The 72,089-nt window shown below is 37.1% G+C and overlaps 1 protein-coding gene and 2 long non-coding RNA genes across 5 annotated transcripts; 2 read left to right on the top strand and 1 right to left on the bottom strand.

Annotated features, from left to right (window-relative positions):
* Positions 1-2,826: 2,826 nt before the first annotated feature.
* LOC146436173 (uncharacterized) lies at positions 2,827-26,305 on the top strand. Its single transcript, XM_085061850.1, has 5 exons — positions 2,827-2,920; positions 8,398-8,580; positions 16,340-16,607; positions 17,271-17,318; positions 25,687-26,305. Exons 3-5 carry the CDS (start codon positions 16,376-16,378, stop codon positions 25,812-25,814), a joined length of 408 nt encoding a protein of 135 aa, XP_084917976.1. The 5' UTR covers positions 2,827-2,920; positions 8,398-8,580; positions 16,340-16,375; the 3' UTR covers positions 25,815-26,305.
* Positions 2,902-9,015, bottom strand: LOC146436174 (uncharacterized). Its single transcript, XR_014852556.1, has 3 exons — positions 8,948-9,015; positions 5,629-5,826; positions 2,902-4,286 (listed from the first exon to the last, which is right to left on the bottom strand). It is a non-coding gene; the product is annotated as an uncharacterized LOC146436174 (long non-coding RNA).
* Positions 26,306-37,277: 10,972 nt separating the features above from the next.
* Positions 37,278-68,543, top strand: LOC146436172 (uncharacterized). Of its 3 annotated transcripts, none has more exons than XR_014852554.1 (4): positions 37,278-39,264; positions 65,848-66,102; positions 67,533-67,624; positions 68,145-68,543. It is a non-coding gene; the product is annotated as an uncharacterized LOC146436172 (long non-coding RNA). The 3 variants fall into 3 exon arrangements; XR_014852555.1 differs by lacking the exon at positions 37,278-39,264 and adding an exon at positions 52,085-53,389; XR_014852553.1 differs by lacking the exon at positions 37,278-39,264 and adding an exon at positions 62,771-62,879.
* Positions 68,544-72,089: the final 3,546 nt, after the last annotated feature.

Raw genomic sequence — 72,089 nt, 5'->3', positions numbered from 1 at the left:
CTTTTGTGGTAGTGAAATTACTCCTGTTAAATGGGTTAGAGTTCTGTTGAAGAAAATTAATGAAAATTAAATTATATTACTTTATAAAAATTCTGCTAAATTGGAAAAAAAAGCATTTTGAAATTTTCCTTACAGTATTTGTCTGTTTAAAGGTCAGAAATATTTCCAGTACTTCAGTAGAAGTAAAATAGTTTGGAAATCTCATTTGCTGACTGTACTTGATTATAATGTTTCATATAATTAATCATAGAATATTCAGTTTTGAAAAAACCTCTACAACCATAGATTTCAACCATTAACTTAACACTGCCAAGTCCTCCTCTAAGCCATGTCCCTGAACACCACCTCTACACCTTGTTCAAATGCCCCCATGAATGGCCCTTCCCTAGGCAGCCTGTTCCAAAGCTGTGAGGACATTTTTTGTAATATCCTATCTAAATCTCCCCTGGAGCAACTTGATGCCTTTTCCTTTTGTCCTAATGCTCATTACTTGGGAGAATAGACTGACCTCCACCTCACAACTCCTTTCAGGTAGTTGTAGAGAGCGATAAGGTCTCTCAGCTCCCATGTCCCCAGAATAATCAACTCCCGCTCCCTCAGCCACTCCTCACAGGACTTGTGCTCCAGATGGTTCATGAGTTCTGTTGTCCTTCTCTGGACATGCTCCAGCCCCTCAGTGTCTTTCTTACAGTGAGAGACCCAGAACTGGACACAGGACACAAGGTGCAGCCTCACCGAGTACAGGGCAACAATCCCCGCCCTGGTGCTTTGGCCACACAATTGCTGAGACAGACCAGGATGCCATTGGCCTTCTTGGCCACCTGGGCACACACTGGATCATGTCCAGCCACTGTCAACCAACACCTCTAGGCCCTTTTCCACTGGGCAGCTTTCCAGCTGCTCTGTCCCCAGCCTGTAGTGCTGCCTGGGGTTGTTGTGACAAAAGGGCAAGACCTGTGACTGAAATCTTAGGCCTCATTGAACCTCATACAGTTGATCTTGGCCCATGGATCCAGCATGTCCAGATCTCTCTGTAGAACCTTCCTGCCGTCAAGCAGATTGCTCCTGACCAATTTGGTGCTGTCTGTGAACTTGCTGAAGGTGCACTCTATCCCCTCATCCAGATCATCAGTAAAGACATTTAACAGTACTGACACCAGTCGTGAGCCCAGGGGGACAGCACTGGGCACAGGCCACCAGGCAGATGTAACTCCAGTCAGCACCACTCTCTGGGCTTGGCCATCAAGCCAGTTTTTGTCCAGTGAACAATGCATCTGTCTAAACCACGAGTAGCCTGTTTTCCCAGGAGAAGGCTGTGGGAAACAAGTGTCAAAAGCTTGACTAAAGTCCAGGAACACAGCATCCACCTCCTTTACCTCACACCAAACAGGACATATTGTCACAGGAGATTAGATGAGACAAACAGGACCTGCCTTTCACAAACCCATGCTGGCTGAGCCTGATCCCCTGGTTGTACATGCCACGTGATGGCATTTAAGCTGATTTTCCCCATGATCTTTCTGGGCACTGAGGTTGACAGGCCTGTAGTTCCTTGGATCCTCCTTCAGTCCCTTCTGAGTGTCACTTTTGCTACCTTCCAATCAACTGTGATCTCCCTGGTTAGCCAGGACTACTGGCAAATGATTATAAGGGGCCCGGTGAGCACTTTGACAGTTCCCTCTGTACTTTTGGGTGGATCCCATTGGCCCCCATAGGCTTGTGTGTGTGGAAGTGATGGATCAGATCACTGATCTCTCCTTGGATTTTGGGGGCTTTGTTCTGATCCCAGTCCCTGTCTTTCAGCTCAGGAAGCTTGGCACCTGGAGAGCAGCTGATCTCACTGTTAAAAGACTGAGGCAAAGAGGGCATTAATAATGATGTTTGTAGGTAGTTTGAAGAGTATACCATGCAATATCAATTGATCTGTTGGTTGCTAAACTTTGTCAAATGTTGTATAAACAATACACTGTACGATGTAATGAAGTAATGATTATAATATTAAAGAATATAGTATTATTTATTACATCTAAATTATATAGTACTATTTGCCAACAGAACAGTTTCCCAGTCGTTTAACAGTAATGGGTACTGTGATGATATCCCTTGGACAGTATTAAATAATTTGGACAGCTTGGTGTTTCTGTAATGCATGGGTGCTATTGTTGCAACAATGCTCATCAGTGTGTGTTCAATGATCTTACAAGAGCAAGTAATTTGCAAAATTAGCCTCTGAAGGGATAACATACATTTATTTGGTTGTATTTAACACAAGTACTACATAATTCAAATCTAGTATTCAATTTGAAAGTGTATGCTTTCACTTTTACACACAGAAAAATTAGTGGAGATAAATTTTTAGAAAAAGAAAGAGAAATGGTTTTAAAAACTTATATGCACTAGCTAAATGCTCTAATGCATCCTTAGCAGAACGATTTTATACAAAATAATGGCAATGTACTATGTATTGATATTTCTACAGAAAACGATTCATTGACATGTTTTTGCAACCTGTGATTTTGAAATTATTTTGCTTTGCTTGGTGAGCTGCAGAGCCCCTGCAATTTCAAGATAAATTGGTTGATTGCCTAGCCGAACTTGCAAATTTAGTTATACGCAAAGCAGTCAGTTAAAAAAATGCAGATATTTGCTTTAGTTACTGCAATTTTGTATTACATTTGTAACTGAATTAGATAAATATTTTGATTAAAAAGTTGTATGCTAGCTCACTGGTGTTTCTACAAAGAAAATTTAATATAATATGAGATTATATACACTTTAAAAGTCCCTGTAATAATAAGTGTGTTGCGTCATGTTCTCTGATTTTAGTTCTAAAGGAATTCCCCTCTGCATAGTATAGCCTCCATTATTCATTGGCAAGAGAGTGTTGAAGTCCCCCTCCATGATGTGTTTCACAAAACAGGTGAGATCACAGAACTTTGAATTATGATTTTAAACTTAACAGCTGTTGTAATTTTAGTTTTGGCTGTATCAGTTAGCTATATTGGTGTCTAAGATGTCGAATGTTGTTGAGTTATCTTCTGTTTCTCTGGATATCACTTGTATGGCCTTTTTTTTTTTTAATTATTTGAGTATCTAGACGTTTCAAAAGCTGTAAATGGCAATGAATCCAATCAAATTACTTTTTTTCCCTTTAAATTTGACAAGAGATCATGATGGAGACTTTTACCTGACATTCAAAAGCAAAAATCATAGTCTTATATTTGGTTCATTTTATTGATACATTTTCTGGTAGACATATTATTTTAAAGCTTTTCTGTATTCTAGAGTTTTGTTAGCTTATTGTGTCCATGTAAAATTTTGATCAGCTTTCTCTGCTAAACATTAAATATCTGACTTTGTTCCTTTGTATTTTTTTCATGTATGTGCTGATTTAAATTGTGATGTTGTTTTCAAAAATAAATGGACAACATATGAAGCTATTTTAATTTTGAATAAGACTTCAGAAGGTAGTGACTCATTTCTTCTACAATTCTCAGTATCTTTTACTGGGTGATTTATGTTCTTGCTTGCAAAATATAAGCTTCCATAAATTTTTCCTGAAGTGATTCCTTCTAAGAACTTAAATATTGTCAAAGTTATCAATACACATTGTGCTCAGTTATGTTCTGGGATAAGTAAAGCTTGTGAAAAGACAAAGAATAGTAAAATTCTATAGCTTTATTATTCATTTAACCAGACATGTGACTGAAATCTAAATTAGGAAGGCATTTTTATTGCAATAATTGTGTTTGGGTTTCTATAGATTAAGGTAGCCAGCCTTACCAGACTTGCAGAAGTAATTACCATGGTGTGGCAGGAAGAGCTGGGCCCAAAAGTGGACCTACTTTTCATACTGAGATAGACCTTTTTTCAGAACAAAGCACTTTAAAACTAATTTTCCCCATGGTTTTACTCTGTTTCTTTTTAATGCTATAATTATATTTCTTTATTTTCCTGAACCTGTTTTGTTTTGTTACATATACAAGCTTTTAAGTGGAGTTCAGAAGAATCCTTTCTATTGATGGCACTGCCTGTCTGTTTTAAAGATGTTTAAGAGCTTGCAGGAAAGAGAACTCTGAAATGGTTGAGGTTGGACTAGACCTCTGGAGGTCATCACAACTTGGCAAAAGCAGCACAAGGGTATGGATTCTGAAGCTCAGTTTTGTGAAACAGATGCAGACACTTTGGCAGCAGTGATGACGTCAGTAGTTCCTTTTCCTTGTGGTTTGCTTTTGCTCCTGGATTACAGTGAGCTGTCATGGACAAAATTTCTATGTGGGGACACTCTACAAAGAGAATCAGAGATCTAGATAAATTTCTGTTTATACATTTTTTAAAATTATTATTTTTTTAACATGGATCCATTATTTATTTTGCAGTATGAAAAAATGTTTTTTGGTGAAACTAAGCACAACTAATAAATAGGAATGAGCAGCTGTGGGTGACAACAGTAGGAATTCCTTACATGTGTATTCCTACTGGAGTTCCTCTATTTAATAAATGCAAGAATGAACTTCTCTAAAAATATTGCCTTTAAACTATTTCTATGTTTGAATTTGCTTAAAAACACAACAGAATTGTAGATGTGTTCATGCTCTTCTAAGTTCATTCATTCTGCATACTAATATTATTATTTTGATATTCATTTGATCATTTGCTTTGTAATTTATTGAAATTCACCAATCTTATACACTGTTCAGAAAAAAACAATTTAGGCAAGGCACACTGTAAATTTTGTTTTATCACACTTTTTTGCTTATTCCTTGTACTGAATAGCTGTGGGCACTGCTGTGATGTGTGTAGTGACAGCAGTTCTTAACTGCTATAGTTTATTTGTATTTTTCTGATAGCCAGAGCTGTTTGTGTGCCATTGTTCCTTGTCTTAGTCCAGAGTGGTGTGAAACTATCCATGTAACTTAGCAGGTTGTAATACTGTGTTTACCTGCCGTTCATGAACGTTTGAGCTCCATCCTTGGATGTGCTACATGTAGAAAGAAAAGCAATATAAAAAATTAAACTGGATGAGGTTCAGAAAGAGCTACAAGAAGATCATGACCTGCAACATGACATCTTTGGCTCCTCAGGCTTCAAATCTCAAGTAATTTTTTAATCTTATTTCATTATTATAAGAAAATTACTGAGAATATATTATTTGTGCACAGCAATATTGCCGAGTTTTGAGAAGAAATAATGCCATTCTTCCAAATTTGGACCTGAACACTTAAAATTCCCAATCTAAATTATCAGATTTAGTTTGGAGTCTCTAGTCTAATTTTCTGTTTATCTCCTTGAAATAGTTCTGACATGGTTTTTAAAACCCATAGGAGTCATTCAGTGCTGTTATATGCAGATGAAACTTCTCTTGACTGCGGCAGAAACTGAAGTTGCTTATGTGGGGGTTGCATTTGTCCATACAATTCCAAGCATAATCTAATCAAAATAATTAAAAACAAACAATGGAAAATACCACAAATTTAATATAAGCAATGCCAGCTGTAAGTCATCATCTTTAAATAGAGAAGATGTATTAAAAATTCATTAACTTGAATTTGTATTACAGTCAGTGCTTGTCTGAAATTCAGGAGATTTTACATGGAGAGCTGTAATTTCAGGACAACTGCTTATTACCTTGCTCTTGTCATAGGATGTATCTGTCATTCTCTAGTAGGAGTGCAGATTACAAAAGCAGTACAGACTGTGTCCTAATTTAAGTGATCCTGTCCATCCCATGTCAAGTCAGACTCTTCAGTTTTATGGTCCCCACTGCTAATAAGATCTTTACAGATAGCTTTGTTTAGACGTACCATAGGTTACTTCTTCACTTCTCTATAAGAAAAGAGGAAAAGAAAAAGGACCTTTATTCATTAGATTTTGTTGTTCTTAGGGTCCTGAAAGGTCTATTGGGTACAGAAGAGAGGCTTTTTATGGCAGGCCTTAAGTTTGTAAATGGATAATACTTTCAATTAAGTAGCTGAGAATAGTCATGGGAAAAGAATGCTTAAGTTTATGAAACAGTCAAATTGGCATTTAAGTGACCCTTTGCATGCCATTGCTTATCTGCATTGCTTAAAGATCATTTGGTTAGCAAGATTATATATTAAAACAAATAGTGTCAACAGACAATGAGTGTTTTACCTTCAATAAATACTTACTGTCAGATTATCAATGGTGCAGAAACTGCACAATTTTCCAAAAAACCTGTATTTAGTGCATTAAGTGAAGGTAATGTAGGCCACACACATAGTATTGTTTTTTCATGTCCCCTTTTCCAAAGAATGATAAATAGTCTGTTTTAGGAGAGTGTGTGCTGTAAAAACATTCACCTTTACCTGCAGCATGCCCCAAATATTTCAGTTTACATTGATAAAGGATTCGTTTAGTTCATTCAATGAAACGATGACTTCTACACAAGAGCAGCAATGGTAATGCAATTAAAATAGCATTCAAATTGGTTTTGGTTTTATTTATTTAAAGTAAATGATAAAAATTAGAGGAAAAAAATCCTAGAAATTTTAAAACTATTTTGCCAGCCATTGTTTACAGAAATCTTTCCAAATGTTGTAAGCTCAAAGTTAAATTGTTTGGCATCTTTTTTTTCTTTTAATTTAAATTGTGTGGTAATTGTATTGTAGAGAAAGTGAACTGGATTAGAGTGTCCTAAATGACTGTAAACATTTCTGAAGATTATATACTTGCCATTATTGAGTGAAAAAAACAGTGAAAGAAATATTTCTTTCTAATTTTAAATTAATGTGATCTACTTATTAAAGAATTGATCTCTGATCTCACACTCCGGAACAGTTACTTATTTCTATTCATGCTGTTAAACTGTTCAATTATTTAAAAAAAAATCCTTTGCATCATATGGGGTTCCTGTAAGCATGCCTTAAATCCTAATAAGTCTTATGTATTATGTAATTGGATTGCTTTTCAAACTGGATATTTCTGGGTTTTTTTATTTTTATTTCATTAACTTTCATATTTTATTTAATAACCCTGACACAATTTTCATTCAGGCAAAAAAGCCATTGATTTCAGTAGAGACTTCAGATTGTAAAATCTGTGAAATTGTCTTGTTTCAGTGTAAGATAGCTCGGTCCTTTTCTATATAGTAAAGTTAAATGACTTAAAAATTATTTTGAACAGTTTTAATTAAAATGGAGAGATTTATTGACAGTCTTTCCTGTGGAGTTGTCTTGTGCCTGTATATACTTAATCTCTTAATTTTTTGGTGCTAAGTCAAAGTTCTGTTAAATTACACTAATTTTCATGTTTTTCCTTACATGTGTGAGTTCTACTTTTTTGCCATCTTTTTTTTAAATGTAAGGAAATAGGAAGTATTTTAATAGCGTGAATATGTATTGCATGATAAGTCAATCTTGTGTTTTCTTTACTTCATTTCATAATTATTGCTGATTTCCCCTTTATTGCATCTGGTTATAGCATAAGGAGTAGGTCTTTACAGCAGAAAATCAAGTTGTTGAAAGTGTCATTCTCTCAGGAGAACCTCAGAAAAATAGTAAAACCTGAAAATTGTTCAGTGCAATTTCAAAATGGAATTTCAACCATTTTAATTTGGGATTTGCTACTAAAATATGAAAGCATTTATGAACTTCAATTAAAGTAGCATATATTTGGGGAGCCATTTCTGATTTTTTTTTTACATCTCAGGCATTTTTCATATACTGCTCTTCACATTGTAATTGTCTGCACATTAGACATTTATTAACTTTGTAGAGTCCATACAGTAGCCAGAGACTGTTTTTAGAATTTGATCCATGGCCTGTGGAAGTCAATAAACTTTCATCACCTTTAGCACAACCTAGATTGAAGAGTTAAATGGTAGAATTTTTTAGTTATTAACTTTTCAAAGATAGTCAAAGACTCCGTATTTCCTCTAAAATCAACAGCTGAATTGAAAACATAGGAACAAGTTCAAGTGATAGCATATCATAAAACTAATTCAAAGTTTTAAGGGTATTTACAAGGTACTCTGTCCTGGGAGACAATTTAAAGATAAATGTGTGTGTAGTGTTTTCGCACAACATTTGTTCACATACCCAATTTAAGCTGTAAAATCTGCATTACTTGGTTTAAGTTTTCAGTGCAAGAAAGGAAAGACCTTCTTAAGTTGAGAGAGGAAAATTTTGACTACTGCACTTATTTTTTGCTTTGGATTCATTGCCAGTGATTTAGCTTTTATCTGTTTTTCTTTTCCAAATGATATGATTTCTACTTCTAGAAGAAATAACCAGTCACTTTATAGGAAGTTTTTATGTTTGCAGTTTATATGCTATGGTGTGATGTATGGTGTGATGTAATACTTGGTCAAGTAAGATACTTAGGCATCTAGATAATAGATATTAAGATTATTGATTTATTTATTTTCATTTTTAGAGATCAAAATTATCCAGGCATTCATCATCTATGTACCGCTTTTCCTACTTTCATATTGCCACCTTATTTACAGCAGTTCCATCATGTTTGAGACAGAAGAGGTCATAGTATGTTATTTACCGGAGAGGACATGGACAATAAGGAGGAAGAACCTTAACTGAAGGAGCAAGTTGAAAGAAAAAGGTATGAACTTAATTTATAGGTTACTATGATTTAATTGCTTTTGTAATATAAAGGATTACAAGCTGAAACATAACTTTCGTGGTGTTTCAAGGTTTTGTAATTTTAAAGTGGCAAAGAAAAAGATTTGAAAAATTTCCTTTATTTGGTAGATATTTTTAAAAATAATTAGAAGAGGGGTACTAAAAGGCTTGTATCTTGCTTAGAATGTAAAATGTAGTGTTTTTTTTAAAAAATAAATTGCATATTGCAGATATATATTTATAATTATATGTATACATAAATAATATATATTTATTTTATATATATATATAAAAATATATAATTAAGTTATATGCCACAATTTAGGTTATAAATGTATTCTACTCACATGAGAGGTCCCATTGAAATGAGAAAAAATACCAAATGAATACAGTAGGCTTTCCGTGAACATAAAATTCTGCGATAGTAAAAGGTTTAAAGTACACATGCACCAGCCCTTTATCACAGTCTTACCTCAGTCCTGACTCTACAAACACTTAGGAACAAGCATAACTTTAACTAATTGAGTGTAGTTCTGTTGAGCTCACACATGCACACAATGAAGCCCACATGTAACTGGGAACTGGATAAACTTGCAGTCAAAAGTATTAATTGCATATATAATAGGTTGTCATGTGATAACTGCAGGATGCTTAATGAATGAGGAGCCAAAGTAGAACAACATGCATAATAGTTAATTTTTCTGAGGCTGATGTAGAATGTAAGAAGGGATCTGTCAAAAAAATCATTTTACAAAAGGTAGTGATGAAACATAAATGAATTTTGGAATAAGCCTAAACATTTTACCATGTTATTATAGAATCAATTTTTATATTTTATGGTAGTGCATTCCTAAATATTTATTTTAAATTTTTTATGTGTTTTGCATTCAATAATGTGCATATGAATGAATATGAAGCATATTCTTTTTTCATTGGTTATTACTTTTTTCTCTTTTCTGTGTTTTTTTGTTTGTATAGTAATATCAAAAAATTCAGAAATAGAGCCTTAATATTCTCAAGTGTTTCCTGATGGTTTTTAAGATTGGCAGTTTGCTACTTTTAGTTTCTGCATATCAGAAATACCAAATTATTGCTTATAAAGTCTGTAGTTACTAAAGAATGGTAGAGTGGTAAATAAGGATAAGCCTTGGTCAGTTTTACAGGGCAATTTTTGTAGCTTGTTAACTTGGGTTCTCTTGAAAAACACATGTTTTAGTGCAGCCAAATGCAAGGTCATAAGGATAAGAATAGGGAATTAGGGTCATACTTTGTGGGAGGGGAGATTGTATCCTGAAAAGCAGTAATTCTGAAAGGAGCTTTTCAGTCTTGAAAGATAAGCAACAGAAGATGTCTCTGTAATACTCTCTGAACTTTAAGTTAAACATGTTTACCTTAAAATAAAGGAGGTGAGACATTTCCAGTAATACAGAAAAGAACTTTTGGGATTAGAAATATACGGAGCTTTTCTGCTCCAGGTAAGTGCTCTAATAACTGAGATAGTCATGTCAGCACTTGTTCTCTCTCTTGGCTGCATGACTTTGGCATTCTTTTGTGCTCAACAACGCAACTTCCTGTACCCAGAATGGTCAAATAATCTAATGGTAAGTGAGTGTTGAATTCTCAGATAAGCAATGAATTCTCTTATCCTGACTCTGTGCTTCAATAATATATTATCATAAAGAGGTGGAAATCACATCTCTGCCCTCTTTCCTCTTATAAAAGAAAAGAAAATCACCTTGCTCTTTCTTGAAAGAATGGACGCATCTACCCTTAGGAGAAGGCTCCATGTTCTGGATTTGAAATGGAGGGACATATCTGCCTGGAACCCATGAAAAATCTAAGTTCTAAAGAGGGGCAGCAGATTTCCTGTTGGCTAAATCTATGATTCTTCTTCCATATGTATGTTTTTAGAGATGTTATGCAGTTAATGCACTTAACATAGTTAAGTTAATTAACCTAATGTTCCAGGGGAGCAAGCAGAAGTGTAAATTCCTGTGTGTGTTTTCTTTTTCTTGACTACCAGTTCTGTATTAAGACTTAAAAGGTCATTATGTTGTTTTTACACATGACAGAGAGAGAGACAGAGTTGGGGTGAATATGTTACCTGTATAGTATACTTTCTGGTGGGAGATGATTTGCTGAATGAAAATATAACAGATCCAGTAGTTGGGGTTTCAATCCAGGCAAATTGAGAGTAGCTATAATATTTCAATGTAAAGCAATGAAAGTAGCAGGTTCTGAAATGATCCATTATTTACAGCTTTCATATCAAGACTAGATTTCTTTCTGAGGTATAATCTGAGCTTCACCCAGCCAATTTTGAGCTTGGGACATGAATACTGCTGAAATTTTATTATCTGTATTATTTAGAAGGTCAGGTTTGCTAATAATGTCACTTCTCTCTGCTTTTAAAATATGAATTCACAAATTGCTTTCTGAAAGTTTTTAGTAATTCAATTCTTCTGATGTAGTCAAGACCATCGTAAGCATCAAGGATGGCATTATTTCAAATTACGGGATTAGGATTAGGTCTTGATGCTTCCCTTTGGTTTTTGTGAGCTCCTGCTTTTGTCAGCAGTTTGGGTAGCATATAAATATAATTCATGGCCTTTGTTACAGTGTTTGCTTTTGATTCAGCAGCATTTTCTGTCTGTTGGACAGATACATACAGAGACTATAAGGACTCAAAGATAATAAGGACACTGATCATTGTAGTAAACAGGGGTCTCAGCATATCAGTAAACCAGTCAGAAACTATTTTGCAGAACATGGTGGGAGAGGAATTAAGGAAGTTCTTGTGAGAATAAATCAATGGCTCTTGTGCCCAATCTTGGGCATTTCTCAGGTGTGAGTGGCAGTATAAGGATGGGCAAAAAGGTGTTAGGAAGGAACCCCCAAAACCTAGGAATTCAGTGCTAGAGTTAAAAATCACAAACAGACAAGATATCATTTTACTGTTCTAGAGATGACAAAAAAAAACAAAGGCTGTGAAGGCTTTAAAAGCAGAGAAGCATCTTCTATTTGAATAGTTGTTGGGTTTTTTCTATTACTTCAAAGAATGGGATAATGTTCCAAGGAAGCAACTATGATCTTTGTGGTAGCACTTTGAATGACCGTGAACACAGCTAGGTGATATTTGTCTAGTCTAAAGAAACTTATGCTGCAGCAAGGAAGATATGAAATTAGACTATTAGCTTTGTAGAAAAAGTTAGAAAAAGTTTAATTTTAGAATGTTGTGAATGATACCTGTGTTCTGAGTCTGTGCTAGCCATAGTGAATGAAGAAAGAAAATAGTGGGGAGGTCATGAAGGCTGAAAAGGCAAAGGCTCATTAGATTCTTGTCTGTCAGCCTTGCTGAGCTAAAACTGGAAGCTTCACATCCCTAAGAGAAAAATCATCTGATATTTTTGTTGGTACAGAACAGTGGTTAACCATAACATGATTGATTACCATGTAGAAGGAACCTGTATGTGGTCTTTGACTGGATATTACTAGAGGCTGAATAGAGGAAGAGAAGAAAAGAGAAGAAAAGGGAGAGGAGAGGAGAGGAGAGGAGAGGAGAGGAGAGGAGAGGAGAGGAGAGGAGAGGAGAGGAGAGGAGAGGGAGAGGAGAGGAGAGGAGAGGAGAGGAGAGGAGAGGAGAGGAGAGGAGAGGAGAGGAGAGGAGAGGAGAGGAGAGGAAGGAGAAGAAGAGAAGAGAAGAGAAGAGAAGAGAAGAGAAGAGAAGAGAAGAGAAGAGAAGAGAAGAGAAGAGAAGAGAAGAGAAGAGAAGAGAAGAGAAGAGAAGAAGAGAAAGAGAAGAGGAGAGGAGCATACAGGACAGAATCTCTCAAAATAAGCTGGAAGTTGAAGGATTTAGATGGGAGTAGAACTAGAAGAAATGAATTGTAGAATCTCTGGGAAGATGGGATTTGAAGATGAGAATGACTTGATTTTTCAAGTAGTCAGGACATTGAGGAAATGGAGGGTGAGTCTGAGATTTATAAATTAGTAGAAATTTTGGGGACGGAGGTTTTAATAAGAGAGCTACATTCCCCAGAAGGGAAGAGAACTAAAGTTTGAAAAGAAGCCCGCACTAAAATTCTTTGCTGAATTCGCTTAATCCTTGAAATCTGGAGAACTAAACTCTTTGGAGCACTGCCATCTAGTGGCAGCTGCTACAATCACCGGTTCACTTTTTTAATGCTGGTTGTCTTGCGTGAGCCTTGAAGGGCAAAGGGATCATTTACCTGACACTAATTTAGGTCCATTAAAGCTGCTCACATTTCATAACTGATCAATTCCCTGCAATTAGCTAATTCCACAAATTCAAATGATCTATGTGGGGGTATGCATGGTTTCTGTGTAGTAGATAGTACAGTTAAAATTACTTTGTTAACAGTTTAAAGAGCAAAAGATCAATTTTTTTTCTCTCATTCTGAGTTCTTCTGTGAACGAATTTAGTTTGACTGTAGCAAAGTGCAAAGACACCTACGGTTGTAGGATTTTATGGTAAGTCAGATCAAGAAAGTAATAATTTTCTTGCTTTAAAGTCTTGTCTTCCCTATGAAAAATATCCACAGGCTTAAAAATACATATAACTTTTCATTCACACCTGCAAAAAAACACCTCGCAGAGCAGAATGTATCAATTTATCAAGATTTAAACTTCCCAAGGTCAGCTACAACTCTCTCCTGAGACTGACTGTACTAAGTTTAATTAATCAGATAACAAAGGTGCCTCTTTTTGTGTTCCTGTTTAATCTTGGCATGCTCTGCAGGTGTCATTTATCTTAGAGTTAAAAAGCTATTTTTTTAGCCATGAAAACCAGTATTAAGCTAAATATATTTTTAATAAGGATATTTACGGATTGTCAAACCTGTTCCCCCCAGATATCCTACAAAAATTTTAACAGGATTGGTAGCTTCATGTTATGTTTGTTGAGATTCATTCATAGAGGCATACCTGTGTCTCCCTGAGACATTCTGATTTTACACTTTTTTACCAGCAGATGGAAACAATATTATTAGATCAGTATTATTATTTCTTGGAGCTTTCCTCCATGTTGCTTCCTTCTTCCAGAAATGAAAAGTCTGATAGTTGTTTTACATTAACTCACAGTTGATTATTTAGTATAAACTCCTTGAACTGAAAACTATTTGTGACAAAAGTGCCCTTTTTTTGCCTTATCAGCTGGGGAAGGGAGAGAAAATACAATGAAAGGCTTGCAGGTTGAAGTAAAAATAGGAAGACATCACTCACCAATTACCATCTTGGGCAAACCAGAAACGAATTGGGGAAAATGGAGTTTAACTTATTATCAATCAAATCAGAGTAGAAAAATAAGAAATAAACCAAAATATTAAACATATCCTCTCCCCACCCTTCCCTCCTCCTGGATTTACTTTTACTCTGGAATTCTCCATTTCTTCTGCCCCAGTGACAGAGAGATGTGTAGCAGGGATTGAGGTCAGTTCATTACATGTTGTCTCTGTTGCTCCCTTCTCAGGGGGAAGACTCCTCACACCTTCCCCTGCTCTAGCATGGGGTTCCCACCATGGGAGACAGTTGTCCATGAACTTCTCCAGAGGGAGTCCATCCCACAGGCTACTTTGGGTACTGCTGCAGCATGGGTCCCACATTGGGTCACAAGTCCTGCCAGCAGACCTGCTCCAGCATGGGCTCCTCTCCACAGGTCCACAGTTCCTGCCAGGAGCCTGGTAGAGCACGAGCTTCCCACAGGGTCACAGCCTCCTCTGGGCCTCCACCTGCTCTGGTGTGGGGCTCTTGCTCCAGATAGGTCACTGCTGCTCCCTGGTCCTCCATGGGCTACAGAGGCACATCCTTCCTCACCATGATCTGCACCCCAGGCTGCAGGGGAATCTCTGCTCCAGCACCTGGAGCACTTTCTCCTTCTCCTTCGTTGACTTTGGCATGTGCAATTTCTGCAGCTGTTTGTACCACTTATTCTCACTCCTCTCTTCTCTGTCTTCAGTTGCTCCTGCTGGATTTTTCTCTCCATCTTCTTAAATATGTTATCCAAGAGGTTATCCTACCATTGGTGAGAGGGTTGGCCTCAGCCAGTTGTAGGTCCATCTTGGAGCAGACTGGGATTGGCTCTGTTGAACATGGAGAAAGCTTCTTGCTGCTTCTCCCAGAAGTCACAGTGTAGCTGCCCCACTACCAAAACCTTGCCACTAAAACCCAATAAAACACCAAATGCTTAGATGTAAAGAAAAACTAGGAAAGCCAAATGCTTGTCAAAAGTTAGGATTTCAGTTCTTGTTTCTCTTTTCCTTAAGAAATAGGTGAAAACATCAATTTGAAGAAAAGCACCTTCCAGAAAGAGGTTAACAAACTAGTCCAAGACCTGCATTTTTTTTTCTGTGTAAGGACTACAATTTATGGGTTAATACTACATTTTAAGAATTCCTTTTGAACGCCCAAATGTACTTCAGAAGGCATTTTGTTTGTTAAATCAACTGGCTGGTTCTCAATTATGTTGAAATACCCTCTCCCCTCTGCCAGTTACTCAATATTCTGATCATTTAAATAAGTCTTTAAATGGAAATACATTGCAATTAGCAGAAATGAGAATATATTTATTCTCTAAGATATACCTCTGGCAGTGAAATTTTGAATAACAGAATTTAGTTCCACGAATGTACAAAGAAACTTCACTATTAATTTGGTGTTTGTAGAAAAACTACCCCAAACCTAACACCAGTAGATGTCAGTGTTGGCATATTCCAAAGTGTTGAGAAAAGTCAAGTGTACCATTTGGCATGCATTTTGAATTGCATTTTAATTTGCATACACACATGAATGTCTGAATATATGAAACTGACTGGTTTTTCTTGTTCTGATAACTCATTGATATTTTAGTTTTTACTAAGTAGTGCTTACTCTAAATCAAGGACCTTTCAGTTTCCCATGCTCTGCCAGAGTCTAATTAAAAATTATTCAAAACCGTTCAATGCTTCATTTATTTTAATGATTAGTAAGAAGTGTTGCCCCCTGTAAATTTCAGGCAGTGGACATGAAATTGGATTTTCATTTCTTTAGAAACGATGTGTTATGCCTAGTATTAAAGTGCAAGGTTAGTGAAGTGGAAATCACAAAAAGACTGAGAAGCAATGCAATTGCTATTGCAAATAATACTTGCTTAATAATTAATAACAATTAAATCCCAGAGGATAACAGTTATTCTTTCAGTTTTGATTTCATCAGGCAATTCAGGGATGGGGGCACAAAGTACAAGGGTGAATAAATCCATTCAGATATTGACTGTGTTTTCATATAATACATGTGGACTTTTAAACATCATACAGAGTCCTCCTGTCTTTTCTTCTGGTTTCTGAATATCCCTCAATTCATTTTTTGGTAAATATCACCACCAGTGGCATATATTTTTTATTTTAAAATGTAACTTTCCTACAATGATTGAGGTTATTTAATTCAAATTTTTTTTGTGACAATTTTTAGGGAAGATTGATTTTAGCACTTCATGAGCTTCAACTAACATTAAATTAATTTTTCAGATCCCTTTGTTTTGACACATATCCTGAGATATGCGGATCTTTTTTTCCCATTAAATAATAAAATCCTTTTCAACAGCGTAGTCCCCATGTCACTCTCTTTTTTTTCCCTTTGCAACTTTATATAAAATAAAATCCAATCCATTAAAACTAAGGGGATGTGATATATAAATCTTATTTCAAGTGAACATCTAAATAAATTAAGTTTCCTTTTTTTAACAGACAAGTTTGATTAAAAGATCAGTCTCAGCTCTGGAGATGAATGCTTTCAAAGATGAAACTACGTTAAATGTGTCACCTAATTTCAAAACCAGCATGAAAGAATTGAAGGATATGAAGAAATGGATAGCTGAGCCAGAGGCTGAGACAGATCAGGAAAAGCTCCCCTACCAAGCACCTACTAAATCAAGCATCTACTGTGGTCATCCCCAGACAACGCAGGCAGATGGACCAGCAGAAAAAACACCTTCTTTGACTGGACAAGAGGATGGTGAGAATGACAGTGTTCTTGTGAAATTACCTCAAAAGGCTAGGATTAAATACAGTGTTTTCTGAAGAAGAAGGAAAACAAAGAAATCAAAGAAAATAATGAAACTTGGAAAATTAGAAACTGTAATTAAGAAATTAAGTCAAGCTTAGATTCTTAAAAGGTTTCTTTAGTTAATCAGTATTGCCTTTTTAAAGAATAGATTTTAATTTCTATCTCTATTACCTAATTACAAGTACTTCTGTATTTTTTAATAAAGTATTTATCTGAAATTTAGCAATAAAAGTTTAGTTCTCCAGGAACGATACCTTTTTTAATGCAGAGAAAAAATATATACTGCTCAGTTATCTTTAGGACATTTAGTATGTACTACAATTTAAATGGAAACAGCATTGCTTCACAAGATGACACAGAAAGTTTTATTTAAGTATAAATGCATTGTTAAAATGGTCAAACTTTTTTCCTCTGAAAGATGAGGGGGAAAGTAACGCTCTTGCTAATTTTTTGATATTGCTTAAATACTAATGTTCTAAGTGTGACTTGCAAAAAACCCCAAGTCTTGTCTGGTTTTGTATACAGTTGCAAGTGTATGTATTGTACGTGGATGCTCAGGCCTCATTCTTCAGGCCAGTTTTTCATTCAGCTTCTCATTTTTTCTGCTTTCAGGCACTTTTCGGCAGATGTATTCTTATGAAAATCAAAGATACTTAAATGGTAAGATATGGTGGTACGGTGAGTTGTGACTAAGCAAGGAGATGTTTTTCCAAGGTCTTGTTTTAGACAGGAGTACTGTATGTTTCTTGCAGTCTACAGCTTTCTTATAAGCTTTGCTAAGCCAAGGGGATTTCATGCTTGTATTATTTTGTATGTCATTCTTGCATGGCTCTTCTGTACTTTCAATTTAATTTCCCTCTTTTTCCCAGTAGGATCCTTGTGCATAAAACATTATAAATATTAGGTACATAGTATTCTAAATATATATATGTGTAAAATGTTTTCTCTCTATTCCCTTCTGGTATCACTTCTGTATTAGAAAGGTTAGTATTGTTTGTGATAAAGACTGTTTCTGTTAAAGATTTCTGTTTCTTTCACTTAGACATCTCAAAGCAGACGTTGATATTGAACATATCTGAAGGTTCTCATATTGGAATTTTTCCAGATTAACTTTTTGGAAATATCCTTGTAAATTCAAGAGATTTTTTTCCACCTCTAGGTGGTGCTGCTTCTGTTTATAGTCTCATGGCCTCTTCCTACTATCAAGGGGATTTTTCTTTGATATATTCATTTGTCTAGGATTTATCATCATTTAGCCAAGTTGATAATTGTCCACTCTGGCATATTATCCTGTCTTAGGTTTAGCGTTTTCCTTGTAAATCGAAGTTAGAAGCTTTTGGAGGGAATAAGCAGGCAACTGCTAGTAAGTTCTGAATGTTCTGGGGACATGAGTCAGTAAAAAAAAATTATTCTTGCAGCTTCAGTAATGTTTTTTGTTAAATGGCTGATAAGTTAAAGTATTATCATTAACAAGAGAACTAACAATAGATTTGTGAATGTTTTTTGACTGGCAGATTGCAATTTGATATTGTTAATATGTCTGAGAACCCTCAGATAATTATAATATATTTTTCATTAGGTCTCTGTCTCTAGGGAAGCTTTCTGTTAATGAAAAATTAAATGTCAAGGTGTTTTCAGCAACAAAAAATTATCAGAACCCCAACAACCCTTGTTTGTTAGTTTCTGAAAAGTTTGCAAAAGTGAGGGGACGTAATTCCAAACAGTGGAATATGGAGCTGCTGGGTTGGTGAAACTTTCCCCTGTAGTGGGGCTACTTCTAAGGAGAAAGATACTGAATTACTAAAAGGAACTGAGATCATGGACTTTGAAGAAGCAAATATAAAAGTAGAACTAGTTGATTCAATGCACCCTGTTCTTCAAAGTACATAAAATAGTAGTGAAAATTTAGAAAAAAGGACTAAGAAGACTGTCTGAGTTAACAGAAAAGGAAGAGCATCCCTCAGCTCTTCAGTATTGCAGGCATGGAGCAATACAAAGAAAGTTAGGCAAGTTAAGGTCAGCTATGGAAAACCTGGGAGAAATTTAATGCCAAGTTTTACTTTCATCAAACAGTATTTTATAAAAAATTAAATATCTAAGGTCTTCAGCAGGTGAAGAACTAGAAGTGGGAGAGCTGATAACAAGCTGGATGCTGCTACCTTTTACCTTTGTATGACAGCATGATCCAAGTTTGCTCCCACAAGAATGAAGATGCTCTTAATAAAAGGTCCTTATTCACCCTGGTGGTTTCCAAGCACCATCATATTTATCCGGAGACCCTTGCTCAGGGTACAATGCTTCTGAATGGAACTGGAGATAGGATGAACAGAAAGGACAGAAGAGGTTTTTGTTTCAAATTGTGCTGCTGGTAAAGCTGAAAAACATATTTTCTTTTTATGCAAAAGCATAGCAAGCAAGTAAATTGAAAAGTCAGGTATTTCCTGTTTATAATTACACTTATTTGATGCTGCAATTTTATATAATACTACCAGTGTTTTTCTAGTGTTTTTCTACATGTGTTTATTTTTAACAGTTTTAAATTCCCTTTCTGGTGCTAGGAATCTGCCATTACTTCTTCCCAAGGCCCTGCACACCTAGAAAGAAATTACCAAAACAGAATAAAAACATTACTGAAACAACAGAAATGAATATTCTTAAAGTCTATAATTTGAATGTGGAAGCTTTAAAAGTAATTCCGCAAGCAATGGTTTAGTTGTCAGTTCTTGTGAAACCTCGGAAGAGAAGTCTTGTGTTGTACTTCAATATGGTATTTTCATTAACACCTAAATTACACACAGCAAGAGAAAACCAGGTTGGGACCCCGAAGTACATTGCCTTGTATATAACATCTTACAGTCAAAGGTTAAACATCTCACCTCTTAAAACAGCATTTGGTGTTTGGAGGAGTCCTCAGCAGGTGCTTTGGGGTTCATGGCCCTCGTACTGGAGTGCTTGATAGTGCAAGATTGAACCGGATTTTTTATGTTGCTATCGCTCTTTGCACTTTTAAATAATGCAAATAGCATTTCTTATGTTAAAATGCAGCACTCAGTTCACTGGAATACTTGGAAATGTGCAGAGAGAGGAAACAGAGAAGTACAAAGTGAGCTTGGCTTCACATTGTGGTTTCTGGATTTCTTTCACCTGACCGTTTCAAGCCACAGCAAATTCTAAGGAGGTTCACAGTGTGTCCTGCAGTCAGATCCAGCCTTCAGATTTTACCCAGTTTTCTGCTTTCCATACAGCCAAGCTGGTGAGGGAGCTAGAGGTGCCTGGGAGGGTGGGAGGAGACACAGCCAGGACAGGTGATCCAAACTGACCAAAGGGATATTCCAGACCATGTGACATCATGCTCTGTGTATAAAATGGGGGGGAAAGTAATAAAGGGGGGCTGTTCAGAGTGATGGAGTTTGTCTTCCCCAGTAATTGTTCTGTGTGATGGGGCGTGCTCTCCTGGAGATGGCTGAATACCTGCCTGCCATGGGAAGTAGTGAATCAATTCCTTGCTTCATTTTGCTTGCTCGCGTGGCTTTTGTTTTTGCTATTAAACTGTTTTTATCTTAAACCATATGTTTTCCAAGTTTTACCCTTCCAGTTGTCTCTCCAATCCTGCTGGTGGGTGAGTGACTGAGGGGCTGTGTGGGGTGTGACTTCTGGCTTGGTTAAATGACGACATTACTATAAATCTATTTAGAATGACAGTTTTTCTTGAAATTGAAATAGAATATCTTACCATAGGTGATCCATTTCCTAGTAATTTGAAATACAGATTTCTAGTAATAGCTTTTAGAAGTATTAATTTTGCCACACTGCTCTAAATAAAGATCTGTTACGCTGTAAGACACAATAGGGAGAAATCCTTTGTGACCATGACAGAATTCAAGAATCAGAAGAGTTACATCATGTCTGATCAGACCATTGTAACTATGTGTTTCTGTGAAGAGTTTCACTGTTTGTAGATTTTCTTTTTTTGCCTTTAATATTGACTGTTACATTACTAAAGCTAAGTTTGTGAAGACCAGGGTGACTGAATATTTATTTACTGGGTTTTTTTGCCACATATGGTCCTTTTTTCTTATGTATTTACCTTACTTGTTTTTGTGGAATCATCTCAAGTGGATCAAGTGTAATGTACAAAGTATAAGTATATGTGTATTTGTATTTTCATGCATGGTGATCATGTTGATGAAATTGGGGAATGATTTATGTAGTTTTCTGTATGCGCACAAAGTTGAAGTTTGCTTCCAGATTGTGTTGGTGGTATTTTTGTTCCTTTTCTCCTGCTCCACATACCTCTTTCAGTGCTCTTTTTTATTATTGAAGAATTGTTTATTGATGAAGTTGCTAAATTATGCATGACTCTATGGCCTTTTTCTTTCTTTGACCTCCTTATGAATTACCTGCTGATGGGTTGTGAGATAGTGGTATCCTCATCATGTATAGTGCATCATCAAACTTAAATCAGAATGAAGAGTGGTCTAACCTTTCCCTTGGATCCTTTTCTTTTAATATTCACTGTAGATTTTCTTTCGTTTAATCTCTTTTGAGTGCTTTACAGAAATAGGTACTTAAAAGACTTTTATCTTCACATTTAAAAACTGAAGCCAGATGCAGTAAGTTATGACTCACTATAAATAAAGTGACAACTTAAATAAATGTACAATGCTAATCTCTCTTCTGCTTGTAATTTTTAAATGATGGATATCATTAAATTATATTATATTATATTTCAAGATATATTATTTTTTAATCCCTCAAACCTGAATATTTATTATTTCTATGGTTAGCTCTGTGGAGTTAAATTTTTAGATCTTTCATCTACCACATAATGCTTAGGAAATGGCTGGTGTCCTGTTGTCTTTCCAATCTCAGCATTTATCATTGCTCTCATTCACAATTCAGAGACCATGTTAGATTTTTTCAAAGAAGATGGGAAGTGGATGGAGGATTTATTTGCTCAATATACCATGAAAATTTCAAGTTGCCTGATCAAAACTAACTTTTTGAAAGTTATCCTTTGCATTTTGAAAGAATCCTTTGCATTCTTTGAAAAGGATTATCACTTCCTTCTCTTTTCCTTCAAAATTTTCTTCTAAATTTCTTTTCTGACCTTCCAGAAATTTTATATTTTATGAACGTTTGCAAAAGTAGTCTGAAACATTTTGTCATTAGTGGCTCTAAAAAATCCCACTAGTAAATTACAACTGCATTTTGCACTTGAACCTTTCTATTAGTAGGGACTACAGTAGGTTTGTGGCATTCTGAAATTTGTCCAGCTCATGATGTGTCAGGTGTTAAACTCTGAGGTTACTTCCATTGCTACCAATAGGTTCAATAAAATTTCATACTGGGGATTATCAAAGTTGTCTTACTTCTCAAATGCAGTTTAAGGGTAGCTCTTGTCCCTTGCTATGTGGTGGTATTAATTCTTTATGGATTTAAAATATGATAATCTGCAGTCTATTTTTTATGCATTTATTTCCTTTCATTGTCTTTTTCTTGAAAATCCTTTTGATAGACTCTAGTTAAATATATCCAGTTACTAAGGAATCTCAGAGGTATGCAGGTTTTTCCTCCCTCTTTAAAATACTGCATGCATAGCTGGAAAACAGACACACTGGCTGACTCATAGAGGATGCAGTAGATGATGTGCTACCAAAGAAAAAGGACCAAGGAAGATATTTTCATTTGAGAAATCTCCCTAGAAGGTAATAGGAAGTTATGAAGAATCTCTCACAGAATAGTAAGTCACATATATGCACCTATCAACCGACTGTTAAAGCATTTTCCTTCTATAATTTATAACTTTGACTTTTTGGATGTGATGCACCACCAAAAAGATGATGAAGCACATCTTTTAAGTCCATTGAAAAGCAAAGTAAAGTGGTACTTTTTGAAACAAAGTGGGAAACTATTTTATGTTTAGAAAAATTTTTATGGGTTTTGCAGCTGTTTTGCATCAGCCCTTCACCTATAGGTATTGATCAGGCCTTAAGTTTTATAAAATTTTTATATAAATCTAATTTACTTACCTCTCAAGTCAGAAAACATTTGCATAGCAGTAGTATATCTCTAGTTTAATGATGTAGCCGAAGACAAAATGTGACAAGTTGTGGCAGTGAGATGGATAGCCTGTGAGAGAAAAGTGAAGGACTCAGCACTATTTCAAAAGTTATAAATGACAGATGTAATAGATTTTCCCGTGCCTTCAAGATATCCTCCTTTGTAAAATAAGTAGATAAGAACTTTTTTTTAAAAAAATAGCTCTTAAAAAATATTTATCCTCACTTTGGAGTTAGCATGAGCAATATAGCTGGCTGTAGCTTACAGAGACAAATAATACAAAAAAATGACACTAAACTGACAAATTGAAAATTTCAATGACAGTAAATAGAACAAAATTAAATGAAAACGTTCTGTTCTCAGCTGAACTCTAGTGTCAGTCATTCTTCTAAGTTTCAGATAGTTTGAGTGTATGGATGAGGTGTTTTTAATTGAGAAGCAGGGCCTTGGGACAAGATACCTGGCAGAAAATAGAAGTCCTTTCAACTGGCCATAAATAGTAGACATGAAGTCAATTCCGAAATTAAATTTGAACCTCAACCTGAAGACTGTATGTGTGCCAGATCAGGTTTAAAAGATTGCTGTACAAGATGGCCATAGCAATGAAAGTGAAAAATGTGAGAAAGTGAACCAAACTCTGAACTGCCTATAGTAGAACACAAGCTTGGCAATAAAGATGTTACTCTTTAGGAGGAAATGGAGGAGTTTTAAAAGATAATGTGGGAAAACTCTATATAAAAATGTAATGAATTCAAGTGCTCTATCATTGCATCTAAGCCTGTAGTGTTCTCAGTTTACATTATGGCTGCTGCTATGGGATTTTCACTAGGCAGTAGTTTTACAGTAGACTAATCAGGTTTTAGTGTTCCCTTTCTAGGAGTGCCTATGAAAGTGAATTTTCTTAGCGAGCGGCTAAAGGAATGAGTCAAAATTAGTGTTCAGTATTAATAATATATTGTTTCCCTAAGAAATGCATTTCAGAAGTGTATTTTCTTTTGAAGACTGTGCCAAATGATAAGAGATTTGTCATTTTCAACAAATTAAACAGATGTAATACACCCTAGCAGAAGGGAATAAGAAGAGTGTGGGTAATATGCTTACTAATTTTGATGATAAATATTCAAATTTTTTCCCACTATTTATGCATATGCTACAACTCTACTCCACTTTTAACAGTACGGCATTTTATAAGGCTAAGACAAAATCAGGTTCTAGTTCAACCTCAAACCTGTCTGAACTTTGTATGCGCACACTGTGAGAGGTAGGATGCAGGCCTGGTATAATGCCCCACACAGTGCTGTACAGACCCAGCTGGGTGAAGGCTGCCTTTGGCTCCACGTATGTTTTGTGCCACAGGACTCTGGGGTGGTCTGTTTGTAGCACTGTCTGTGCACCATTGCCACAAGAGCAGATGGAGCACCAGGTGGGCAAGGCTGGTATGGTGAGTCCTTTGGTGAGCCATGGAATACCTGAGTCATCTAGTGTGCTTAGGTGAGAGCATCACAAACACTTATAACATAACTGTACATATACATGAACATGTGCAGAAGCACATCCCCATGTATATACACATGCAAGAATATTTGTATTAAGTGGCATAAGCCCTGAATAATGGCTCCTTTCCTGTCCAGTTTTTTTTCCTCTCTTGGTTTTGAGGTACTTTCCTACAAAATGAGGCATTCAGTAAAAGAAGGCAAACTGTGAAGAGCCTTTCAACTGTTCCCAGCAGCTATATTTTACAGCATGTTTCTTTTCATTCACTCCACTCTGTCAGTAAATTCTTGTGGTTGAAAAAGGAAAAATGTTTACCATTGCTATCTGTTGGAGTTCAAGCAGAAAATCTAAAAAGTGACCACACCTTGCTTCATGACCAGTTCTCTCTCTCTGGCCTTGTCTGACCCATTGCCAAAATGGATATGATGCTTTGTTTGCAAAGAGTGAAAAAGGTAAAGTGCTTTCACTCTGAGCTAAAAACCACAAGGCTCAAGCTGAGAGCAGCAAGCAGGGGCTGTGACCTTCTGGAGCAAGTCTTTGTCAGCACTAATAAAAGGGGAGGAGGCATCAGGCATTTTCAGAGCTACAAGTGTGGCTTTGCTGCTGGGAGACACTTAACTAAATTGCAGTCTCTATTCTATTTTTTTTTTCTTGTGGCTAGATACATATGTGGATAAAATAGTTATTAGCATCCTGATTCAGAATTCACTAAATTCAGTGAAAGGACTTCAACTAAGTTTTGAGTCAAAGCTAGACGAGACAGAAGAAGAACAAAATACTCACTCCCTTGCCATTGCTTTTTCCAATGCTTATGAAAACTAGAGTGGTGTGACAGAGCTGTTATTGAAAAAGACAGTGTTATTTGTCAGCTTTTTCTAACCTGTTTCATAGTGAGGCTGTATAGAAAAGAACCTTTTTACAGTTCCAAAACTCTAAATTTATAATATGAAAACAGCTTTGCAAGGGAATGCTTTTATCAAATAGTTAAGGCAACTTCATGTAGTTATCTTTTAAATGTACTGTTTGCTAAGGCTATTCTTATGGGGAGATAATATGAAACATAAAAATTCACAGAAGTTTATATGCTGTTCTAAAGACAGTGACTTCCCCAAATAGACATGTGTGGTGTAGATGAGCTCTCCTACAGAGGTTCTTCTCTGTTACAGCAGGTTGTTGCCTCTACTACTTCTTAAACAGATATGTCTGGTATAAAGGGAGGACAACCACATCTCAAGTGCATGGTAGAGAAGAGTTCTGCTCCTCTCAGTTGTCCCTGTTCCCCAGAAATGTCAGGTAGCTATGAATGTTGGAGAGATCCTTTAAGCTCTATGGAGAGGGAAGGAACCTTTCCCAGCAGAGACAGTCCTGCTTGCAGGGGTTCCACAAACTCTGTCCCAGCTCCAAGAGGAGTGCTTGCTGAGCATGGGCAAGGCTGGGAGGGGATCATGTCTTTTCCTTCTTTCTCTTGCAGGAAGCCAGCTTGGGAGGAGCTGGCCGCAATGCCGACTGTTACCTGTACCAGGGAGACAGGTAGCAGCAGGAAGAGGAGAGGTAAGTAAGTCTCCAAAGGAGCAATTCCCACAGCCTTGGTGGAGGTGAATGCCTGGGCAGCGTCCGCTCAGGTCACTAGTCCTGGTCTTCGTATTTCCTGCTCAGCATCAGGTCTGAGTTGAGGACTGCTGCAGCTCAGCACTCTCGACCCATGCATGGTCTCAACCATCAGCAGGGTTCAGCTTCTATGGATTTGTGCTGGTTCCATCTCACTGCTGTGATGGGTTCCTGGGCTTTTCTGTCTTCCTATATGTATCCAATGGCCTGTACCAGTAAAGTGCTACTGGGGAGGGAACCTGCCCATTTCTCCTTGCAGAAGCAGGCTTTGAGGAAGGTGATGGGTTTGATTTTAGTAGGTGGGACTTGTGGGAGGTGAGCCTGAGCCTTGGGAGGGAAATCCTACTGTTTTCATAGAAGCATCTACTGAGAATGTGTGGAGACGTTTTGATGGGTCTCTGGCCAGCTTGGTGTCCACACAGTTACCAACTATTAATTTTGTGATTTAATAAGAAATTCATAGACAAGTTTTAAATAGCCAGTTGTCTAGGAAAATTAATAATTATTTAACTTCAGGCTTTCCAAATAGTACTTTAATTCTACTTAGAGTTATTCAGAAGCTATGAAGTAAAGAAAGAAAACCTACATAATTAAAGACTAGCTTTTTGGTAACTATACTGTGTATCAACCAGGATAAATGCATTAAGGTAGTCTCAATAGGGACATAATCAGTACAAGAACAATTAGCCTTGTTTTCTAGTAATAGAATTATCTAATATTCCATTCTTTTCTCCTAGTTGTTTTCATGAGCTTGCAGGGATAAGATACATTTTATTTTCCAGCAATATTAAAAACTTGCCAATTTGCCTAATGTCATTAAATATTACAGTGCTATACTTAACAGGAATAATAATAATACACTTACAGTGTATTTATTTCTGTATCAAGGGACACTGCAAATAGTCTGTTAGACTTTACAATGTAAATGTGAAACTTCTTCCACATATATTTTAAAAGAGTGGTAAATGGGACACAGATATAAGAAAAGGACATGAGATAGAGGATTGTTATTGCTATTATAAATTGTTACTATAAATCCAAGCAATGTGGGTGTGACTGTGCTGTATTTATGTGATCATGTAAGTATCTTCTGAAGGCCTACAAGGTCTGCAAATTTTGATGCAGCTGCTGTGTCAAGATAAGGCTGGAAGTGGTTGCAGCAAGTCATAGATGAGTCTGTGATCTGCAGCACCGCTGACAATCTAAGTGACACCGTGCCACTTGCTTGACACTTGTGGTATTGATGGTTTTTAATGCCTAAGTTATACCTTGCCATCTTTGTTTGACAAATTGAAAATGCTGTTTTTCCTGTCTTGCTGCCATTTTCTGGGATGTGGGAGTGTGAGTATCTACAGTGGTGAGCCATACCCATGAAGTTGCATTCATAAAGGAGCTGTGGTTAGGCACTATTGCAGCACTTGAAATCCTCAGTCCTTTGTACTTCTCTGTCGCTGTTGAGCCGCTAGCAGAGAAGAAGACCTGGATTCTCAGCGTGGCATAGAAAAGAGAGCTGTATTATTTTGATTCCAACCTATATAGACTTTTCAGAGGTCACCCAGATTGGTCAGTCAGAAACCTCCCCCTAGGCCTGATTGGCCAGGCCTGAACTGTCCAAATCTTGAGACACTGTTTTAATAACATCCAAACTTTATCTTTGTTTATAAAACACAGGAGAAAGTTCTCAAGAGAAAGACCTGTGCTAGCCACACTTCTCTTAGCAGCCCTTCTCTGTAAGGTTTCAGAGTGTGTTCTGAGAGAACATCTATCCATTCCTGGCCCACGTGCAGAGGTGTTCCTAACCCATCAGGTTGGTAAACTGAAACACTTCTGGCATGGCGTCCTCCATGTGGCAGCTCAGATTCTCCCCCAGACAGAAGAGAGGCACAGAGCCAACTCACAGTTTGTTCCAGTTGCTGATGACCGCATGACTTGTATTTTGACAAAGGCAAATGAATGAAAATGAAAGAAGAGCAGTGGCTTTTTTGTCTTGAAAAGGTGATGCATGCCTCTGGTGAGACTGTGCAGGCTGCATGCAGAAATGCTGGGTTATGGCAGCTGCTACAGATGTCAGTGTGTAACTGGCTGAAACAAGATGGAAATGCTGTGTGTAGTGCTGTGCAGCTGGAGCTGTGCAGACCAGCAGAATGACAGTGAAATGTGGAGAACATGACTGATGTATGTACTTAGATATACAGGTCAGTGAGACAAATGAGGCCTATACGGATGTAGGTAGCTCTCTCTTCCTGAAACTTGGCTATAATAGTTATACAGATTCCCTCTTTCCTCTGCTTTTTTGCTCTACTTCAGTATCTCTGGTATTCGTTATACTACAGAAAGTTATAGAATAAAATTCTTTTTCTGCATTCAAAAATGTTGAGAAGGTCTGAAATATTGCAGAAGTGAAAGTTTTACTAAGAGAGCTGGTTATTTTAGAAACACTGGCAGTATTTTCTGTCAGTTGCCAGGATTTGACATGACATGTAAAACAGCCAGCTCAGTCCAGCCAGGGGGTTCATGGCAACTGCAGCTCTCTAGCTCTGATTATTAGTTCCTCCTCTAAGTTTTGGAAAATAACAACAGATGGATTACTTGTTTAGAACAAACAAGGCAGTCAGGAGTAGAGCAGAGCCAACTGTGCTGATGTCCCAATCTTTCCCTAATGATCCATTAGTCCAGCTACTGATGTGACTCTGTGTTGTCAAGTAGGAATGACAAAACACAGTCCAACATAAATGGTAAAGTTTTCCTACCTTATGTTCTGGGAAACACTTGCCAGGATTTCCCCTAAGAATTTTTCTTTAAACAAAATATAATTAAGAAAATTCAACCGTTGACTGCAAAATGAGAATTTTCTGCATATTCTCTTAGAAAGAAGGAAACAAGGATAATTCAAAATGTGATAGCAAAATTAGATTTGAATTAATTTCTCAAAGGTGTCAGGAAGGATTAGTGGCTAATTTCCTTTTTCAAAAGCAACATGTACATTTATGTACTTTAAAATATTCCATACACTATCTGTGTATTTGGTTCTCTCTATAAATCTGAAAATCTGGGATGTAGCTGATTGTTTGTTTAACTTCCATTTAAAGTCAGTATGATTAGGGTCAATCAGAAACTTTTGGGCAGAAGGCTTTGCTGTAAAAAAGGCTGGTTTTGTTAAACTGAGACACTTAGTGTAAGCATGCCCATTTCAGTGAATTCTGGTTTAGAAAATAGACCAGCAAAATACAACAATTTATTTGCCTTACATTTCTACATTTACAGAACAGGATACTTTGCTTTAAAACAGCTCTTTTCTGTTTTGGGAAATTGATTTTACTTTACTCAAAACCCTGAAAAGACTTTAAGTGAGGTAGTACCATGTTAATTACTTTAAAATAAAATCCTAGTCCATTAAAAACAAAATTTCATTTGTAATATTGCTTCTCAACGGTGTGTAATTTTTCTGTTTATTCTCTAAATTGTAAAAAGCTTTCATATTCATTTTAAGTTCCTCAAAAATTAAAAATAACATTTTTGCAGTCAATGTGAGCCTATTTCCTTTTGAAAAATTTATTCAAACTTGTGATCTTTCTTGGGACACATTGCCAGAAAATGATGAGTGCTTTAGTTTTCCTGGCTCAGTATTCAAAATGTAGGGTCTTTTTTGTGCTCTTGGAGTTATATCTACAAACCATTAAAAATTTTTAGATGTGATTTTACCATTTCTGTTTTCCTGTGAGTGCCTTGTTTTACTGCAGCAGAACACAGGTTAAGTTAGAAGTTAAAGCAAAATGCTGTCTGAAGTTCAAGAAAGTTCCTTCCTTTTCCCCTTCTCATTCTCATGCTTCAGTTCTCCCAGCATGTGATCCAGATGGTTCTCTTCAGATTCAAGCAGGAGCTCAAATTCCAAGCTAACCAGGCATGTTAACTACAGTGAGAAGGGAAAAAATTAGTAATTGATTTTATAGGGGAAAAAACAGATACAGTGTCAAGAACAAACCAAACAGTAAGGACATTACATTATAGGGGGAAATACCTATAGGGATATGAAAACATACTAATTGAGTTTTCATAAACATTTGGAGTTTTATGTTGATGGAAATATTTTTATTTATGGAAATAAACATATAAAAGTGCTTCAGAGTGCAGCATGGTTATTTTCCCCAGCAACTAAATTTTGATGCATTTTTTCAGCTGCCATTGGTATTAAAATTTTATAAAGTACATTGGCAAAGAGTAAACTTAAGCTTTTACATAACTTTCATTTTTTGAATGCAAGATATTTTAATAGAAATTAGTGAAAGTCTAAGATCAATACATTCATAAATGATGACTGTAAAAACCACAAATGTAAGTTTCAGTGAAGGTTGGTGTTTGTGTCCCATTTTTTATGCCAAAATTTAGTATGATTTCTAATGAGAAGATAATGCATTCAGCTTTGGAAATGACTGAAGGAATGACTACTGCTTTATTCTTCCACTTCCTGTGGCTGGTAAATAATCAGGTGTTTCAGATGTAGTGAAAAGCAAGGAAATGGAAAAAAAAGAAATGGAAGTAGGCTATCAGATGTGTAAAAATGACCATACTGCAGTGACTAGTTGAATAAACTGATTCAGAAAAATGAACATAAATGAATGGGAAAGTTCTCCTGAAACCAGATGTGGATTTATTCGGAAGAGTTACCAACACGAATAGTAAGCTCATGCCCACCGTTGCGCTGAGCAAAAAAAAACCCTCCTGTGACAATGATGTCCCAACAGCTTGGTTCAGATCCAGAGCAAAGAGTTGCAGTAGATGTAGGAGGACTCCTGTATAGCCACACCTTTTCATCCACTCAAAAGTGCTCTGAAAAAGAAGTGCAAAAGCAGAGGCAGCAATGAGCACAAGCTGAATCTTTGTGCTCTTTGTGATTGCATCTACTTAAGTAAACTCTTGAGCACAGAATTGCAAGGGAGCAAGTTGAAGAAACAGACTTCAGGGAGGCTTTGGAAATCACCACCTTAGAGGTGACAGAACTGATTTTAGACATCTCAGCTGACCTCAGTCACCCCACAAAGGGCCTCTCACACTGCTTCCCAGCACTTTTGATGGCAAGAAAGGTGTGTAGAAGTCTGAATAAACCCCTGGGAACCCCCTGGTTTTGTCTCATGCAAAGGCATCAGTATTTGCAAGGCACTTAGCCTAAATTAAGCGTCACTCACCCAAGCTGCTGCAATTCCAAGGCAGTGTGTGGCTGCCTGCTCTCCTCACCCCGTGGGGTGCATTGGAAAATTTCACAGCTTTGCTCTTACGAAGTAGATGGTGAGAGCACTTCCTCTACTACTTCAGGTAAACACAGTCATTTTCTCCAAGTCATTCTGACCTGCACAGCTTAAGGGGGGCACATCATTACCCCTGTTCAAACAGAGCTGAGGAGATACATTAGTGAGGGCAGGAATGGTTTAATCCATCTTGGCCTGGATGAGGATGTGTGGCCATGCTAGGGAATCAGAAGTGATAAAAATGAGAGCCTGAGCTAATGAGTTGATGCAGTCAAAGTAGTTTGGCTGTTCTGACAGAAGGCACTCTTTGCTTATTCAGCTCATTTGATCTTCATATTTATTGTTCTGGGGAATTTAAAACACTAGATTCAACAGAAATGGTGTTATGTGGCCTTTTAATCAAATAACAGTTTTGTGAAAAATGAGAGGCCACATTTTAACCTTTCCTTTACAATAAAATAAGGCATTAGCATTTTTATGTGCAGCTCTAGGTATATTATGCGTTTTGTACAATGATTGTCAAGGGTGAGTTTTTCACAGCCATTTAGGAGGCAATTATTTTGATGAATGAGTAGCTCTTGCCCTTGATAGCTGTTCAAGTGTGTCAGGTTTCTTTTAGATATTATAGATTTTGTGGGAGAGAGAATCAATGATGTTTTGGTGATCAACAGGGATTTTTCTTCCTTTAGTAAACTGGGTGCAGTCACTGGATACTAGAGTTGATATCAGAATGATTTAACTTTTTCTCTGCCATTCTTTCTAACGTTTGCTCTTCACTTTATTATGGGCATATGGCCTTACTATTTCTGAGTGGTCCAACCATTAATGACTACTGTCATTCATGGTGTGAAGTTTTATGCCAAAAGTACCTCTGCAGCAATTTTTATAAATGTTTTAATTTCCTTAGTGTTAGTTTTTTCAAGTAACTATGAATAACCTTAAAAAGTCTCCGAGCAGAAACAATACCAGATAATGAGCTTATTTTAGATTACTTTTTACAAAATATCTCATCAAATCACATAACACAGCAGTTGTCCTTCAGATGTTTAACATAATTGCATAAATCAAATCAGCATCAAGTATCTTTTTCTGAAGCTGTCAAAATATTTTCAGACAATCATTTCAGTAAGTGCTGTTTAATGTTCAATGCTTACATGCTAGAAAAAAAAAAGAAATATGCTTTCAGAATTTCCATACCCACTCTTAAGTCCTGCTTATTTGCACATACCAATTACCATTTATTCTGTGAATAGTTTTCACAAAAAACTAAGATATTTTTCCAACAATACCTAATTACTTTTCAAATACAAAAAACTAACTCTTTTTTTTTCTCTGTTAGCTCCTCTAACATAAGGGGTTGGTTTTCAGTGTAATGACAAACCTCTAGACTGGAGGTTTCTTGAAAGTATAAAGGTGTCTGGATGACTAAAAAAGACCATGCATGCAAAACCCTAGCATAGGTCCTAACCAATGAATTAACTAAAGCATTTCTTTACTTTTGCTCTTCCTTGCTCTTTCTTTCACAGAGTTTTCAGATATTTTGGATCCCCTGTGCTCATGCCACGGGATGTAGCAAAAATACCTTCTGTATCTCATTACTAGTTTTCATTAAGCTTGTTGAATTACCTGTCAGCTTCTTAAATATTAATGAGGATTTAGAGATATTGGCTTGTAAAATAATTAGATGGAAATTGGAGGCCTTATCAATTAATACCTCTGCTATAAACACTGTTTGGGGCTTTTAATTTAGAATAGTCCAAGTCTCTTATATGCAATCTTTCAATGAGAGGGTTATTGCCTTTGCAGAGAACAAAGAGAGGGTTAGGAAAATGCAGTTGTGTACACAAGTCAGTAAACAAAAAGAGGGTTAGGAAAATGCAGTTGTATACACAAGTCAATAAAAACAGTGTTCATGTAGTGTACAACACAAAATTTTGTCTTTGAAAGTTGAATGCAGAATTCTTCAAAATCTTCCAAGTTTTAAGATGTTACAAGTAGGCCCAATGTAACAGGCTTTCTTTGAGATGTTCCTTCCTTTACAATATCATTAAGGTGATACAGCATATTTTGTAGATAAGGCACTCTGTAGCTGATCATTTGTTGAATGATACTATGGTTTTCATACAAAGCTTGCATATGAAAAACAGAATGGTTTATCAAAACGTCAAACTTTGAGAATTTTTTTTCTGCCCCTCTTTTTCAGTCTAATAAAGCATTGATGGTGATCACATTCAAATGCTATGTTCAGATAGATGTATGGCAGTGACCTGGAGAATCCCTCTACCTGGAAAAAAAATGGAAAACAAGGGAGATAAATCTTGTCTTTTTACCTTGCCTTGTTCTTAGCTGAATCCAGATGTTGATTCAACTTTGGGTCTCAAAGTGATTCTCTTTTCCTCTGTAAACATGCTTGTCAAATCTTTTGCAATCTGTGCTACATATGTGGGACCTTCTTCTTCCTTCCACTGCTTCTCATGTGGTTTCCCTGCTGGCCCAGAGTGTCTCTGTGCAGTGCTCCCAGTGCCAGGTACAGCTGGCTGGCACTGGCTCCTTGCACCCTGTCTCTGGAGAGCCCCCGCCAGAAGGCTCCTGCTGCCAAAACTTACTGTCTACCTACCCTGTGATAATCACAGGAATAATATCAGGATAAATATTTCAAACAGGCTATGAAAGGTATGTTACCACAGGCAGTAAAATTGCATGTGAAAATGTGTGAAATAATTTTTCCTGAGAGTGTAAACTTTTGGGACATGGATTTGTCTTTTCTGCATGCTTATAGAAAAGCATATAAGGAGCCTATTTCAACCACTGCCTGGCTTTAGAAGCTGCTATAACACAAGCAAAATAACGTCTGTCTGCAATAAAAGATTTGATGAAAATGTCTGTTCATTGTGCATCTTGTAGGAATATTTACTGTTTTGTTTCTATATGGACTTGCTCACTAGATGTCCTCACAGGATCAGAACTCATAGAGTATTTTTTAAAATGAAGCTTGGACATTATTATATTTGCCCAATCCTGAATGATTATGAGCTATAAAGGGAAAGTAATGATGTATATCTCTCTCTGAATCAACTGGAAAATTAAGACACACAGATGGAGATGGCCAACTTTATATCAAGTTTTATACTTCAGTTTTAAAACTGTGACAGATTTTGCTGGCTTTGTACAGAATCCATAAAGGATACTGAGCAAATATAAATAATGACTTAATATATAGCTAAAGGTAATGTAATCATTTTCTGATAGGAGAGAATGAATACTGCGGTAATTAACAGTGCCTAAAAAAGAAGTTAATCAAGAACTTGAAAGCCTTAGTGTTGCATGAACATACTTCAGATAATCATGCAGAATATAAGAATGATGATGAACTCAAATTAAACTTGTTAGTTTTCTCAGAAAAAGCTTTATGATCCTCGGAGTTAAGTGAAATAGGTTTATTAAATATTGAATGAATAATATTTGTGTCTTTTGATTACTGATTATTCACCATCAATATAACTAAAACTACTCCCACTATAAGGCAGCCATTCTTTTACTTGATTTTATGTCATTAGTTATGCTTCTTGTGAGGCCAAAACCTGTCTTTTCTAGGCTAGTTTGTTAACATAGATTTTTTCAATTGTAACACCAAAACTGACCATGGCATTGAATAATTTAACCTAAATGTAAACTGTTGTGGGTAGTTACAAGTGTACATCTGGAGCTGATGCTTTTGGAGAGCATGGAATGTACCTCAGGCAGATTTTTATCTCGAGCATATTGCAGACAGCTGAAGATTAATTTGATCCTTTGTACAGATTTGTGCTAAACAGGTCCTTCTTTCTTCAGAGGACCTAGGAAAGGCGTTGCTAGGGAGCTGCTAGTCTGTCTCAGCATTATACAAATAAACATGTTTTTTTTGTTTTATGTGCATTTCTAAAACAGGGCTCTGAATGGTATTCTGAATGACCACTTTTTATTTAGGATCATCTCTCCATAACACAGTGAAGAGTAATGCAGTAGAATTGCTTTTAGTCATGTTCCTAATTATTTAAACTGATCAAATTGTTTTGACAGTTACTCCCTAGAAGTGTTATTAGCAAAACATAACACATAAACATCTTTTAGCACAACAGACACTTGACATAATGAAGTAACAAATCAGTTTGTCCTTCAATAGGTGTAACTGAATCAAACACAGTTTTGTCTGGGCAAAAAAAATGACAGAAATTAATGCAAAATACAAATAAGCAAGTTTTTTTAAAGTCAGTAAAAGAATCCAACTCAGAATAGTGAAAAACTAGTGCATTACTGGGAGATAAGCTATCTGATAAACTTAGGGTGTGAACTACTTTGAAGCAATAGCTTTTTAGGTATGCTCATTTTTCTTTTACTGAAAGAGTTAATTCACAGATGTACTTAACATAAAAATACCTGGCAAGTTAAAAGCAGTTATGTCAGTCTTGTACAGAAATAGAAGTGGCAAATGGGGGTAGGTACCTCTTGGAAAATGTACTCACTGAAAAACATCAATGAAATAACAGCATCTGGAAGGAAGCTAGTCTAAAGTAAAACTAGAAGTCATAGTGGCTGATAATTTAATTGTGAACACGAGTAAAAGATAAAAGCAGGGCCATATCTGAGGTGTAAATACTGATACACCCTTAGTGCAACACAAACAGTACCACCTGTGTTACTTGGAGAGGGAAGGTTTATAGACACAGTTGAAGACTGTGAAACAGTGACAGGAAAAATTCAAAGGTCAAGCAGAGCTGATTTATACAGAAAATTATTTTTTGAAAAGGCAATTGTACGTAAGATGATTATGAAGCTCCCTAGGAAATATGGATTATAATAGAAAGTACTTTAGCTTAGGAAGCCTAATCTACATAGGATCTTAGTATAGTCACATGGAGAAGATGAGCTTTTGCAGAGTCCAGTCAAATTAGCCTCGTGCACTTACTACTTGCCTGGGGAAGTTTATCTTCATGAACTAGAGGAGACATCTATCCTCCTTAGAATTTGTGACTATCGCTCTGTGTGATGACATCCAACCTGGTGCATATAAACGTGAATTAATTGTCTAAGTTAATGGAGAACATAAAGAGTAAAAAAACAAAACCAACCAGCCAAAAAATAGAAAAGGTAAACCAACAGCACAAAACCCCAAACAACTCAACATAAACCCAGTAAAACCCAAGAACAGCCCTCAAAAGAAATTTGAGCAAGCTATTTATTAATAGTATTATATTTGTAATCATATTGGTAATGCCCTCTTGCAGAAGAGATGCTCCTAAGAGGTAATGGTATGAATTCGTACCTTCTGAACTACTTTAAACTTTACAGCGAGTAAGTGGTTTGAGATGGAACTTTTAGAAAGCAGCGCTGAGATCTCTCAGTGGTGCACATTTGTGCTGCTCTATTCATATCAATGTTCTTAGGAGTTTTAAAGTACATTAACCTCCTGTTCAAAACCCCATTCATTTATAAGAGGTACCTTTGTTATCTTCCATTCTGTATTGTGCCCAAATGTTGTCGTTTGCAGGCACAGCATCTCCCTTTTCTGCTCCAGTGACAGCACAACCCAGTAATTGCCTTCTCCAAACAGAAGCTAATCAAGTAATGTATTTTCTGTGGAGAGCAGTATTTGTGGACAATTTATTGAAGATCATAGAATTTTCTCCACAAGATTTCTTTTCATGGTATTTCAATTTCAAAAGTGTGCTTTCATTAGTATCTTCTGAACAAGCTGGTAAGATCAGCTCTGCTTAACTGCTATTCTGCTTGGAAAACCAAAGGAGAGGCTGGACATGCAAGGTTAGCTTAGTTCCCCATGTGTGTTCACAATTGTTGACACTGCTAGATGTTCATTCATTTTCCACTGAAATCCGGGAGTGTCTCCAGAGTTCCTCTAAATCAGATGGCAGCACACCTATCACAGTACCATTTAAAAAATGAAAATTGCCAGAATGGAACATCTGTGTCATTTCCAATATCACCTGTGTGAGAAATTGTGGTAGATGAAGGCAGAAGGAGCCAAATACCCGGTTCCCTGACTGAACATGTAGTGTTACATCTAAATCTTTCTTCTAGCAATCTTTCTTGTTATTTAGTTAACATTTGAAATCTATCTGATAGCTAACTGAATTACAATTTTTAATATCTGCATTTTCCTTTCCAATGCAGTGTGCCTGAGTTAGGGCATGTAGGATACTATGAAATTTTGGGTCAAACCCCAGAAAATGTACAAGGAGTTGCACTCTTGATCAAGTTAGTAAAAACCTGTTATTTATTAAACCACCTTTTGGCATTTGTAATCTCCTGAAGTCTCCCAAAATTAACTTTGTGGGAAAAAAATTTTGTGCATAGAGGAGTGCTGGAGGCTTTAAGTGAGCTGAAGCAGCTGAAATGACCTCTGATAGGATAAGGAAAAAACCAGTTCAGGTTGGACTTTCCCTCTTTTATGTGGACCAGCAGTTTATTCCAGCCCTCCATTCCTCTGCAGCCTCTTCATCTCAATTTTGGAGCATACTTGGGCTATTCCTTTATCTGCTTCTACTTAGCTCATGCTGCCTTAGGTAAAAAAAACTGATTTAATCTGTTTTCATCAGACTAAACCCATCTCTGCCCCCACTTTCCATCTCTCACCTGTTTTGGCCAGAACTGCTACAGCCGGAATTCTAATGGGACACTGTCCAGCACTGTGCAAGCAGGCAAGTTGTCAGCACAAAGAAATAGGTAGAGTAAATGTAATTAGAGCACATAACATTGAAATAGGAGAAACTGGTGCATAAGACTCTGTTAGTAGGATAGAAGTCTTACTTTTTATGTACAGTTTTTGTTTCCAAAAGCATAACCAGACATGAAAGAAATGAAAGGTATTCAGCTGTAGTACTACCTTATTTTTCATCTTCTGTCCAGTTGCTCCTACTGAAAAGTCCCTTTCATTTTGTGACCTTCACTGTAGCCTGCAAAGTTGTTTAAAATTCTGGTGTCAGCAGTAAGTTGAAATAACAGATGAAAACCTGGAATAGGTCTGTTTTTAAGAATTGGCATGAGGAATCAATCTGAGGTTTATTTACAAAACTGTTACTGTGCTTACATTTCTCTGTGATGAGGCTGTGAAGGTCCCTCATCTCACCAGCTGTGAAGCTTGTACAGTCCTTGATGATTGTGATTGGACACAGCTAAGGGACCTCCTGAACAAGCTAGGTGAGATCACAAAGTGCACCACAGACAATGGTGATGTGAGTGAAGCAGATTGTTTATGTCTTTTTCCATTGGGCATACGCTGGTGTGTGAGAATCGGAGTGTGGAGTGAGGGAATCACTGTGCAGCCTTGGCCCTACTCACCAGCTTTTAAAATTTTTTCTTTGTTTCCAAATGAGGCTAGATGAAAGTTGTTGATCTAAAAAATATAATAATACTCTTGGTGTACTTTTACCACTTTGAAATACTCTTAGCAGAAGATATGGTATGGCAAATAATTTAAATTATCACTCTAATGGCCACATTAATGCTGTGTCAAATGAAATGATCTTTCCTCAGGGACTCAGTGTGAAGCTTTACCATAGTGCTGATATTTTGGTACAATATTTCGTTTTAGGTTTTCATCATATTTTTCATCATTGTTATCATCATTAATCAATCTATCAGTTTCTCAGCTGACACAACAGATCTTTTAGCACACATTATTCAGGGGGCAAGCTGAGACAATTTGACACTTGAAAAAAAGTTCATTTTCAAGTGGAGGCATTTAAACATTAAACTTTTAAATGTGTCACTATTAGACATTCAGAAGTTTTAACTGGTGAAGCCATGAAATTTAATGTACAAATATGAGCATCCAAATTTGAAAATCAATTTGAGTTGTCCAAAGCTATTCAAGATGTCTGCATTCAGGCTGAAAAGTAAGCTTGAATGTCTCACCTCCAATTCTTGCAGCTTATTTACCACAGCTGCCTCTTCCTGCACTGACATTTTCTAGAGTAGTTATTTCCAGCTGATTTCAGATTCACATCATTGAACCGTCCTGTATTTTGCTAATTAGTCGCTATTTTTTCTTTGTAATAGTCTTTCACAGTCTGAGTCTGTCACATCACTGCAGTCCTGATATATGGAATACATTTTGGGCCCCATGCTGGGAATGAGCTCTGCTGCTCTGCACACCACATCACAGATGAAGGAAGACTGGGGAGCTGCAGAGAAGCAAGAAGGTAGCTGGGCTGGTGTTTAAGACTTGGAACTTATTTTTCCCAGTATATGAAGTAAATTCTAATTCTGTGGATTAAATTCACAGGCAGTTTATCACATCTTCCAAATAGCTAATAAAGATAGTAATTTGATCTTAATGCTGAATCATCCAACTTCATCTAAGTGGGTAAACCAGACCAGGTTTCAAATGGGAAATGTCTGGAATGAGGTATTATAGTACCATGAAGGTCACTGAGGCCACCTAAATACTCATAAATAAGGATTCATGTGTCTGAGATTTTGTGGAGGGTTTTAGAGAGTCACTTTGATTCTAGTATTTTTTATTTTATTTTGGGGACCATTTTGCAAAATATCACTGATGTTGTTGCACTTGTTGGGCTGAAACAAATTTCATTTCACAACAATCCAAGTGAATTCTTGTGTTACTGATTTCTTTATTTGAAGGATAACATCAACCCTTCAAGACATACCTCTTTAGAAAACATCAGGTTTTAAATGCACTTGCAAAACACTGCATTTTAAAATAATTTAACATCTCTAATTTTACCTTGTCAGTCCAGAATATAAATCCTTTCTTTCCCTTTCCATGTGCTGCTTACACTAAGAAAAAAGATAGACACAAAATGAACAAAATAGAGAAACAATTTTTTTCCACATTGGAGGAGGGAATAAATTATCAATGACCTGGCATTCAGAAGGAATAATGGCAGATCTTTCACATATTGAAAAATCAGGTCAGCTCCTCAGGTTTCTGTCGCTTTACCATGACACTGGAAAGAAAGTACAAATGTACAACTGGTACTGAAAAGATATAGATGTCCCATACCCACAACATTTAACCCCTTCCCTTCCCTTCCCTTCCCTTCCCTTCCCTTCCCTTCCCTTCCCTTCCCTTCCCTTCCCTTCTTTTGGTTTCATGTGTGCTGCTCACTTTGAAAACGAATCACTGATTTCATAATAAATATTTAGATATGTGTGCACAGATGACTGATGAGGAAAGGCAGTGTCAAGCTGCTGTGCTACTGTGAGCATGCAGGGAAGATCCAGGATGGTAATAGCTGCTTCTTAGACTAATTGTACATTTTATCAAGTCAAGGGCAATCTATTTGTTGACTTAGAGATGGAACAGACTCATATTTTGATGGACTCAAGTTTTCTTGAGTAGGGTTTCCTGACTGGCTTAGCTTATGTTTGTTTGGAGATCAGACACTGAGGATGCAGCTTTAAAAATGCAAACAAACAGGAAGCAGATGAGGAGAGGAAAAAGAAAGTCTGTTATTTGGGAAGATCTGGCATGAGACAAGGATAGGACTTAATTTCTTCTATTTACTGATTTTCTGTGACTTGTGAATAATCTATGTAAATTTTATTTATAAATAAAAGACAAATCATTTTTAATGGATAGCTGTTGATTGATTCCTCAAGTTGTTCCAGACAGGCCCCAAAGACATTAGAGTCTGTAGCTGGCAAAATGATAAACAGTGACTGTCTGAAATTCTATTTGGAAATTAGCCTTGTGCTGTACTTTATCTAGCTGTACTTATTGGCTGTCTGGGCAATGTACTTCACATTTTCTGTAGCCCAATGAATCACAGCATGTTATTAAAAAATCAGTGCTGGCTCTACCATCTCTCATCTCCTAATTGTTGTGTGCTATGAGGCAGGTATGTTGCTTTGTAGAGGCTTAAGTACATTCCGTGTTGCTGCTACACTGCATCCATAGTTGGTTTTGATGTATTTTTGTATAGAAGATAAGGAAACAGAGATGGGATCTATGTGTGTTTCACACAGAGCCCAGGCAGGGGAGAGGAAGAGAGAAACATGATGATGAAGGCACTGCTCTAGCTATTTCAGTGTAGACATTTTTTTTGGTATTGAGATGAAAAAGAGGGAAATTTCTCAGCAGATAAGGCATGTGAAGTACATAAAAGAAAATACCAGGCATAATTATGAACCAAATTTAAGCAAAACATTGGCAAATGTATCTACATAGATATTGAATTTATATATATTATAAATATATATATTATAAAATATAAAATATCAAATAAATAAAGATGTACATAAACTAGATGTATATATGTGTATGCAATTATATGTCTGTATTTATAAAGTATTTGCAATAAGTGATAATGACAAAGACGATAGTATCACTCTTAAAAAAAAATCTAATTATGCAAAATATTTTTCAGATTTTGAAAATTTTCCAGAGGGAGGAAACTGGGTAGGTCAGGACATTAGGATTAGATACCGAGACACAAATCTTTTAATCTGTGGGATCAGGAAATTCAGCTGTGAGCACAAAAGAGCAAAGTATTTCACACAAGTAATTCTAACCCTCTCAGGAAAGCTTTAATCCTGTGACTAAGTCCCAGTGAAGTCTATGAGATCTGTCTGATAATGATGATAAAGTTTCTGATTATATTATAAGCAGAATAAATTGAATGAAATTCACCATTGAGCTGTAGAGAGGTTTCCTAGTTTAAATATGTTTGAAGAGGTATGAGAAACATTAGTGAATATTACTCATTAAATCCATGTTTAACAAAAACATAGTTATTCAATAACATTTCCTTAAGATTTAATACACACTGTGAAAAAATTTCCAACATTTGTTCCAGTTTTGTGTTCATAATAATAAAATTGGCCAGTGATGAATAGTAAAATGATGAAGAACACATCAGCATGATGTATCCACACGAAGAGGGGAATCAGAAGAGTGAAAATAGAAAGGTATTATGTCCATCTGTGAGTTTTCTGTTCAGCAGTACAATGGAGAGATTCAGGAGGTGAATAGTTTGGTCTGAACAATTCCACCAAGGGCATCTGTGGCTGAAAATTGACCCTTTTGCCATAACTCTGCATTTAAGACTTCAGGAGAAGGATAAAGTGACTTACATGTGTCTTCCCAATCTAACTGAAAATTCCTCTATGTTAAAAATTCCTGACTGGATCAGTATGAATATACATGTGTATATGCTGAAGCACTTTTTCAAGCTAGGAGAAGATATCTTTTGATATCTCTAGGAGAACAAATTGCTGGAATGAGAATTTTGTCTTGAGGTACTCAGTAATAATTCTTGCTCTTTTTTGTGTACTTCTTTTGTACTTCATTTTAAAATAGAAAAATTGAAAGCGACATATCAGTCAATTAAAAAAAAATCTGGGCAAGCAATGAATTCATACCTCTCATCTAGAATTATTTTACATGTGTTCAACCTAACAAGGTCAACCTGAGTTGTGTTTGAAATGCTCTTATATATTTAATTATGTAATTATTTTTCTGTGAATGCTTTTAAAACTGTTCTTTGAGGTTTGACAGTCCCATAGAGAGACATGATGCATCACCATGATGAATAGTTTGTTTCTGTGATGTTGTCCCTGTCCTTTCCTTGGTTAATGTCAGCTACCAGGCAGATAGGTTAAGAAAATCCTTTCATACTATAAATGGCTTCAATCTGAATATTCCGCGAGAGCAAGTTCCCAAAAATTAGCCTCTCACTTCATTATGATGATGATGGCTCACTGATCCTTTGGAGGGCTACTCCAGACTAGACTGTCCATTAGGATTTACAGGTAAATCACCCAAAATGAAGTCAGAATCCCTTTTGTTGACTTTTGTTCATTTTCACTGTGTTTAGAATGAATCACAGGAGAGAGTCACTCAAATGTTTTTCTGTAAAATGATGCCTTTTGATGCAATCAGGTGTTAGAAGCTTCCTTCTCTGAATGAGGTTTAAAAGGGAAATTTACTTTAGAAAGAGAAATATATGACCAGCATATTTCTGCCACTAAAAATTTCCACTAGCATATTGCTGTATTTTCTGCAACAAAACACAAAATATGCAATATTCTGCACATTACGATTATTATACTAATGCCAATTACCTTATTATCCTATAATTTTCCTTAAATAATTTGATTTTTCAATTGGTTAGTTTGCCTCAGCAAATTAAGTAAATCTGCCGAGAATGAAGATGGGTAATAAACTGTTCTTCACACATGAATCAAAAATTAATTGATGTTCCAAAGTAAATTGTAACTGTAGTGCTTTTTGTAAAGCTGTGATCTGAATTTGGTGAATTCAGGAAAGCCACATAAAGACAGATAAAGAATCTGAAAATGTAGGCGACAATGCACTGAAGGCTGCTTTCTGGGACTGTGCTCATGTAGAAGGTCTTTCTTTCAAATACATGGGAATTTTAAAGATTGGGAAAAGGAAAGAAAAGGGGCCCAAGAGGATATGATTTCTTGAAAGTTTTCTGAAAGCCACATTCTTGCAGAGGATTTTCTCAGCTCTCCACCCATACATTTTTTTATGAGAGCATTGTGACAGAAGATGTTGGTATGTCTCCAGGATGGTAGATACTTTTTTCCTGATTTTTAATAACCAGTTTGCTTCTAAATGAGGTTCAGAGCCCTCAGGATAGCCTGCCATAAACATGTGGTCATATCTTGCACGTTCGGTGTAGTCCACCAGAGGAAGTGTAATATATCATACTTCTGACTATCGGAAACAATCATTTAATCAAGCCCACAATAATCCATCACCTCTGCATAGGCAAGGATCATAACCCAATTCAGAGCATTACTAGTGAGATAAGTAATTTTTATGTTCCCTTTTTGATTTATGGGATGAAGATTAAATCGTGAGAAGCTGAATGGTATTTCAGACTACAGGGTACGAATGGAGATGAGGTGACAGTGTCTATTCTGTCCATCAGCAGTCAATGCCTCCTTCACAAACACACTACCTCAATTAAAAGGGGGTTTTGTTTTGTTGGGTATTTTTTGGGATTTTTTGAGATGTTTGGGTTTTGTTTTCTTTTATTTGAGAAGGGGGAAGCAGAAGAGACTAACACAATAAAAGTCCTTTTACACTGCAGCCTTAAGTAGGATTTCTAACCAACCGTTTCAGGGACTGCATGCCAGGCAGAAGTGGGGTCTTGCAGTACAGGTTTTTCTGTTGTTGGCAGGCAGAAGGTTTACATTTCTTTTGTGGACGCATTTTGATTACAGAATTGTGACTGAAATTAGTAAAACAGCCCTAAGAAAAGTTGCTTATGGACTGAAGCATGGAGGTTACTGCTCCTGGTACCTGCCAAGTGCAAATGATCAGGAAGCCCCAGAAGAGAACAATGTGCCCAGGAAAATCTGAGCCCTGAGATAGAGGAAAACCAAGCCAGATTAGGGCAGAGGTGAAACTTGAAGGAAGGGATATATCTCTTGTGTGTTGCTCTTTTCTGTTTTGCCTGGCAAGAAAATTTCTTTGATTCATACTCTGTGTGTCCATGCCTCAAATAAATTTTAAATTGGAACATTCCTGAAATATAGCTGGACTTACTAGGATTTGGCCAAGAGGGGGAGAAAATTGATCCTTAGCCTATAGAAATGTAGCAACTTACATTTCTCCTCTTATGGATTTAATAGCCTTGCAGCAGATCTTCAATGTGAACTCTGATTTAGGCAATAGGTTTCAAAGACTCCAAGGTCCTTTATGTATATCTGCTGTTTGCCAAAGGATGGCTTATTTGAATTCATGGATGTATACTTTAAAATATAATCTATGTACTTGAAATTTTGTTCTTGTATAGCAGTACTTTTGCCATCAAGTATAAAACTAATTTTAATACATTAGCAAACAATAAAAGGTTCTATGAGCATTTTTGGGATTGCTTTTTCTGTGAAACTGCCTTCTGTATCAAATTATTTGGTTTGGTTTTCCATCTTTTTAGGAAAAAACCCACAACCTTATAAAAGTCTTTTCATAATGTAATTGTAATTTTATTTCTCACTGAAAAATAACATTTATAAATCCTTTTTTTGGATATGAGAGTAATAAAACATGTTTTGCTATTAAAGGAATAGTTAAGACTGAGTATATCATCATCAAGTTGAAATTTATACCAGTTGAGAGGTTTTGGAATGCGACAGCTGAAACTCAGTTTCCCGCAGAGAAGGATTTATGAAATGCTACAGGGGGCAGGGAAGGATGCATTACAATATGGCCTTTCCCACAGAGAGGGATCTTACAGAAATCTAACCTAAAATTGCCTTGCTTGTATATCCATCTAAAATGAAACACACCTCATTTACCTGCAGTGCCTGGATTCTTTGCTTTACCTCAGAGAAATCACAAGGAAAATCTGAAAGAATTCTATATTCTTCATATATGACTGGCTACTTTGGAATCTACTAAATTAAGCTAAGACTTTCCAGTGGAAATCCCAACTTCTGCCCTATTTTTCAGTCAGTCTTTTTCTGAAAGACCTTGTAGATAATCTATTCCTCTGTGCCTATTTAACCAAATAGTTCACATTACATGACAACTGCATCAGCTTTTCCTGAAGCAGCTGAGGAAGCAAGGTTTTTTCTCAAAGGGAGAGTAGAACTGCAGAATCATTGAAGTGGCAAGAGATTACTAGACTTTTAGCCAACTTCTTTTACGTGTAAATTATTTTAAAAGAACATTTGATGGGAAAAAAAAAAGCTTGTAAGGTAGGATGATGTAACAACTCTTTCCAGGCACATATAATAGATTGCTATGATTGCCAGATGTACTATTACTGTGTTAAGACCTCACATTATTTCTGGTACTGTGTGCATGTTAGGAGACTCCTCACTGTGGTTTCAGCCTGATTTTGACCGTTGGACTTAGGTCTGCTCACCCTCTGCAGTTGTGTTCTTGGAGGAGACTCAGCTGCATGTACCCAGGTGAAATGTTTCATGATTTGAGCCTTTTTACCTTCCTTGTGTCTGGGCACTGGTGTCAGTGGAACATGGGTGACTAGCAGGAAGAAAGGGGCCACTCAGTTTACCCCTCTGCTAGAGCATCCCTCTGTCTTCAACCCAGAGCAGAAGTGACCCAGCCTGCAGCACAGATCTCTCTGGAAAGAAGCCTTAAGGATCTCTCTCAGGACAATGATCAGCCATTAGGATCTATCATTACAAGTAACAAATTGAACAGATGATGACCACTGCCTGCACTGTTCATCCCATCATGTAGGGCTTGCATTTAACATATTGGTCTTGGATGTGCCATTTCCAGTCACTTGTAAGCAAGATGAGGCAGCTACTCTTCAGATATGTGTTCAGTGCTTCATTGTGCAACACTACAAAACCACAACTTTGAAGACAGAAAGTAAATTAGCTAAGCCAGTTTACATTTTTTAGAGCAGAGATAGGGATATGTGTCTGTGGAAAACTTTAGGAAGGCATATTTTACTCACTTTCACAACATTATCATAGCAAACAAAAAGAATTTTGCATTACCATCTGGTGTCAACTACTTTATAAATTTGAGATAAAGTTAGAGAGGAAAAAAATAGGACACTAGAAAATTTAAAATGTTTCAAAGAAGGATTTCTTCTTAAAACATCTGACACTTAAAACAGTGCTGACACTCAGAGAGAGATGGATACCCCAGAAGAACATTATGATTTTGTTTCACGACTTTGCATAATGTGCCTGCAAGCATAAATAAATATCTATGAATTTATACATACCTGCAGGAGCGCAGAGATACCACTGCTGCTGGAGAGCAAAAAAGAAACCTTTTATATCGTTGTAGCAGTAGTACCTAGGAGTAGCCCAGGAGACTTTTACAGGAAGGGTGTTGAGACATGCCCATCAAGGTTTATGGGTGGGGGCAGTTCACAGCTGGTGGATATTCAGGTTAAAGATGCTCCTGAGGACAAATAAGAGAAAGACTGAAAATTAAAAAACAGGAAAAGGAAAATTCTACCCAATGTCTATCTGGGAATAGCAGGGACAGGATCCCAGACAAGTATCCTCCTCTGAGGGCTCTCTGAATTTCATCAGGCTGCAGTGATGATGATGATTCTGTTGAGTTTTTGACATCTTTCCCCTAATGCTATGTATATTTTTCGTTAGGATCCACACAATTCCCTCTGGGTTGTTCCCAATTAGAATATTCTGAGCGTTAACTGAAGTATGCTGGTTAGGTGTCAGGGTTGCACACTGATTAATTGTTATGCTTCTGTGCACATAAAAAATTGAATATTTTTTGAGGATTTAGATGGTCCTTAACTGCTTCCTTGTGCACTGTGCTTTGGATTTTTATTAAATATATATATACACATGTATATATAGTATATATAAAAAAAGTAAAAAAGGGAATGAAAGGGGGAAGCTAGGAGAGGGAGGAATCACATGCCAGTGATTCCTATGGTATTGAATAAGAGAACCTGTCATGACAACACCATCAGGATTTGCAAGTGCAAGGCTTTGAGAGTAACAATAAGCTTGTAATAGGATGGGAAGAGTAAGGGGAAAATTTTGACACAGAGGCCTTGGAAATGCTGCCTCAGTGGCTTAGGTAAAAGATTACAGAATTGTAAATAGTAAGTTCTTAGCATTACTATGACTAATGCACTACAGTACCAAAGACACTGGAACAAGACAGATTTGGCTTTTTATTACATCTGAATCCTTGAAAAGAAACAGATGCACTGAAAGAGGGAAGTATAGGCAATCTGAGGACATTTGTCAAGGCTTAATTCAGCAGAGCATTGATGTGCAGGGGTGTTTTATTCATATAGTCAGCTGGTTTTCTAGGACTGTGAGGATATCTGTGTTCATGGGCAGGAAGGAGAGCCATCAGTGTGAGCCAGTGTGCCTGTTGGTTTCTTTCATAAATGTGGTGGTGTTTTTCTGCCATATCAGCCTTCTGCTAGCAGAAGTGCATGGAAGGGACACCTCCCTAGTGGCTGTGCAGCAACAGATTTTGATAATGTAAAAATGGCAAGTGTATTTATAATTTGAATGGATTAATTCTCATTATGACTCCTTTACAGGTAGATTAGTCATAAGCAGCAAGAATACTACAAGAAGAAACTTTTACCAGCAGATTGCAGGGACATCCCTGAGACACAGCACAATACTACCAACAGAAGTGCATTAACTTTGCACTTCTCTGATGTCTAATTTTCCTGCTGCTCAGGCACTTGTATAACATGTAATTGCCTGCAGTTTCAATACCAGCTTATCATGGTGTTCACGTGTGTCCTGGTTCTGGGCAGGACAGGGCTAATTTTTCAGTAGCTGGGAGGGGGCATGGCCAGGACACAACAGGCTATTCTATAGCATCTCAAGTCATTGCTAGGGGTGGGATAAAGAGACCCTCTTTCAGGGAGAAGGGGTTCCTTCCAGTGGAGAAAGCATGGCAGAGGGAGCTGCCTGGTATTGGCTATCATTGGGGAGTTTTTCTATGTATATCACTTCTTACACCTTTTGTTAATAATATAGTTGCTGTTACAGTTAATTTTCTTTTCCCATTATTGTTTCCAGTAATTTTTTCCTATTTCAACACGTGATCTTTGTCTTCTGTGCTTCCAGTTGGAGGGACAGGAGGGAGAGTGATGTATGGGGTTTCTTCTTAGTGGGAGTACTAAAATGCAGAATAACATTCCTCAACAACAATGTTGGACTGAAATAGAAAGACAGAACAGAGAAGTGAAGGACACAAGTCATCAAGGCCTGGAGTTGGGTTAAGACTGGTTAGCGTGCCATTCACTGACATTTCCAGTTTTAGAACAGACTACCCTGACTCAGCAAACTGTCTGTGACCAACTTGCCACACAAAAATCTCTGGGAATTCACTGTGACAAACCCCTGCTTTTAACAATCAGAGATGTCATTTTACTTTGGCTAACCCCTCTCATACAGCTGACCTCAAGGTATTAAGGTGACCCCTAAAGCTGTGTGAGAGCTCTCACTATCCTTTTGTGCATTTTTGTATTTCAACTCAGAATTTTCCATAAGGTGGAGTGAGATGATGAACATTCAATTTCTTTTTTTCTGAATGCTGAGAGAAATTATCTTATGTAATCTCCACAGTGTCTCCACCAACTCTGAATGAGTTTTACACAAAACATTTTTCCAGTTCAGTTATGGATGCTTAGTAATAACCAATATTGAGTCTGTTCTGCCTTTCCCCTCTGGGAAGCTTGCTTTATAGAAGTGCTCTGTAAGTGTCACAGCAAGTGCTACCAGTTCTATATGTGGAGATGAGCACAATATCCTCAGGGATGTGCAGTACACAAGCCGCACAGCTCTTCTTGCTCTTCCTGTTTGCACACAAATATTCCATACAACAAATACAGGAGACAGGTGGAATATGATTGATATGGATGTACTAGTACCTGTCTGCTGTAGTCTCTGAGGCTGCTAAAAATCATTGCTTTTGTGAATAAGTTAATTTGACTTATTTCTACTTTCTTTGTTTTTTTTCCTTGCAATCATGTTGCTCTGTTTTTCACTGGGAAGCAGGCCATGTTTAATTTTTGGCACATTTTTTAGTAGGTGTTGGCCTGTGATAGGGACTTGCATCTGCTGTTAACCTTGGAAGATTTGTCTAGGCTTTGGACTGAGGATGAAGGACTATGAAGAGCCATTTAATTTGGAAGTCTGAGGTTACTATAGCCAGCATGCTTTAGAAAAGCACACAAAGCATTTAATTTAGCAAAGAGTATTTACAAGAAGAAAAAATAAACAATCATATTGGGTTTTACGTAAGTAGCAATTAGATATGTTAATGTATTAAATGTCTCATATTTTATGTTAATGCATAAGAGACTTGTTCCCAAACTCAGTGCTTCTAGACGTAAACTGAACATTAGATAGAAATTTCACAGAACAACTCTATGCATGTAAAGAAAATAAGTTTCTAACCCCTATAAAAATAATGTAAGTATCACACCAACTTTTACTGGATTGAAACTGGATTTAATTCAGGTAGATTCACTGTAATACAAGATTTCAAGACTGTGTGATGTATTAGTATCCACTTGCTTAAAGAGATGTTAACTGTCATAAAACAAAAATACATTCCAGAAAATTATGTAAAGCATCTGTTAATTAATCAGAATTTGTTTTAAAATGAAAAGCAATTGGAAATTATTCTAAGAACTGTTCTTCCATGCACACAATAGACCCAAGCTTTATTAAAGGCCAAAGAATGAGATAAATTAATAACTGCAGCTGAGTAGCTGTAAAACTGAGGTGAAAGGAAAAGGTTGCCATGCTTTATCAAGGCATGCAGCTCCATTTAATTTTTTTGTAAAAGAGTCACACCATTTTCTTGAACTAAAGTACCATCTTTAAATAGCCAATGAGATGCACAGAACAGCAAGAAAACATACTTGGTCAGGGGTTGCAGAGAGACAAAATTACTAGAAACTGTCCATTAAAAAAAACCCAAATAAACAACCCTTCTAATTGCTTCATGCTTGGCAAGTTTGCTTTAAAAACTGGATTTAAAAGTCAGTTAATTAAGAACTCAGCTAGAATACCAGAATATTAGTGACATAAAGAGGTTAGTGAGGTTTTTCATAGGGAATATTTCTTTCATCAAATGCATATGTATAGAGAGGTGTCAAAGAGGCTTTAAGGCATGCCATTCCAACTTTGCTTCTGCACAGTTCTCCTTGAAGAAATTTAATTTCACACGAGATGTTAAGACTTAAATCAGAGTTCTTTTTTGCTAATTTATAATGTTTTATCTGCCAGACCACCTGCGGGATAACTTTACACTATTTTTGACATATCATTAGCACAGACCTCAGGTTCCCAGCTACTAACTGTGTCTATTTTATCTCTGCTGTCAAACTTGTTCACAGTGTGAGCAGTCTCTTTTGGATCTTCAAGGATAACTGGGAAGTGTTTTATTGCCCCTGCAGAGCTCAGTAGTGGCTGTTGTGTTGCTCAGGGTTTATATTCTGGCTATAACACACTAACAAGTCAGCATAAGGATATCTAAATGCTGTAAACAACACAAGCAAATTCATTTCCGTGTGCATGTTCTCCATTTTTCTGTGAATACAATCTACTCCAAGGAAATGATAAAGAGGCAGAAAAGGAAACAGTAAAACAACTCTTTCCACCTTTTAGGTTTCCTCTTCTTCCTCTAGAACAGATTTTCTTCACATATCAGAAGCCAAGTTTCTCAGGAACAGGTGTAAACTTATTGCTCCACATATATCCATGCTGAGAAGTATAAAAAGTAGAACAGATGCATTAGCTATAAGAAAAGCTGTATCCAAGCAAAAGTTTTGTTCATAGAACACTTCAGCTGTAAATGCTGCTTCTTAGCTAAGAGCTTCAGAAAAAGTGCTTCAGTATTCACTTAGATCTTCCATTTCTTTTCAGTTTTATTGGGCAGTGAAGTGGATTTGTTTCCAACAAAACTTCTTGCAGAAGCCAAGAACCTGCAGTTGTGCTGAGCTTATGGGTTGTAATAGGCTTTTCAGTGTGTTTGTTTCCTTCCTGTATGGAGCACTAGAGTCTGAGTACTTGTTTTTCACTGCTCTTTGTGTCTTTTCATAAATGTGGCATAGGTTCATAGCAGAATACTTTTGAGACAAGTGGATGCAGAGGATGAGCATTTCTCAGAATTTGGGATCTTATTTCTCAAATGGTGCATGACTGAGTGTATGGCGTTCAGCTAGCTACCAACCCTGTGGCAAATAAATCTCTCCTTTTTGGCTTTTAGCTTTTAACATTGTAAAATATTTCTTGAAAATAGGGTTAGATGTATCACAGGAAAACATTCCTATGTCTTTTTGGAGTGACTGTTCTTGTCTTGTAAGAACATGAAAGGAAGTGTAAAATAAAGAATCTCACCTCTCACACGGTACAGGACTGTGATATCATGAATTTGAGAACCCTGGAGCCTGGTATCACTGCAGGTTTTATTGAACTGTTTGTACTTCATCAAGTATAGTAACTCTTACTGAGTTTGTGCTGATTTCCTCCTGTTAAAAAGTCTCTATACTCTACAGGTTATTCTATGAATCAATTTCTGCAGCTGTTCTTCCCAAGATTTATCTATATTGAACAAAAGTTGCTTATGTCTAGTGGAAATGCTTCATCTGATGTATTCTTAAATTTAATTTTCTTTTTTTTTTTTCACAACAACATTATATTGGTGGCTTACAGACACCAAAACACAGCTAGCTTGGTTTCCATCATGCCAAATCAATTAGCCCCAGCAATTTCTTGCTGTTAAGTCCATAACACATGCTTTAAAACAAGAATGTAACATACAGTTCTTTAGGTTCCCATTAAAAAGTGCTTCTAACAACCATAACCAGTCCACACCAGGAACAAGAAGGCAGGTTGTGCAATATAAAAGTAGTGTTTAATGTTCTATGTTAATCTGGTTGTATCTGTTTGTGACAGCAATATTTGGTTTATCACTGCATGTCAGGATTATTTGTAACTAGGGACAGTACAGGCGAGCAGCTGGAAGATAGATGAATATTATGCATAGTCAGTTAAACAGCTTTAAGGTTCAAATTGAAGTCCTTCTAGTACACACAGCAACAGCAGTGTTCTGTAACTGCCATGACCTCTTTTGGTGTCGCTTTGACAGCTCAGCCACAAGGTTTTCCAAAATTGTTGCAGCTTTAGGGAAAAAAGCGGGATTTCTGACTGCCTAGGTTACTTAATACATATTTTACAGATTTTTTGACTCTCAGCTGGTATTTGCTATGGCTTTCTATGGTGCTAAAAGCAATAATCAGACACAATAAATGATAAATATATGTGGTATTTGTACAACAAGGGTGGCTTGAAGTCTGTCCTTGCAATTTTAATGGTTCTTGTAATCAATTCTATGTGTAGAAGGATCATAAATAATGTTTGGCATTGTAATACAGGAAGACTAAAGCAGACTTTTTTGCTTCACACTGTCTTGTCTAGGTCTGCAGAATAGCTTGTAGTGACAGAAAAATGTCCTGCAGGGTTCCTTATCATCAACTTTGTAAGATGATAAGTATGTCCCACTCACTGTATCCATTCCTCATCCTGCTTAGGAAGGAAATCAGAGGCTGTAAGGTGGTCCAGGATACTTAGTATTTAGACCAGCTGAAATATGCCATTCCTTACATGTCAGAACACCATAAATGTAGGAAGCTTTTTGCAAGGGATTTAGAATTTTGCGACTACTCCTTATCCAGGCATTCTCATGAAATTACTTTCCCTTGACTGTAGTGCTGAGGATGAACAGGAAACTTGGAAATGTGTTAAGGCTTTGATGACATATGGAATTCAAGCTGCTCTGAGAGTGGAGATGGAAGGAGCCATTCCTGGTCACAGAAGTGATCTGTGAGTAAAATTACTGTAGCTTGCCTAATTTCATTCTGATGGGAACTCATGAATCTCCTGCTGTGCAGATACTTACTAGTATACTATGTAAGTTATTAAAAATAGTAGGTAAAAGAGTCTACTTCAGCCATGTGCCAGGTTTAAAGCTCTTAACTAAGGAAAAAACTGGACAGTTTGGAGACTAGGCAGGCCAGTGGAAAAATCAAATTGCCCCTGGAGCAACCCCACTTCTCTGCAGTGGGGGAACCTGGCTTTAATCTGATTCTGATGGTTGCAGGAATCTAGGCAAAATCCAGTCACAGCCAGAAGCACTTCTTTCTTTTCTCATATCTTGGAAATAGGACAGGAATCATAAAACTGGGTAGAATTATTTGTGCCTGCATTTTAGAAGACATTTAAAAATATACCATTTATGAATAAATATGTATCTTTTAAGAAGTTTGGCTCTGCTGACTGGTACTTTCATAAATGGTTTGAAAGAAGCACCAAAAAGCTGCTGTGTGGAATCTTATACACTCACTGCTGTTGCATTTTAAAATGCCTCTGTGTTTATGCTTTTAGAAGAAAAAAGTCTTACTAAATATTTTACCAGTTCTCTCTGTGAGACCTCAGTGCAGAGGCCCTTAGGCTGAGAATGTGCATTTACAGGCAGAACACCGCCCATACTCTCTGAAGGCACTACTGAGCTAGACAGGCTAATAATGTTCTAGATTTTCAGCGGTGGCTCATGTTTCCCTGACTGAAATAACTGTTGTACTATGGCACTGTTTGGAAATATATGTCACAAATTAGTTCTCCGTGTTCACAGATCTTAGGCTGAGCTGGGACTGCATGCATAGGTTTTGCTTTTAAAAAGCCAATGTGAATGTCCTAATTTCCCCCATAAAGTATTTCACAAGAAATATACCAAGAAATGGATTTCCTCTGTTTCCCATTTTAAATTTCTGGGTTGACTCCTGTGCTTTTCTAATGATTTCTTTTCGGCTTTTTAACCCAGCATAGTTCTGGCAATTATGAAGTTGTCTTGTCTTATTCATGTAAATCATTAAAACAGTGCCCTTTCCTGCCACTGGTGCAGTGAACGTTCACAAGAGGTTTTCTTCCAATTACATGCCCCACTTGGCCTCACCTAATTTAAATATCCTCTCATTTTTCCTTTGTTCTAAGTTGTCAATATTGCTACTCAGTGAAGTTGTGTCAGGAATCATGGTAGGTATTCCCAAGAGATGCTGTGCTTTTTGAAATTCTGAAGTCTGAAAATCAATTGGTTTTAAAAGGGGATAACAGAGGGGTTTTGTGTGATTCTTCACCTCCTGGCAGTGATTCTAAGTGGCTGCACTCTGATTTTTATGTGGCTATAAATGTAGTTACTCAGCAACCCAGCTTGAGACTTACCCTTTAATTTTTGTCAGTGTTTATTACTCACAGTCACAGGGAAAGGTTTTATTTCACTGGGTGCTGTGCAAATAATACCTGGGCTCCACAAATGTCCCTCTCAGTGTCCTGCAGTTGAACAAGCAGCCAAGCAAGAGCTGAAAAAACGTCATCTTTGAAACTTCATTGCTCACTACTGAATTGGCTAAATTCACCTGAATGTCGAACAGTCAAAAGGTTTAGGAAATATTTGTTCAGTCCACACGTCAATGGGTTTTCTTCACCTAGAATTAATAGCTGATCAGCTAAGAGCTGTATAGCTATCTGTGCTTCTTAAGAAGCTCCTCTTTCCAGGGTGACAGAGCACAATGCATCACTTCTGACATCATTAAGGGCTAAGTCTCAAAGTGATATATTTCAGCAGGAAATTTTAAACAAAATTAGAGGTGAACATCCTGAAAAAAATCTCCTTCATTCCGAAGTTTTTTATTACTGAACTGTAATTGAAATGCACTGCATGGGGAAGGATGAGCACCTGCTTCTACACTAAATTGCCTTCTGGAGGGGATGGCTCACAGCCTTTCCATGAAGGATGGGGCCTTTTCATGTGACTGCTATCAGTCACAAGCTGCGGCATAGTTTTACTAAATGCAATCCTTTGGGACACACTGAATTTTTTCGGCATGTTGGTTGTTGCCCCATTGCACAGGCTGTGTCTGGGCCCTCTGGAGATTTCAGCTTCTGACCTGCCTGCAGGGTTGTGTGCGAGGGCTGACTCCAGGGTAGCAGGGTCACCTCTTGGTGATTAGTGTCCTAGGCTGGCTTGTGCAGTACTAGGAATTACTGCTGTAGTCTCCAGGGCTCTATTTAAATCAATTGTGTGTTATCTCTAAGTCTGGGATACGTATCCTATGTGCTGATTTGGCATAACTTATCATATCACTTTCATGCCCTATCCTCCTCAGGACAGCGAAAATGCTTTGACTTATTCTGATGTCAGGAAATTAAAAATCAAATTTGCAGCATTTTTTCTCTGGTCTGGAGAGAAAACTTCAGAAGTTTTCCTCACATGAGGTTAAATGTATAATTGAATTGTCCTACCCTGTAGGGTTGCTCTTTTTTTCTCTTTTTAATAGTGGAACAGTCAGCTGTCTACATACAGTTCAAAATGAAATGCTTACAAGTCCTTGACTCGTGAGCTTTATTATGGAGATGGAAACCTGCCAGCAAGAAGTCAGGGTTAGCCAATATTAGTTTGTCTGATGTGTTAGGGTCACCTTTACAGCAGTTGAGATCTGTTTTGGGCACTAAGAGGAATGTGGTTCTTTCTTAAGAGAGGAGAGTGAGGGCCTTACACAGAGGCAGTCAATTATGCAGTTTGCTTGAAAATTAGCCAATCACTCATTTTAATGAGGTGGATTTCAACTTGGATATAAGTATGTCCTTGACATTTTTAGTAGCAGTGACATTATCTGAGCAGCTTGTTCTGAGAAACATCAGACATACACAAGTGCATCTACCTCTACAGAGAAAAAAACACTAAGCAGGGGGACTTGCATAGAAAAACTGGTAACATCTTATCAGACATTACCAGGATTCAGTTTTCCTCACTTCTGTGAGTTTCTGCAGACTATTTGAGGCAATGAAGCTGCAAAAGATGAATGCAAAACTACAAGGTTCAGAAAACAGCTCTAAGAATTGTTGAGAAATAAGCATTGTTTTTTTAAAAATAATAGCTATAGTTTCTGCCCAGGTCTGGCAGTATAAAGTACATCTGATAACGTGATAACATTTGTATTTAGTTCAGCATTGTTATGTTTCAGAAGTCTCTGAAATTCGTGATGTCAGCTGATGAATGCCACCTTTTTTCTCCTCTGTTTTGTTTTGTTTTTCTTTTTTTCTTAATTTCAGATATTTGGAATACTCTTCTAATTTATAAATATTTCTAATTTTAATTAGGAAAGGTATTTTTCTGGGAAGCCCAAATATTTATTCATTATAAAATAGAAATCTCAGCAAAATTAGTTTAATTGTATTAGTTGCAAACAAAATATCCACTAAGCTACAGCTATGAGAATACAAGCCAGGATTTCAGGTGTATTTTGATATTTAACTCAGAAATAGATACCTAAAATATATCTTAATACACCTTTACAGCCTGTGAAAAGGTTAGGGGAGTAGAAGGAAAGATTCACTAGCTGCATTTTACAGATAAGGATTAGAGACAGGGAGTTCAGTGTTGTACTGCCTCTTTTGAAGCTATCTCAAAGACTTAGATCTATGGTGTATAGGTAATGGCATGCCAGAATGGCTTTTTCCAGCAGGAAATACAGCTTCCAAAAAAGTACTGTTTTCTTGGGAAAGTGATTTTACACACCCAATTATTTTTTTCATTAGGAAAGAAAGAGTGAACCAGCTTTGTCTGTGATACATTTGATCTTGATTTGTAAAATTCTTTGGCATGATAAGGTTCTCTAGTGCCATTTCATCTTTATTTAAGAAAGAAAATTTTTTTATAGGGAGGACAGTCATTCACTGTGACAATTTTCCGGGGACTTGGTAGAGTCCAGCCACTGGATATTTTCAAGATGTGATTGGACTGGGTCTCAGATTATTTAATTTACACTCCCTTTTCCAAAAAAATGTTGGAAACCAGATGATCTTTCGAGATCCTTTCCAGCCTGTGCTCTTCTATTATTCTATGATAAACAACAAACTTTTTTTTGCATATACTATTGCATCTTTAGAGGAGCTGTATTTCTTACACTTACTGCAACTGTTGGAAGCAACATCTCACACTTTCCTGTGATTTACAGCTTTCATTTATTTGGAACAGTTTAAATTTATTTGCTCCAGTTTCAGTTCTGCTTTGGTTTTGCTAGCTCAATAGCTGTTCTCTCTCTGTTGTTTAAACCTTGAGATATTTACAGCATTTAATAACAATACTACTCAGGGTTTTCTAGGTGTAATATAGTATTTTTATATTCTGTGATCATTCAGATTTCTAAAATTTGATACATTTTAGAAGAAAATTATTTCACATTAATTAGGATTTTTTTAAAATAAAAAATTAAATATTTCATATCAATTTAGTTTAAAGTACCTTGCTGCATTTGACAGCATTTCATTTACCTATGGAGGGAGTTTTTTTTAATTCACAGTCTCTCCTCAAAGCTGTGCTCCTAGATAAAAATTAAGTTTTCCTTAATTCATTGCAGATATCTTCAAACCAAATCACTAGAGACACAAGTCTCTACATGGGTTGTGGAAAAAAGCACTTTGACCAGGATACACTGAAGGAGAAGAAAATGGTCGAAGAGTTGGGTTGAAAGGGACATTCAGAGGTTATCTAATCCAATCCCCCTGCAATGGCAGGGCCGTGTCAAACCTGATCTTGAATGTTTCCAAGGATGGGGCATCTACAACATCTCCAGACAACCTGTGCCAGTGGAATGCAACTTTTCCATCTGTTCCAATTGTTTGCCATTGTTCTTCACCTTCAGGTTCTAAGATTGTTGCCAAGATTTGGACTAGTTGGACAGAGCTAATTTTTTATTCCTGCATGGAGAGTTTCTTGTACAGTGCAATCTGTGGAGTAGTTTTCACATGTAGCATATTATTTCCCTTGAGGTTCGCCTAAATTGGTGACACAGTTTTCATCTCTTCTCTTCCTCTGAAGGCTCTGCCAGGATTCATATACTTCTTTTAAACTCTTCCATAACAGACAATATAACTGCTAGAGCATATTTTTTATGTTTGGCCTATGTAATTCTTTTATTGAGTTCTCTAGTGGTAAGCATGGAGTGAATGAGCTTACAAAGAGACTACACTTCACTTGAGTCAGTATGTTCTTCATTCTAGACCTGTGCCACATCACAGCTCTCAGAAATCACACTGACTCGTGGGCTTACACAATATCCTGTGGGAAATGGGGTCATGTCTAGGAAGATTTTGACAAGATCACTGTTTCAGGAAGGGTATCAACTTTTTAACCAAGATAGCTAAACATGGTCAGCCTCAGCAGGGACATTTCTCAAGCTACAAAATTCTGTTTGCTGCTGATTTTACGTATCCCTATCTCAAACTGGATGAAACTAGCTGTGAACTGAGCGGAACATAACCTCCTTACCAACCCTGCCAGTCAGCCTACTGTCTTGTAAGATGACTCGAATGGAAATCTTCCTATTTCCTATTCAAATTTTCCTGTGTAATAGCAACCCTAGCCTGGTTCTTCTCAAAATATTAGCAAAATTATTTTTTGAAACAAACAGGGAAAGGTTGGTGGATTATCTCTGGGCTGGAAACCCTGCTTCCAGCTTCCTTCCAGTACAAATGGGCTTCCAGAATTACATGGCAGAAAGCCCAGAAGGCCAGTCCCAGATAGCAAGATGTCCAAGGTTCCCAATTCTGAAAAAAATTTTCCTGCTTTGCATCAGAGGAGTCAGTGATAAAAGGCAGAGACAAAAAAATCTGATTCAGGATGCTGGGTCTCCATTCTCTAGAGAAGACCATCAGAAAATGTCAGTTTCATATTGAAAAGCTGTGTTTACTTCTCATTTCAATCTGCTGTAATTAACGAGGCAGAAAATTTGTAGTGTGAATGAGACGACTTGCCCAAGCCAAATGGCTTCTTTTCTGCCAAACCTTTCCCACCCCCTGACTGATGCAAACCCACTCTTTGGACAGCCTTCATCTGAGCATCTCCCACAGACTGAAATATGTATGCTGCATCTTTAACTCAATTGTGGTAGTTTGTATATCTTTATAGGACTCTTGGATTGCTCTAGATTGACAACTAAAAAAGAGGAGGTAGGCAAAATTAGTGCAAGTTTGGAAGACTAAGCAATTTCTCTGAAGTCAAATCAAGTGGCATGTTCATACTGCCCTTCAACAAACAGAATAGCATATTGTACAAATTGAAAGTAATTTATCTGAAAGCTGCATGAGATATCATGAGACACTGGTAATAAAAAGCATGTTAGGTATCATATTCTTTCATTGTTTAAAACAATCTGTGAATGGTTTTTAAGCATTTGACCAATTTTCAAAATAATTTGTAGGAAAATGGTGTGTAAATTTCTCCTTAAAACTGACTTCATATATTCACTACTTCTAAATCAGTAACTGTAATTTATGTTTCATAACCTTAAGCATATTGCAGTGTTTTTCCTTTCAAATTCCCTTAGCTGATCAGCCTATATAAGTGAATAATCATGCCAACACATAACTGTGTGCATTTACCTATTTTTTTTTCCTCAAATAGTGCTCTTATGAAGAAAACCTTACTTACACAAGGGTTCCACTTAAAGGTGAACAATATTATTCAGAATTGCCTTCAGAGGATGCTTGATCTGTATTTGAAGTTCCTAAACATTTTTTTTTTCAATATTTCCGTGCCAAAGTTTCAGGGTTGATTAACATGCAGTACCTGAAATTTAATGCCTTTTCTTTGTCAATTTGAATTTATTGGCTACTGAATTTTAGACTGGGAATGTCTTTGCCTTTTAATTAGGCCTTTAATATGAGGAACAGAAAAATCTGTCAGACTACAGTCAGAATTAGCAAAAGTAAACACAGGAAATATTGCACGTCCTAGCTGCTGATGAAAAAGATGACAAGAAATATGATTTGATTTGCTGCATGTTTATGACAAACTATGGATCAGCAAACTATGTTTGCTTCTTGTGGCCTATACCATACATGTTTCACTCACTTTAACTTCAGGATTTTTTCAGAAGGGCAAACTAGCAAACATCCTTTGGTCACCTGGGAAGGGTTCATAGTAGCTATTCAGTAATTTAAAATTTAATTGTTTTCCTGGAGTATCTTTTCCAGGTGTACAGTAAAATACTGTTTTCTTTGTCTTTTGCTGTAAGAGGTTTTCAAGGTCTTAAATGACCAAGGTGTGGTGTGCCGTAGCATCTGTGATTGGAGTAGAATAGCACAGCAGAGGCACCTGTGGGAAAGGTGATATGAAGGCTCCAGGTGTTTATCTGAAGCAGCCAGCAGAAGGAAGGAATCATCATAGGCACCTTCTGTGGTCAACAGAGAAGGACAGAAGCCTTCCCAGCCACTGAATCAACCACTCTGCTTGTATCCATTGTGCTTCATGTTTTGCTTCAGAGAAAGCCACTGCCTTCAGTCTTATGCTGGCTGGGAATCTCACTTTTATTAAAAAAGTAAATTTGCCTCAGAATCAGCTGTGCCCTACAGAAATGCAGCAAGGGGTGAAGACATTAGGCACAGAGAACAGAGGCAATTGCCAAGCAGGGAAGAGTCACAGGATGAGTGTTTCAGATGGCACTGCTGGGGTTTGCCACTACTCTCTGATGGCAAAGCACTGCAGAAGCTGTTATGAGAGTAAAATTGGCTTAGTGCTGTGTTACCACAGCAAAACTGCTGCTTCTCATCAGCATCAGAAAGGAAAATAAAGCAGAGTTATGCACAAGGTGCAATGAAGTCTATTGTGAAGACATTTGTATTTTTACTGCTAATAATGAAACATTGTTCTTCATACAAATGTCTCATCAACCTATTATCTTAGGCAAGGGGTGAGGTCATGTAACTTCAAAATTATGTTATTTCAATAATAGCTGTGGATGCTAGAATGAAAACATTTTAATGCTGCAGAGGGAAATGTCATGACAACAATCACTAACGTAGTCTCCACTGTATTAAGCCACAAGCTATGCTGGAAAATGAATATGCTCCATATGTTGCTGGGCACACCCAGATCCACAGGCAGGAATCTTTATTTAAAGCAGGTTTTAAGGGTGACATCAATTAAAGAAAAAGTTTTATCTCAACATTTTGCTAAAAAATTTCTAGCATATTTTGCAGATCAGTGAGGACTTTTGCTCTTTTTTTTTTTTTCTTAAATTCAAAACTGGCAGCTTTTGGACCCAGATGACACAATCTCTATTTCAATGGCTAGTGTTTGCATTTTACAGGTTTTTAATCCTGTATAGGTCCTGTTCATGTTTCTGGAATTCTCATTATCAGAATCTGTAAACCTAAAAAATGGTAAGGAAGAAGAAAATTTGAAATACTTTGGCTTTGATTTTACTCTCTGGGAACCCAGTCACTTTCTTTTATCCTCATTTACACCATTCTTTATTTTCCCTTTATAGCTGAGTTTATTTCTGTCAAAAATTGATTTTTAGAGTTTATTTTGAGCGTGCTGGGACATGCAGACAGGGTCTTACTCTTCCACAGCTTGAACTGATCCATGGTTTCATTACAAGCTTCCCTGTTAATGGGGCACATCTAGGACACAATTTTTCTCTCCCATTAACCCATGTTGTTCCTGACAACAATTGAGTTCTGGAATTCTGTGTATATACCTATGCATGTTACAGGCAAATCCTGTTGGATTTTGCAATCTACTGTCCAACATACACATATATAAAGCTGAGGTTTTTTAGGAATAAAAGGTCTACTTCCTGTGATGAATAGGAACCTGCATGGTTTACAATGATGTTTTAGTTTAAAAGTGTCATATTACTTTCTATCAAACTTTAGATAATGCTAAATAATGCATGTTTATGCTCAGCTGAGACATATTTTTCTCGAATACCCAGAGAAACCATGATGACATGCAACAGACAAAAACTTACACTGTAGTTTTAGATTTATTGTTTCAGGCAGTCATAGCATGCTCAAAGCAAATAATGTCCTTCTCTTCCTACCCTCCAGCCAGGAGCTGTCTGTCTTGGAAAGTGGCACAATATTTTTGCTATCAGATGAAGCAAAATCTCCTAGGAAGTACATAGGAATTTGCTACATTACATGAATATTTATTTTCATGTCCAAACACAATGATCAAGAACTAATTTTTTTAACCAGTGCAAAATTGTGTATGTGCAACAGCTGTTAAATGAGAGCATTGATAAGCTACTAATAACAATCTAGTTTCCTCTGCTAGCAGAAGATTCAGAGATTTCTTATTTCCTGTTATGACCCATGTGGCTACATATGTAACTGCAGAGTTTCTGATCTTAATACATAGGTAGAGATTGTGAGGACTGGAAGCAGACTCAGCTGTACATCACAGAGCTGTGTGTCCATGTCTGGACCATGCTATCCACCTGTAGTAGAAATGGGAGAGACAATACAGGTAAATAATTAGTATGTGGAAGAATAATGGATTTTTGGACAGTTGACAGAAAGTACTGTATTTAGAAAAGAAATACAGCTTGTGTTAGAGTTAAGCAAGATACTGTAATCTAGAATATCTGTTATGAGCTCTTTCAGCAGGACAAGCTGTGCTGAACTAAAACGGGGAGATGTGGAGGCTGAATTGCTGTGAGGTAGGTGCAAATGTGAGAGCAGAGCTGGCAGTTTACAGCAGAGTCACTCGAGCACAAGCACTGCTCCATGCCCAGGGCTCTGGGGCACATGCTGTGTGTGATGTCCTGGAGCAGCTGTGTCCTGCAGCAGCTCGGTACTGCCTGCTTCCCTAGGGCAAGGCAGGGATATCTTACCATGAGCTACCTAGCTCTCTCAAGGTTGAGATTGTCACCTGGATCTCAGTGAGCTAAACCTTTTTTAAGCTGCTAGGAAGCAAGCCGTGAAGAAAACAAATGCCTTCTTAATTCTCTTTCCTGAGGTGCTGACACCCAGCTAATACACCTAAAAGAAGGATTTAGGTGAAGTGGCAAGTGGCTGGCACTTTTCTAACCCATTACTTTTAAACACTACAGGTTAATCTGTTTGATTGGAAAGCTTTAGAATTCACTTCCTAAAGAGCTCCCAGTGGCAATGAGTAAAAAAGTAAGAATCACCCAAATTGTCTCTCTCCAGAGCCTGACATGAATGAGAAACATGCTCTGAAGTTTGCATGTGTGAGACCACAGCAAGAAAGACTGAACAAGATAAATAGTAATGTTCTGTCTTATTGTTTCTTTCAGCAGGTTATTAATTCCCTTCAACAAAAAGCTGAGTTCAGATGTAAAAAGCAAAAACAGAATCTATTTTTAAAATGCTATTGAAATTTGGGTGAAGCTTCCATTCAACTGCAGCAAGAAAGGCAATCTTATGACACTAGAAATAGATTCTTTTTACATCCCAAACAAATCTGGAATACCTTTGTCGCTGTTGAGCAGCTAGCAGAGTAATGAAGGCACCAGTTCTCAGTGGCAAGAAGGAATGACCTTTATTGTTTTGATTTCATCACATATATAGAGTTCTCAAAAGTCACCCAGATTGGTCAGTCAGAAGCCTTCCCCCAGGCCTGATTGGCCAGGCCTGCACTGTCCAAGTTCTGGGACACTGTTCCAATAACATCCAAACTTTATCTTTATTTATAAAACACAAGAAAAATTCTCATGGGAAAAACCTGTGCTAGCCACATACCTTTCTTAAGGTGTTGTTAAAATGAGAGTTTGGAGGAAAAATTATGACTGTACCATAGATTAATCTCAGCCTCTAGTGCAGACATTCCTAATTTCCATGAAATTAAGTTATGGAAGGTTAAAATGTTGCTTGAATGATGAATAATACATGCTTCAAATATCCTGCATATGTGTTTCATCACATGAACCACACGCTATTGAGATTTCAAATTAAAATTATTATCCTGTTTTTTTCTCCCTCCTGTTTTTACTCCATCTTCAACACAAATTAATTAGTTTTACCTTGCTTGCCCTTTTGCTAAGAGCTGTGAATGGTATGAATAGAGTTCCATGCTTAATGTCTGGATGCAAAGTATTATGAGTATGAATGAGACCGTATTTCCAAATTTTCTAGAGTAACTCTTATGGTATGTTAGCAAGATACTAAAATAACTTAACTAGATTAAATATTTCCCATTATTTAGAAGCTTGTATAATAGAATTTTTTAACTGGGATCAAGTTTAAAATTCCCAGTACCCATGACAAATGCAAATATGTTACATCCATTCCTTGCATCCTCTCTAAGGGTACTACTGAAATATTTATAATTATGACATTATGGTCACATCAACTCTAAACTTTGAATGGCAATACATGTGAGAGGAATTTGCAGTGCCTAAAATAAGGTACCTTTCCTAGAAACAAACCTCTTTGAGAAACATGATTTTTAACATCTGGTGAAGTGACTTCTTTCAGCCATGCAGGTGATCTGCAGATAGAAGGTGTTTTTCTTTTATGTCTGTAATTGTGTATCTGGAGCCACACATTTCCTTTATGTACACAAAATGAAAGTGCTTCCTCTTTCTATCTCAATCGCCACTTGTGTCCCTGGTCATATTAAAACTACAAATAGAATCAATCACGCTCCTGATGAGAGGAAATGTGGTGGTGATAATTACATCTCCATTGAATTTCTGTTGCTGTTCTAGAGAGGAGAGAAATTGAGTGACAACCTAAATGCGTTGTAACAATGCACTGAGAAAATAAATGCAGCTGACGCATCACCCACAACAAATGTACTGTGCTCAACATAATGGATAGGATTGAAACACTTCCTAGCATATAAGATAGAACTTGTCACAATTCCTTTCTCAGATAGCTGGATTAGGCTTATGACATGGTTGTATGGTACCTGAAGGACATAGATATATGTCGGAAAGGAATGTCAGGTACTCACACCCCTAAAATCTGTCAATGTAGGCAGATTTCAGATTTATCCAGTCTGGAATATCTAACTCCAGGGAGAATCATTCTTTTGGGAAGACATTCACATTTTAAGATATATGAGATATCTGCCTTCCCCTTTAAGCAGAGTGTATTGCAGTGAAAAGTTATCATATACCTGTCTTTGACAGCCTTGCTGCTAACATATTGCCTTAAAGCAAAAGTGAATGTGAACTTGGAATGGATTTCCTGTGACAGTGTAAAGAGTAAGAAACATAAATTGAAAAAGCAAAGAGAAACATTTTATCACACCAATAATCACAGTTAATGAAAAGGAAAATTCATGTTACTGTGGATTTCCTCCTAGGTTTCAGTTTTATGGATGAATTTTCACCTTTATATTTCTTTTATCTTTTCTACCTTTATCATAGTCCTGGTGTCCTGTTTTTCTCCTCAGTGGTTGGACATTTCTTTCTTCTCAATGATTGTCACACCTTTCAATTCTTTATATCTTTCCTTCTCTGTAGGGAAGTTAAGAAATTTACATTTTCCTGGATGGACAGAGATGGCAGCTAGCTCTGTATGAGAAAGACTAAAAATTTGCAATTTGATTAACTGTGGATAGAAGCTAGAAAACATGAGAAAAGAGGAAATGAGTTGCAGAATCTGAGAGAAGATGTGAAAGATATGAAGAAAAGAGGACTCAGGGAGAAGAACAGTATCCTTCAGCACCATGACTCAGAAGATACCTAAGCCAGTGCTGATCTTTCCAGGTATGTCAGGTAGGAGGTAATTTAATACCTGGGGGGTTGCAATAAAACTTTTGTCTTGTATGCACTGGTCTTAAGTGTTTCTGTACTTAAGGCTTTTAACTCAGCAAAGGCTTCTCCCTACTGCTCTATGCAAAAGCAAACAGGCTTTTGGATTCAGGCATTAGATCTATTTCAAAGGTTTTATGTAGACGGCTGACTGAAAGCTGGCTGATTCTCTCTAGCGCCTTGCTTAGTCAGATTGTCTCTCATTTCTCTGTGTGTCCATACACTGTATACCAAAGTACTTCACATAAGAAATTTCAAGTGGTTTAGAAGGAAATTGTTAATGTTCAAGGCCCTTATCTGGGTTTGTGTCTTCAATGTTTCAGTCTGTTCTCACCAGTCCTGTGGTCATGTTACAGCTGAAAAATATGTGGCTGGTTTTGCTACGCAAACAATGAACATTAACTACTGTAGATTGAAATGTATAAAAGGGGCATAAAATGCATCAACACTTTCTCCATACTGAATTCTTTGTGCTGCCAAAAGTAGAAAATGAGAAGTGTCAGCACTACTAGCTGTCATCCCCTGGCTCTAGTGTGCAATACTGACATTTTCTGGATTCCAGTTATATTTTCTTATATTTCTACACAGAATAGATTTCCTCTATATTCCTATATAGCAAGGAAACTGTAAAGCTACACAGTCTAAGGAAAAAAATGCATGTTCAGTGGAAGGTGCTTCCTGCCTCTTCACCAGCTACTTCAAGCATGATAGCTCTCAAGTATAACCATCTCATTTACTTTCTGAAAGTTATACCCAGCAATGATAGCCTTGATCAGTCTCCCACAATGACAGGACAGACCACCAGCAAGCTGGGTTTAGCAGATTTTTCTGATTACAACACAGGACCATACATGACGGCAACAAACTGAAATATTTAAAACTGCAAGAAAAGTTCATTAAATGGATCTACATTATTTTGGTTTTTTTATTTTAAACGGGGAGGAGATGAGTTTCTGAGTGTAGGTGTAAGCTGGTATCATTGTAGTGACTTCAGTAAAACTGTTGTCAGTTGAAGAGTAAAAATCAGAAGCTACGCTTGGAAAGACATTTATACATCTGATTCCCATTAAGCAAAAAAAAAAATGGTGCCTAAGTGCATTTAAATCTGTTCTTTGGGCTTTAGCAACTGAATAGGCAAGGTCTTTTCAAAGTATTTTTATTTTCATGACATGGATCCTGTACAAAGAAATGGAAAATGTAAACTTTGAAAATCAATATTGCAAACTGCAAATACATTAGCTTTAAGTGTTTTCCTCTAACACAGGGATTTTTTAGGACAGTGATGTATTTCTTTAAAGGAAGAAATGCCAACATATGTCAGGATTAAAACCAAATTATTTTTATTATCAATTTCATAACACATTTAGCAATCCTTTTCATTATCTTTCCTACAGTCTTTGAAATGTCACCTGGAGAGGAGACGATTCGGAGTAAAACATCCATACAAACATTGCATGTCAAACAGGCCTCCCTACTCTGTGTGCTGGTATAGTGCTGGTTTCTGTGTTTTCTAGCTGTCATGAATGTCCTCAATGTATGTTCTATATCAAAAAGTACTTTGATTCCTTTGTACTTTTGATAAATTGTGGCTCCTTTCTCAACCTTGTGCAATAAGTGATGCAAGTAGTTCAGGGTCTGATTTGCTTGCTGGCTTCTTTCCCTTTCCACCCCCCACAAACCACCCTTTGGATTTTCCAGCGTCATGCTTCATTTACATAAGAAATTGACATTTTAGAAAGTAATTGGAAAAAGTGTATTTAAAAACAATCCAAAAAAGCAGACAGTCTCATTAGAGTTGCTCCAGGCTGTGCCATAATGGCCTGGAAATCACTTATACACAACTCTAACTCTGCTTGAAAAGGAACTAATGTAAAGACACACTTTATTTTGTTTTAAATGCAGTTTTCTTATGGAAAGTTAGTTGGGGCTGTCAGAGAAATAATTGAAAATTCTTTCCAATTGCTAGCACTTAGTATTACTTACTATTTTCCTTTCTCTTTTTGTAGCATGTTACATGACCTAAAGAGCTCAGAATAGCTTTCAAAAGTCATGAATGAAGACTGATGAGAATATTATGGTTTAGAAATGGGGAATTAAGGTTAACAGACTTGCTGAGAAAAGCATCACAAGTGGTAATCTGAAAGTGAAACTGAGATCCTTGGATGTTTGTTCTTCTGTTTCAATCGGTCCTAAATTACAGTGATATTTTCAAGAATGTGCATTATAGCTCTGTTCAACAGCATGTTGATATAAGAAAATTTCTGGATGCTCTCAACTTAGTGGCAGATTTTGCCATGATTTCACAAGGATTCTGGAATGGGTCCAGGAGGGGCTGCAAATATGATAAAGGAACGAGGACAGGCTGAGACAGTTGGGCCTGTTCAGCCTCAAGAAGAGACAATTGAGTGGGGACCTTGTCGCTGTTGAGCAGCTAGCAGAGTGATGAATGCAACAGTTCTCAGTGGCAAGAAGGAATGACCTTTATTGTTTTGATTTCATCACATATATAGAGTTCTCAAAAGTCACCCAGATTGGTCGGTCAGAAGCCTTCCCCTAGGCCTGATTAGCCAGGCCTGCACCGTCCAAGTTCTGGGACACTGTTCCAATAACATCCAAACTTTATCTTTATTTATAAAACACAAGAAGAATTCTCGTGGGAAAAACCTGTGCTAGCCACAGGACCTCATCAATGTACACAAGTATCTGAAGGGAGGGCACCAAGAGGAAGGATCCATATTCTCCATGATGCCAAGCAATAGGACAAGAGGCAATGGGCAGAAACTGATGCACAGGAAGTTCCACCAGAACATGAGAAAGAACTTGGTTACCATGACTGAGCACTGACTGGAACAGACTGCCCAGAGAGGTTGTGGAGTCTCCCTCACTGAAGGTATTCAAGAGCTGTTTGGACACAACCTGTGCCATGTGCTCTGGGATAACCCTGCTTGAGCAGAGAGGTTGGACCAGATGGTTGGACCCTGTGGTCCCTTCCAACCTTATCCATTCTATGGTTCTGTGGTTCTCACATGGGGTAGGGTTCATTACATCTAGCTTTGTCCTCTTCAAAATTACTTGCTTAGTCTAAGCTGGCTGTCCAAGATCCCTTTCTGTTCAATGCAGAGAATCAGGCTAATGTGCTGACTCACACCATGGAGTATCTACTCTGACTGCAGCCCAGATTGTGTACTTGCAGAGTGGAGTCCTGAGGGCATTCCTGTCCCAAATATAAATTTTCTATGCACAATGTTTCAGTTATTTCTAGTGCTCTTTCCTCTCCACAGAGGCAGGTTGCTGCTCAGTGCTTTGGGAGAAAGCTGCTAGGTTTCAAACACAATTCAGATTTCTGGAGGAAAGAAACATCTTGAGCTAAGTCTGACTAACACACAAAATTAATTTCATCGTGTTAAAGATAAGACATGGTGCAACACAAATGAGTGCCTCCAAATGAGAATTAAGGAAAATTCCCAAGGATGTAGTGGGAGCAGTTGCTGTAGTAAGGAAACTCATGCCCAGTTTTCATAAATCTGTGTGTGAGTGACATCCCAGTTAGAAATGTCTTTCAGCCTTACGGGGCACAGTTGGCTGAAATTATGATGATACATAAAGCCAGTAGTATCCTCCGCATCACAGTGGAACAAGGTGAATTTTTTTTCAGAATGTTTTTCACAGCAGAAAAAAAGTAGAATGAGATTTTTTCCTGGAGAGGGTTTCTGATCATAACAAATTTTTCTGAAGGTTTATGAGGACATGAATTTGCCCTCAGTATATCAGCCTTCCAATCAATGACCCTGACATTTGCTCTTTCTTTCCCATTTTCTTTCCAAAGGTGTATTCTCCATGTACTACAATGGCCTCTCAGATTCATACTTACAAACTCAAGTTTCTTATTTAAACCTAAGGGCTTTTGAACTTTCTTAAAATTTAGCTTAAAAGGCTTACGATCTAAGAAATTAATCTTAAGCAAAAGGGTCTCAGGAGGGAGATCATTATTATGTTTTCGTGGCTTTCCACTTAAACCTGGAAAGGAGTTTAAGTCCTGGACCTGTGATCCATACAGAAATGTAGAGTTATCTAATTTCTTTTGAAGCCACTGACACGAGGCATTTTAATATTTTCTAATGTCCTGACCTCTAATACAATGCAATACTTGCAGGCCACTGTTTTCTGAAGGCAAACCAACATTTTCCCCTATAATTCTGTGGCTTCGGTGTGCTGTAATACAACTGCTTCCATAGTTTGCCATTCAGAACTCCTAAGGCAGCAACCACTTCACTTCTTACTGAAGCTCTGCAGAGAAGGCATTGCATTACAAAATGAGGCAACATGTTCTTTCTAGTGAAAAAACTCTATCCAGACAGAAATAGTAGTACCTGATACTGGATGTTGCTGAAACAGATCTGTAAAGCAGGAGAAAATCCAAAAAGGGGAGAATGAATAATGCTGCCACAAACCTAGGGAATCTGCATTTCTAGTTATAATACCAGACTGCTGGCAGCTAGCCTGCATATTATATCCAGCTGGTTGGCAGCCACAGGCATCATCTCATTTCACAATAAATCTGAAAATTTTGAAGTTTTCTGTTTAACTCAAGCAGTTAAATCATCTTATTTCTCAACAAAATAGACACCTTCCAGGTCTCCTGGTTTGAAATTACATTAGCTTAGGGTTTTCTCACTTAATTGCAGCTTTCACATTAAAATATAAGGGCTGAGAATCTTGCACTTGTTATTTGTGCATGATTTAATTTTAGTTACAACCAAAACACACAGCTTCAGACCTATCAGGCAAAAACAGGTGTTTTACTGTGAAAACAGATATCAACTTCAATTTTCCAGACTGTTATGGATATTCAAGACAGGGGGAAGTGTAATTTTAATTGCTGATTTTGTGCTGGTCAGAGCAAGACTAAGACTGTAAGCTGCCACAAAAGATGTCTTTGTTTGAAACATATTTCAGTTGTCATGAACATCACTGTGTGTCTCCCACAGAGCCCTTCAAGATGGTTATAGCTGTAACAGCCTAAGTCCTGATTTGCCTTCCTCATTCCCTTCACATGCTCTTCTTGCTCCTTTTGCTCAACATCAACTCCTCAGAATTTTCTGAAAGTGAGGGACTGCCTCCAGCTATGTGGAGTTTGGTTAAATAACAAAGAAACTCCTCTGTATCTAATTCACCTGATAAAATTCACACTGCACTGTTTAGAAATAGAAGTGAGCAGAGCAGCTTTGAATTATGTTTCAGGAGGACTGTGTTTTACCTAGCCACATATCTTTATCCTGTTTATCCCAGCCTATTATTTTGTTCTCTTGGTTTACAAAGATGTGTACAAGTACATGTGATTCAAGTATTTGAAAACACACTGTTTTAGTGCCACCACTTTGACTGTAATTTGTGACTATTGCATTCTTAAGCATGGTTAGCTTGTAAAAGAAAAGCAATATCCTGGCACATGCTGTGTACTGTTAGTGTCTTGCACACTAAGAGTGTACTTTTGAGTATGCAGCATTTCTTTTCCACTTTGTGATTGCCAGGTCAACAAAGATGCACATAAGGTATTGTATGTATTTTCACTGTCGTTCCCTTTGATGCAGGCATCCCTGAGAATAGCATTTGTCCTGGAAAAAGTAGGATGCTAAATGCCATGGAACACAAAAAATTACCAGATAATGCAGAACACTATTGCCAAACTCAGGGTTACATTTATCAGTGCCACTGTATTGTGTTTAAAGAAGGTCTGAGTGCTTCTGGAAGATGATTCTACCATGAGGCCTCATTGCTGCCCCTTCCCATCTGTGCTCTCACTGTCTCTGTGTAGAAACTGGGACTCCTCGTGAGCTTAGCACAGACTCAGGTTTATAACTAAGCTTTTCTTTCTTTCTCTCTTCTCCATGGAAGGATGTAGTGCATGACCAGGGCAGGTGTGTGACTGTACTGTACAGGCAGCACTTTGG

The sequence above is a fragment of the Lichenostomus cassidix genome, chromosome 5 (assembly GCF_008360975.1).
Source record: "Lichenostomus cassidix isolate B80296 chromosome 5, HeHo_3.0, whole genome shotgun sequence".
Classification (NCBI taxonomy): Eukaryota; Metazoa; Chordata; class Aves; order Passeriformes; family Meliphagidae; genus Lichenostomus; species Lichenostomus cassidix.
Note: the sequence above shows the minus strand (reverse complement) of the source record. Positions and strands in the feature narration are given on the sequence as shown.

Coding starts and splice junctions, on each gene's coding strand:
- LOC146436173 (XM_085061850.1), top strand. CDS start 16,376: ATGAATGCTTTCAAAGATGAAACTACGTTAAATGTGTCACCTAATTTC. Junction 16,608..17,270: donor TTTGACTGGACAAGAGGATG/GTGAGAATGACA, acceptor TTCTGCTTTCAG/GCACTTTTCGGCAGATGTAT. Junction 17,319..25,686: donor AAATCAAAGATACTTAAATG/GTAAGATATGGT, acceptor TTTCTCTTGCAG/GAAGCCAGCTTGGGAGGAGC.